At 33.0% G+C, this 68,070-nt stretch overlaps 2 protein-coding genes and 2 long non-coding RNA genes across 4 annotated transcripts in view; 2 read left to right on the forward strand and 2 right to left on the reverse strand.

Moving 5' to 3' along the window:
* The first annotated feature begins 3,776 nt into the window (after positions 1-3,776).
* LOC119066449 (putative transcription factor SOX-15) lies at positions 3,777-45,890 on the forward strand. Its single transcript, XM_037168950.1, has 3 exons — positions 3,777-4,380; positions 23,523-24,079; positions 44,238-45,890. The coding sequence occupies exons 1-3, from the start codon at positions 4,337-4,339 to the stop codon at positions 45,584-45,586; spliced, it is 1,950 nt and encodes a 649-aa protein (XP_037024845.1). The 5' UTR covers positions 3,777-4,336; the 3' UTR covers positions 45,587-45,890.
* LOC119066450 lies at positions 22,737-40,664 on the reverse strand. The gene is made up of 3 exons (XR_005085750.1): positions 40,633-40,664; positions 24,558-24,561; positions 22,737-22,747 (listed from the first exon to the last, which is right to left on the reverse strand). It is a non-coding gene; the product is annotated as an uncharacterized LOC119066450 (long non-coding RNA).
* Positions 45,891-47,611: 1,721 nt separating the features above from the next.
* On the forward strand, positions 47,612-55,800 carry LOC119066836. The gene is made up of 3 exons (XR_005085811.1): positions 47,612-47,621; positions 52,943-52,946; positions 55,612-55,800. It is a non-coding gene; the product is annotated as an uncharacterized LOC119066836 (long non-coding RNA).
* A 7,145-nt stretch (positions 55,801-62,945) lies between these two features.
* The window catches only part of LOC119066837 (LIRP-like), a 6,109-nt gene continuing 984 nt past the window's right edge, over positions 62,946-68,070 (reverse strand). The window contains exons 2-3 of the mRNA XM_037169500.1: positions 63,287-63,464; positions 62,946-63,229 (exon numbers count right to left, since the gene is read on the reverse strand). Of these exons, the coding sequence (XP_037025395.1) occupies positions 63,009-63,229; positions 63,287-63,464 (399 nt within the window). The 3' untranslated portion in view covers positions 62,946-63,008. The remainder of the gene's footprint in view (positions 63,230-63,286; positions 63,465-68,070) is intronic.

Below are 68,070 nucleotides of genomic sequence, written 5' to 3' on the forward strand. Positions count from 1 at the left end.
AAAAGGCCTTTGAATTGTTGATTCAAAACTGTGCTCTTTCGATCAGCTCTTAATCAATTAAACCTAGAATCCTCTGCAGATCATTGTTAAATAGGAAATCAAAAATGGTATACCTAACATTTACGAGTCAGAATGGACATTGATATGTGTCTGGAGTCTGCTGTGCGATATCAGATGTTGCCCGTACTTTCATTCTCCCATGAATGTACTTTGCATTGTTTGTAGGTGTACATATTGCCAATAATTTTAATATTTTCCCAACTATAGTTCAATTCAGAATTGACGTTGATTTCTCAATTCTTTGGACGGTAATATTACGATTCAGAATTAATATTTCTTTTTTCAATTTTTATTTTTCTGCTTATATCCTTTAAATATGAATAAATTTTAAAGGAAATCCCGGATTGATTTCAGTTGATTCCATCAAAAGTTTTTACATGTAAACGAACTATACATTCGGTAAAGAAGATGTTTTGTTATTCTTTGTATTTTATTTATTTTTTTATTATTATTAATTTGTTCTTAAGTCAATATTGAAAATTGATTTTAAACTTAGATTAACAAATTATTAGAGAGAGGCGTACATTATACACATTTTATTATACATATTCATTCAAGCAGTATATTTCTAAAATAAAAAAATAAAATTAAAAATATGAAAAAAAACGACCAAAAGATTACATGTAGGCGTTGTTTTGTAATAAACAGATATATTATTAAATGAATACAAAAAGTAAAAGAAGAGAAAAAAAATAAAGCACACGATCAACCTAAATGAATTTGTTTGCAGAGGAAACAATTTTTTTTGTCTTGATCGTTATGTGGAGCCCAGATTTATAAGAATTTTGATGAATTATGAAAAGACGTTTCTCTCTCTTCGTAGATATTTCTGAGTAGATAAAATTGATATGATGTAGGTAAAGCATAAGCTCTGTATATAACCGGCAAATGTAACGTCTTAATATTCTTACTTTTGAATTATATGAAAAAAACAACTCTGTTAAATTGATTGATACACAGATATTAGAGATGTACCGGTATTACACTAATTCTCTTCACAAGAATGTGTTAATTGTTTTCACTATCGCTTTTTGGGCTGGTTCTGATTTCGTCTCTTATGCTCTAGAAAAGCAGCTGGATTTTAAACCTTGCTAATTAATAGCGCCAAAAATTATTCTAAGATGTGACATGGTGAGCAATCCATTCAACCTTGCGTGCAATGGATGATGTCTACCTAATGTAGCTTTTGTGAGTTTAAAAGTGGGAAGTATTTAAGTCGTTGAAGAGGATAAGAGTAAAAATGACTATGAAAAAAATTGTGGTACTATACTTAACAATTTAACTACCACTACCACCACAATACTCTTTAACATCAGTTAGACCACACAAAACAACATTAAAACAAAATAATATTTATAACGCTTTTACATCAAATTACCCATCAAGTTCCAATTATTGAAGCTCATACTCAAAATTACCAAACTTATAATTTGTGACTCAAGCACAGCTATTTGTTCAAATTATTCAAAAGTAGAGGAGAAACTTTACGATTTTAGCGTGATAGATTACGCCTATATAAGATGAAGTAAAATTATTAGTCTTAGGATCACACCTCATACATAATGTGGGAACAATTGTATATCTTATCAGATCTCCTGAAACTTTTAGTGTACCTTCAGTACCTTTGAAAATCAATAAGAAGAATAACGAACGAAAATGGAATTTTTGTTAAATACTTTTTTAAACAAACAAATTAATTATTATTTCGACTAATAACTTTGAACAATGTTACGGTGTACGTACGTAGTTATGAGCAATTAATCTGCTTATCAATTACTGAAAAAATAAAATAGTTTTGTAGTGCGTGTGAACCGGAAGCGAGTGAAAAAAAATCGTCTTCGTTTGGTTCATCGCCATATCATTAAATTACATTTTTATTGCATTCAAAAACAGCAGGAAATGAGTTGTCTTTATATCTATCTATATAGAAGTATAACAAAATGTACAGTTGCTTATACATACAACTATCTCTAAAAACCAGCGCCACTTCGTTGGAAGCGTGAGAAAATTGAATTAATCGCTCTACTTTTGCTCTAAATTTTCCTTTATGTTTGTTGTTGTGGTGAATGTTTTGATATGTAAACGATGTGACTTTTTATTGAGAATACCTTCTTAAAAGTAACACCTGACATGCCATGAACGTAGATATAAACTCATATACTTATTATGATGTGGAATAATACATGCATGGTTAATGGCATTTGCACGAAGACGTTTTGAAAGAGGGGTTCAGCTACCACAGGTGAGTCGATTTTTTTATATTTAGGAAATGTTGATTTTATTTGTCATTTTAAACTGTCCTTACCATTAGTTGTATAAGCCATGATTTTGATTGAATTATAAAAAGACGATTCTAAGAATACAATAATGTCATTGACAAATCATTTAGTGCTTTGGATGTTCCGTACAGATGTTTTCATTACTCTTTCATAGACCAAATATATTAATGCAAATGAAGTACAAGATTTTTTATGAAACAAGGCCATACGAATTGTCAAATTACTGTCAAATTTTATCCGTAGACATATAACTTATCGATATTTATAAAAAAAACCGATCTCTATGGACGAAATCCTGTTCATTCGGCTAGTGAAAATTCGTGTTCACAGTTACTTGGAACAAATCTATAACCCGATGCTTAATATGTCTAAAATGTGCTAGGACTAATTATGAATATAGTCTCAAATACAAGTGGTTACTCACCGGTCAAAGTGGTGTGTTGTCATTTTCATATTTCTTCAGCATTTCCTCATTTTTTCGCCGGTAATTTGCACTTTTGTATATGGGCATTTCCTTCGAGTCCCCTCACTTAAATATAAATAAAACCTAATTTTCGAAAGAAATGTGAATTGTAATCAGAATTTGTCACTATTTGTTCCCGAAAGATCGAGACATTATGATTCAGAGAATATTTAGGACTTTAACCGATTTGTACTAAAATTGTTTATGAATGAAACGTATATTTTGGGCTTAATCGCTTTAATATCACTTCAAGTACTCTGAAGTATTGCGCTTTATTTTAATCCGTACTCTTGTCGTTCGAATTTAACGAATTCTATGTCATCTGTTAACGGCAGCTAAGACAAAAATAAGTGTTAAGGGTTGTTTGTTTGATGCAGCTGTAGAAGGATAAAATTTATGTTGAAACAAATGAAGTAAAAGACTTTGCATTGATCTATTGGAAATTCTTATATCAAAAGAAGTAACAGACTCGAATTATACTGGCGATATGTTTGTCGTCTGCGAAAGGCTATTTTGTAACAGGATTTCTCCATAGAATATCATTGATTAATGAGACTTGAAGTTGATTTACACGACAATAACAAATCTTAAAACATTGGAAGTAAACAAATACGCACACACCACTACGAGTGCAATATTTTCATGAAAAATCTGAGGTGAATTAAGTATTTAATTTAATAAATAAAATATCCAATGATTTCTGTGTTTATCTCTTTTTGCAATCATGTCATATACATTCATCTCCACATTCAGGTAACTCAACCCATAAAATCAGTTATGTTCCACAAGATCATCCATATCATATTGTCTCTATTTCTTCAGCTCAATATGACGAAAACTTTATAAGACTGTATACTTCTTTCGCGTTTTAATGCGCCATGTTATAAAAATTTTATATTGTCTGACTCTTTCTGCTGGCTAACCACACACCTGTAACCAGGTACGATACAGTCAACTGTTGAATCGAAAAGTTTATTTAGTCATGGATTGGTATTCGTGCGAGCAAAACGTCCGTTGAAAATTCATTTTTACGATCGACAATTTTTCATTTTAATTTTTAATTTTCATTTGTTGTTTTTGCATTTGACTCTGAGTTTATTGTTTATCTTTGTTTTATGTCGACGATATAATTTTGAAAACTATTTTGACTATTTTATCGGTTTGACGGTGTTTTGATTGGTTTTTTTAATGTTGTTCGGAATACTTACCACTCGGATATAAAACATACAAGAGTATTATTGATGGATGATGTGTTCACTAAAAACTTATGAAGAATTTTTTCTAGCGAAAATTATGTGCATAATTAAACATTTACGAATTAATTGAATAATTAAGTGAATAATAATTACTATATTGCTGGTGTGTACTATCTTAACATATTTTTTTCTTACTACGGAGAGTAGAAAAATTTTGTGACTGTTTTTATACCACATGTGAATAGAACACTTTATATATTGAATCACTTATCCTTGGATTTAGTGAATTTGCATTATTATTTTTTACTGAACATATTTTGCAATAAATTCTTAAAATAATGGAGACGGATAATGATAAGCACGAGAACTACCACAATTACAAGTGAGTAATACATGAGAACATTTTTACATTTTAATTTATATTTGAAAGATTAAAATTCATAAAGTCCTGCAAATTTATGTAGGTAGGTGATGTATATCGCTGAAAAACACTGTACAAGTAGTTCGTTGCTCGGTTGAAGCCATAAAATCTTTAAACTTCTGATAGTTAAACTCTGGTGTACACAGCATACATAAATTCAAGTTATATGTGCTACCTCTACCAAATCTTATCTTAATTAGCATAAAATTGAAACTAAGATGATTATGCAGTTTAACTAACGTTTGCTTAGTAAATACCGCATACGCTATACACTAGTTCATAAAAGTTCACTAAAAATTCTTTTTTTCTTTTCAATTCTTTTTTTTTCTTCTATATCAGTAAATAAATGCGGCGTTATGATATATTTACTCAGTATTTAATGTTCGACGCAGGTACATTTTATATTTATTTATCAACGGTTTAAATTGACTTCTGACCTAAATTTCTAATGAATATTCAATCAATTTGTTGGAAATGCAAATTTTTATTTTGTGATTACCACCCAAAGAATGTCTTATTGTTTGTTTCAAGAAAGGTTATTGAATTGAATGCGATTTTCTTTCGTTAACAGAGCTATCAAAGCTTTGACTATCGAACCAATTTTGGTTTAGCAATGATTCGAAGAAAAAATTGCATCAAATTCAGCTTGAACCTCGAATAAATTCACTTAAAAAACTCCATTTTATGTAAAGGTCATTAAGTTCATGTGCATATCTAAGTGCGCCCTGTCGGAAGTAATTGGTTTTGAATTTAAAATTGAATGAATGGCAATGGAATGGTTTATTCACCTGATAAATAATTTACCATATTTTTGAACTCCCATTTGGAATAAACAGATGAATCCGACAATCTGCCATCGAATATTCAAATATATGACATTGTGAAGTTACAACATCTCCGTGTTACGAATCGTATACCTCATATCAGAATATTGAAACTTATCGTTAATAGAAGCTCGAGTGAAAACAGTGTACCCTAGAAACGTATCTTCTTTTTAACAAATTCCACATATTCAACCCATGTTTACTTGCGTTTCTTAGACTTTGAGGTATTCGATTTGGCCTTTACACAAAAAAACGCGGACATTCTGCACTTCAGTGTACTTTATGTCCAATACATTTTATGTGGATCTTCTTGTGGGTTGAAAGAACAGTAAAGGGAATCGTATCAGATAAATACCTCTAAGCTAGTTTTATCGGGTGTAGTCTCGAAACACACGCAAAAGTCCACTCGACAGTTTCATTGTGAGCTTTTCAGTTGAAAGTTTCAAAAAATCTTACAAATTTGGATGATCGATGGAAGTAATGGAGTTTAGAAACTAAGGGTAAAATCTATTACAATTTAGTACTTTTCTTCATTAAAAGACTGCTGTCACTGAATTATTTTTTCATGAACAAACTTCACTGCTGTGACATTTCATGGGAATGAATCAATGTGAAGTTGTTACACAAAAAAATAGTCCAGTGAGATTGAAGTACTATAAAAAAATGTGGTGCCTCTACAGGCCAACCGACTAGGCGAAGAGACCCGATAATAATACTGGTCATATGCTTGCCGTCTGCAGCAGTTTTAAATAGGTCCTAGTTAAAATTCTCAGATCGAATCAAGTAAAGGATTCGATAACTATTCCTGATTCACCTGCTGTCTATGTTAAAAATGATAAGAGTCGACCTAAGGACTTAACAGCTCCATTGATTTGAGTTGAATCAATTGAAACTGTTGAATCGAATCTCCTAATGTTTTCGAGACGTTTTCTTACTCAAGATTCCGTTAAAAATGTGCAAGTCAACTGCCCGCACACAAATAAATTTGGTGGTGTGAAAACTCCCGTAATTATTTGACTCATATGTCAGGTGATCACCGCGTTCACAAGATGATCATATTTTTGTTAATCGTTAATTACGCGTCGTCATCAAATTATGCTGCTACCTCATTAGACTTCTCAAAATTTATGGATCGAGATAACAAATTTACACACCTCGTATTTGCTTAGCAATTAAAAAAATAATTTTACGCAACTAGCAAAAATTATTTGTTAAAACGGCTTAAGCGCACGATAACATCCAATTTTATCTTTAGTTAAATATTTATTTTACTTAAACTTTATGTATGATGACGTACGCGATCCAAAGAATCGTGTTTTGTATATCCAAAAGAAATTAAAGTTGGTTAGACTATCCGAAATTGTATCCGAAGATTAAGTTGTCTTGAAGCTGTTTTGAAGTTGTTTTGAAGTTGTTTTGAAGCGGTTTTGAAGAGTCTAAAATAATATTAATGAAAATGAACTGCAATAACAACTGAATATAACCGCAACTTTTGAGAAGACATTTTAGATCAGAAGTCAACATTACATCAAGATAAGAAACACGTCTTCATTTTAAAGTAAATAATCCACATAAGATGATATAAAGTTACACGTTTTGAACAAATAATTTTTTTTATGATTAAATTTTTGAAAGAACCATTTAAGCGTGCCATATGTGAAAGATGTGTGTATATGAAGCAGTTGATGATACTATAAAAAAACCGAAATTAAAAAGCGTAACAGCAAAACTAAATTTTACCTCTTTTGGACCATAATATTTTAAAAACTAATAAACAAATTTCGTGTAAACATGCGAAAACGGTAACTGTTTTTGATTTACGTTTTTTTACTCTGTTAAAAATCAGGTTCTGTTTAAATCCTGTTTGGAAAAGGTTTTTTATCTGTTTCGAGTAAACGATTTTGTTGTTTTTTTTTATGTTAGTCCCATTATCACTTTATTTGGCTTTATTTAAATCAGGTTTTTATTAAATTTTGCAATTCTGTTTTTATTTTATTGTCATATCACTTACTTAAAGATTAAATATACAAATATTGATATAAGTTGATAAGATTTCGTATTCCAATTTAGTCAAACAATTCAATATTTTGTACAAGTTATTTTCGAAAGTTTTGTGGTTTTAGTTCTAACTAGAGTTTCTTTTCCATTTTCGAATTCAATGGTTTGTAGGAAAAAGTTAGTAGTTCAAAATAGTTATAAATCCAGTAAGTGTGAATACATATCTGTTATCGACAGGGACGAATAGAATTAAATAAATACCTCTAGTTAACGTCGTCTTATATAGTAAAAATCATCTTATAACAAGTAAAAAAAAAAAAAATCTTATAACAAATGAAGTGAGAGATTTCAATCTGACGAAAACACTTAGATCGAATGAAGTAATAGATTCGACAACTGCCCTAACGATGTTCTTGCCGTCTGTAAAAGGTTGAAGTACAGTACAAAGGTTGTATTTTAATAAAAACGTATCAATGGAATTACGATGGAAAATGTATTTAGTCGGGTGAGTGCTCCCTCAGCTACACTCTCGTATCCATTTCCCATCGTTCCTCACATAGATAACGTAATCTACTATAATGACATAGGAGTTTTTGCTTGAGACTCCCATGTTGGGAGTTTTTTTCTTCGATTTAGAACATTGTTCTAAATCAAAAAATGTTTTACAACATTACTCAAAATAGTGCCGAATATCTTATAGATTTCATTAAACACAGTTTTTCTTATATTCTACCGACAATAAGTCAAGGTAACGAGACAAGAGATAAAAAGATGAAAAGTCGAGTTTTGTGTGAGGCGAATCCGAGGTCAATAATCACACGAAAACGCGACTTTCCACTTTTAACCCGAGATTTATAAATGTAATTAAAGTTGTAAGCTTTTCTGACATTTAGTCCAAGATATACAAAAATCGGTGCATTTACGAGACGCGAGACAGGTTGTAGATTAATTCCAAAACTACTAACTTACAAATTTACATCTAAGAGCTAATCATTGAGTCATATATTGAGTCGATGATTGTTCGTAGGCTACCCTTTTGATATGTGGGATTGTGCGAGTTACCGTCAATTTACTTTTACTCTAAACACCTTACACTTGCCATAATAACATTGAATGTCCCACAGCACATTTAAACATTTTATTACATCCCCACAACCCGTGAACCAAATTTTTTGCTTTTTTAAATTCCTCTCATTCCTTAGAATGTCTTTTAGGAGTAAAAACTGTCCTTTTTTTGTAATTTTTAACAATTTTCCGATCAAATTTTTGTTTATTTGTTTATATCTTCGTTCTTTTTGCGTTTTTTTACGAGTTCGGTTGTAGCCACTTGCTTTACATTTACGGTAATTTTAAGATAAAGATAAATGAACGGAGTTGTGTGTCCATTCCTTGATCTAAACTTAAGTTTAAATATTTTCTGCACCAAGCATTTTTTGTGTGTTTCGATTTTTATGCATTACTTTCCAAAGAAGTTAATTTGCCCATGTAGTATAGTTGCAGTCGGATGAAGATTTACTATGAGTTTCATAGCAACAGTTATACATTTTGTATTTATTTCTACCGAAAGACTTCTAAACCATACTAAGCACCTTTCTTAGTTGTCAGCTAAATTGAGATTTTAAAAACAACAAACGAGCCAGTCAATGTTCATTTAACGATAAAGACGAATTATAGCTAAGGTATATATAAAGAATAAACGACTTTCGCTCGCTTAGTTTTGGACGTATAGCTCTGCATAATCTATCAAATATGTCATAGTAAATTCCTCTCTTTTCATTTTAAATTACATATCTTATCCTTGATTTTTCCTTATAAGCATAGTAGTTTATAGCATGCATAAATTCAAGTCAACAAATCACTGCGACATTATTATTATTTTGAATGTATATTTCCAGCATTTACGCATAGTAATGAGTCAAATAAACTCAAATGTTGGATCATTTTTTACATAATTTTTGAAAAAAAAAATATCAGACAAAATTTATGTTATTTCATACGCCAAAAACCCCAAAAAAAACTCTAAACTGAAAATATTAAACAACAGGAAATGACACCTTCTTATTTGATTGTAACCTCCAAACAAACAAATAAACAAACATATGAGAGGCAACTCAAGTCACATTATCGTTGGACATATATGCATAGTTTATACATGAAGCTCAGTGTATTAGACACATACAGATAAATATTTTTAAAAAAAATTATTTTGTCCTCGGCATTTTAATAATATGTTTTTTTCATTAAACAGATTGACAGTCAACTAACTAACTAACTTGCCAAAGATACAAATGAATTTTGATGACTTTTATTTTTTGTCTAATTGGTGCAGTCCAATCTTTTGATTCTTTAAGAAATCGGTGATATCATTTCTATTAGGGGAATTTCAATCAACTTGTCAATACTGAGTTATATGTCGTAGGACCATTCAAATATTGTGGTGTGCATGTTCAGGTTCAGGAGAGACAGAGAGAGAACGCATCCTCATTCCCAAATAATGAAGTCCCCAGAAACGATTAATCATATGCACGACAAGCTCAATAAAAGCGATGCGGAATTTGTGTCATTAAAAAGCTTAACAGTTTTCATTCCTGATTCTGGACTAGTAGTTCATTTTCTTGTAGAACGTCTGCAAATTGGTATTTGTCAGTTCAAACTCTTATGGAATCTTCTGTTATCAACAGCAAAAATGAGCGATGACAAGCGATTAATATGGTCTTATTGTACTAAAATAATCTGTTTAACAAATGAAGTAAAAGATTTTGTGTTTAAGCCGACACTTTAACAAAAGAAGTAATAGATTTAATTGGTGATTATCATTATATGCTTGCAGTTTCCAAACGGTTAGAGTGCATCATTAGTAAGCATATTCTGATTCAACCCGCTTTCAGAATTGAATGTTCGAATAAATACCACAAAACAAACTTCTTTGGCCCAAAACATTTGAGAGCGATCACATATTTCGTGAGCACTTTTGTGGGTGGGTCTCCAAAAAGAGCAAAACAATTGTTTACATTTCCTATTAATTTAGAAATGAGTGGGTTAAACTGCCGTGGAATCATCCTTAAGTCCACCTTTGCAATCGATCTAGACTGATTGATGTCGGATTCCGTGCGGTGGTATCAATTCCGTAAAATGTTTATTTTGGAAGATATAAAAAGAAAAGGTCAAAATTGATATCATATTTTTCGGCGATATATTTATTACATAAAATCGAAATCAAAATTGAAAATGAATCAGAGGGAAAAAAAACGTTTATTTTCAAATTATATCAAATAATTCATTTCATAAACTGACATTAAAACATTTCAACATAAAAAATCGATTTTTGTTGGAGATTTTTTTTTTGTTTTAAGTTTTTTTCATTCTTCAAATATTCCATATCAAAATTCTGATCGTTTTGTATATAACTGATGGATTTGGCAATAAATCAAAGCCGCGTGACATATATCCTTCGACTGTCGATTTTTTTTTCTTCTCCGTTCTTGTGTATATGCTTATGCTGTTGTCGTAGTTTAAATTTTAAAGGACTGGAAATTTATTAAGGGTCTAACACGACATATAAAAATAGTTTTTTGTTCAATAATTTTTTTTAATGGTCGGTAGTTCTTCTGAGTATTTGATGGAAGACAGTGAAATAAAAAAAAATCGATTCCTCCCAACACACATTGCATACCAAAAAACGATATTTGCAATATTTATACTGACCGATTCGTCGTTGTGTGAATTCTGAGAACGAATTCGCTGGTAACGAAATGCAGACAACTAAATTGTGAAAATTTTGGAAAATATTTTTACGGCTTTTTAGAATACCTATTTAAGGAATACGTTCAGCATTTAATTAAAGGTGAAGCGACAAAGGGTATCTGTATGCATGCATAGGGTTACCGAAATATTTTTTAATCAAAAATTTGGTTGATATTAAAAAAAAATAAGTTTCCTATATATGAACAAAAAAAAACATATACGAAAACGAAACGTTCATTTCCGACTGCTATAAACATATCCGTTGAATTTTAATTCGGTTGGTGTATGTTATTCTTTCAAATTTATATTTTATAATATGTTTGAGTGGAATTAATTACCGCCGGTGTCGTATATGATTTCTGTGATTTAACTGATACGAGAGAAATAAATAAATCTTAAAATGTTAAAATTTAATTGGCAACCTACTCAGAGCATAAGCTCTATAACTCAACTACGCTATTTTTGCAAATTCTGTTACGTTATTCGATGTCATTCATAGTAGTCAGAGATTTAAGATCTCAGTTTTAAAATCAAATGTTAATTTACCTATCAAAAGCTAATTTTGAGTTTGTATCTCTTAATGTATGGCACGATCCGTATATCTTAACTTCCTATCAAGTGTAGGACATTTGAAATCATGCCTAAATATGATATATGAATGAATCAACGATTGATGTTGATGCAGAACATTGAATTACGAGGTGAGGAATGCCAATGAGCCATTTTGGTAAGTTCCATCATAAAATGATCAGTGCACAACACCTGCATTCATTTTGAAATGAACTTTGAACTAAATTTCATGTGTTTCCTGTGTTCAAGTTAAAAACGAGTCTCGAAAAGTAAGAGAACTAAATTATAAAATTTCATTCATCCATGACATGTATGATATCTCGAAAATGAATTTCAATAGAGAAATACGTTAGGCGTGAGTTTCATCGGCATTTCTTACCTCCTAATCGCGGCAGAGTGCCGTGCTCCTAATGAAATACTGTCTGGCAAGCAAAATGAATGTAAATCATCGAATCTACTAATAAAAATTTATTCCAATGGTTTTAACAACACATCAACATAACAACTTTAATTTTGTACAAAATTGTAAACAAAAATATTGGAATTCTACACGCCAGATTGTTAAACCACTTCAAGTGTCAATGCATATTGCAAAAAATTTGGTTGATTTTGAATTCGTTGAAATGTTTGAAGTGTTTGGCCAAAATATTCCAAGAAAATCCTTCGTAAGTGGTAATGTTCAATCGAACGCCTTGTGTCAATGGGGATTGTAAAGTTAATCGAATCTACTACTTCTTTTGTTCTAAATAGTTTCACCGTTTTGATGTTGCTGCTTCATTAGTTTCAACATTTATTTTATTATAAGACCACACTAGCCAGAGCTAACTAGCTTATTTTTTATGTCGTTGTTGATAACAGATGACAGTGTCAGACCTAGTCGCTTTCTTTAATAAACTTTGCCAACGAAGATCTTACCTGAACCTTAATATAAACCATGCTTAATCAACAATAGAAAGAATGGTGTCGGTTTTCATATTTCTGAGAGGTAAGAAAATTCGAACTCATTAACCCCATGAAGGTGGAAGTATAAAAACCAACGACTGGATAATTGTTCATAATTTTTGTGAAATGAACATCTTAAAACTATAAATAACATCATTGTGTCAATGTCAACGAGTCAATATAATGTCCAATAAATTGATTGTTTCGTATGTACATTGTACACAGTAGTTCATACCAGTAATGTTTCGTCCAAATTGTATGCAAAATAACAATGAAAAGTTTTGTTGTTCGGCGCTTGGTTCGGACTCCTAACAACATATTTTCTACACTTATAAGACACATAATTTTATAATGTTAATATTATTTACTTTCGAACAAAAGACAACAAAAGTTCAACAACAAAATGGTAAATAGTTTGCGCTAGAAGTATAACTATAGTATGAAATGATAGGTGCAAAGCACACATACACCGTGTGCATTGACAAATTGTATAATTTCAATACAATAATCAATTGTTTTCGCATAGGCACACTCATTCAAATGAATATATATATGCTTACCAGGCCAAAGACCATTTCACATCAGAGACATACTGTCTTCGATGTCGCGTCTCTAATATTGAAATACGTTTTATACGAAGTGTATTTTTTCTGCTTTATGTTTCATTTGGATAGGTACAATATAGATAGATATATCTATCAACACAACAAAGAAAGTATTTATTTTTCTGCTTTATTGTGTTTCGATATCGAAATGACGCTATACTTCTTGCTGCTTTTTTGTTGATAGGAAAAGGACAAAATATCGGTGCCATTGTATTGTCTTTCGAGCGTAAATTTTGCACAACCACTTCAGGTTATTTACACTAAATAAGTTTATTGTAAATAAAATTGGTTGATAATTATTCACCGTTTCAAGTTCAAATGTCTCAGACGTTTTGATATGGGCAATGTCAAGTAGTAGATTAATTGGGCGACGCATGCCGCAAATCATTGAACCGGCACTGCATATTCGTCATCAGTTCATCATTCTTTTCAGGCTATTTTTTTAGAAAGGAATTCTTAAAAAGAAATATCGAGATTTAAGCTGACACGAATGTGGAAAAGAGAACCGTATTGGATGTGTTGGTCGATGGAGTGTGAAAGATTCAAAGTTTTAGAGGAATCGAATACTATACCCTTCATATTCCTCTACTGAAAGCTTTACACGACAATGGATAAAAAGTTAAATAGTCGAGTTTACGTGTGAAATTTGATCATCTGAGACGAAGCCGAGTTTTGTAAGGGTTAGTTGCGTTACAAATTTCGTCATTTCTGAGGCATGAAGTGAGCTGTGTTGGCTATGTTTTGCGGTAACAAATCAGTCTATAAATTTTCTAATACTCAGGAGACTCAGTGCTTTTATACCAACAAGAATTGGAATTTTTAGCCTGCGAACTGTGACTTGTGTGATCGAAGAAATTGGCGGTTAGTTGCGTTACACGTTTTTAACTTTTCGAAATATTTTCACCAAATGTAAAATTTTTTTTCTAAAAGCTATGGTGAAGACGTGCAGTTTAAGCCCAATATGAGGTTGGTAGCATAAAATTTGTGGAAGATATGTCTGTAAAAGTGATATTTTTCGGGGGTCAGAAATAGCCAGAAATATTTTTTTCCCACAGAAAATGTTGCTTTGGATCAAAACCGTTTAAAAAAATGGCTACAAATTTTTTCGAGATAACCTCGACGAGTTAAAATTCGAGGATGACGCTTATCACCACTGGGAAGCTGTTTTCACCTACTTCACTCACTCAACTAACCTCATCGACCCAAAGTTATATTTCTCGTGAAGTCATATGCTGTAGCTTTCGAATGACAGCGATCTTCAGTTTTTAAATGAAAAATGTAATTCCGACAACTTTTGGATCGAGGTAAAATTACTTCGAAGCTGAATGAACCAAAAATCTTCTAAAAATTTAATTTCGTGTTAATTTGGTGCAATTGTGGAATTATAGCGTTCGGATCTACAGTGATACAAGTTTACAGAAATCATTTGAGATTTATTGAGAATATCTCGGATTGTCGAATACAGAAAAACACTTTTTGATCATATCTCCCCGAGACATTATGCAAATGACCTCATATTGGTGTCAAACTACGCGTCTTGTCAATAGCTTTCAGCAAAAATAAAGTTTAGTGAAATCGGTTCAGGTTACGTGAGATAAGCTAGCATTTTCATAAATTTGCTAAAAACAAGTATACATTTTTATGGAGGTATCTCCCCGAGATTTTCGGCCACCTACCTACCTAATATGGGGCGTCTGGTCAACAGCTTTCAAGGAAAAAAAAGTTCACCGAAATCGGTTTTCATTTGGTGAAAGTCTCAAATTAGCTGGAATTACCCATATGCTTCCACATGCCTCATGCGTCGCAAACCGTTCTTTTCATGTTTCAAGTACTAATTTCGACGCCATCAGTATGTAAAATCCATTAAATAACTCGGGATAAAAAGATGAAAAATTTCATTTTCGTATGTTTATTGACCTCGGCTACGCCGAAATCTACTTTCCAACTTTTTATCCCTAGTCATGTAACAGTATTTTTGTAATGGATTTTACATGTTGAGGGCGTCTAGAAAGGCATGAAACATGAAAAGTACGGTTTTCCCTTTTTTTGTTTTCGCTAGGTGAGAAATAAGCTACTTTCGACCCTAGGGAAAGTAAAAGAACGTAAAAATCAATTTTTTCTGGGGCTTTGTTAAAAAGGGACGCATATTGAGGGAAGGAAAATACAGAGGACAGGCAGATGCCGCACGGGTGATCGGAAATATGTATAAAACTGCTATTGAAGCTCATGTAGCTCTCCTTATAGCTCAGGATATGCTAAAAACCGGCAACGACGCTCAGCTATCTATTAGATATCAAAGAAAGTGTCCTGATTGTGTTGTTTTGTATTGTAAAATTATTATTATTTAAATAAATACAGCAAACGTTTTATTTTTCAAAAATAAACACAACAACATTTTCCACAACATAAACCAAAGCAAAGGCCTGCAAAAAAAGTATTATATTGTCAATTACATAAAATATAGCTCCTTACGTCCACATTATACTATATGGACCATGCATGGCATATTGAAGCTCATGTCTATATGTTTAATGTGTGTATATCCATATGCACATTGTATGCATATGTATACACAGCTATAACCTTTATGGAACAAGAGAAAAAAGAGTCAAGATTAAATAGACACCACCGGAGAAAAATGGGAACTGGATTCAACTTCTTAAGAAGTTGTTATAAATATTTTGTTTTATCATATATTTTATAGTCGGCAAGACGTTTGCTTTCGCGCGGTTTCTTCTTTTAAAATATAATATTCCATACCATCAATACAAGATGCGACCTCTTAAATTTTCTTTCTAGCAATAATTTCTGATTTCATGATACCCAACTTCAGCAGCGAATATTCGTATTTTTATATTTTAACATTTTTTTTATATATAAAATATTCTTGTGTGTTGTGTGTGTTTTAAGGAATTTCGTAACATTGTTAAAGTCGTAAATCTGTCCACCTTGTGACATTACATTGCGTTTTTACTATGCGTTTTTATTTCAGTTGACTCTTTTTTTTCTCATTTTGTATTTTGGTTTTTTCTTTTCTTTTATATCATCGTTCGGTCGGGTTGATCGAAGTTTGGCAGTATTTGAACCAGACCGAATTTATATAAATTTGCAAGTTCACAGCATGGATTAATGAATGCCATGTCTGTTATTTTTACAGCAATGGGTTTCAAATTGAAACGTTCGCAGAAATTTCTTTGTGTCGACGGTTCCGAACGTTTCTGGTGACCGGCGAAAGACCGTTTTACCAGAAATCTTTTTTCCATTTGCATCTAATTAACCTTCTAGACACGCTATGTGTATCACTGTTAAATCTTTGAATCTGTTTCCTCTTTTGTTTAAATTATAGCCTCGTCTTATAAACACAAAATCTTTTACTTCATTTGTTTAACATTTAATTGTATTAATTATATCTCACTAACCTTAGTTTATCGTTTATTTTTGTAGTTGCTATAGATAACATATGAGCCCCAAGGTCTCAGAGTCGCTGCTAGTTCAATATTATCTTTAGAGAATGAATGTATCTGAATGAAATAACGTTAAGCTTATATTTCAGTATGCATGTAAAGATGCTCAGAATTTAAAAAATGAATTTTTCCTAACTATCAATGCTAACCTTCAATCCTCTGTTACGTTAATTTTCCTAAATCAAAATTGTTCCGAAGGTTCATTAAAATTTACGAAACGACACTTCTGAAACGTGTCGCCATCGGATCATATAGATTCGAAATTGCATTTTCCCGAAGTTGTCACGACGGTGCCTTATCAGCAAAAAAAAACTATTGCCTGTATTGGCGCCTCCATTTGGATAACACCAATGTGACGTGAAACAATGTAAAGATCATTATCACAATTCGGAAAGAGACATAAGCAAGCACAAAACTAAAAATAATAGAAATAATACAAGGTACAAGGTATACACAAACAAGTGCTCATAAACGCAACACCAGTCATGTCGATCATGATCGATACTTCAGAACATTTTTGTTTCGGTATTGAGTTGTCAGCACAACGAGTAGCAGAGGTATTATTTTGCCATTTTCAATGGGACGTCTTTCGATTAATTAAACGCAAGAGACGATTTTGTCGAGGAAAACAGTAAATCGCATATCGATCGGCAGCAATTAGTTATTGAATTGTAATAAATGCTGAATGCCAACGCATAATCTCAATCGTACTGATCCAAACTGAAAATTAAAATGAACTGTTCTCAAAACTGAAAACAAAATAAAAAAAATTAAAACTCTTTTGCGCATAAGACACTTAAAGGTAATCAATTGATATTCAATGCAGCTATTACAAAACAATCAAGAAGACATCATGTCACATTTCATTTTCAATCCTCAAAGAATGTGGTCATTGAGGACTTTTTGCTTTGTTTCTTTTTATATATTTGTCGAAAGCTGATTTAAAAGCTGCTAAGTATAAATGAATTGGTACAAGTGGTGTATAAGATGCTATATTGGAATATATATATACGCTACGACTTTTTGCTTCGAACACCACTGTTATGAGTTGTGTGTTAACATTTTCGTTATTGAGTGATACAGACGAAGTTGTCGGGTTTGTTGACAAAGTTGTACTGATTTCAATAATTTATTTTTTGTTCTAATTTTTTATTATTAATTGTCTTCCAATCAGCACACATTTATCGTTCACATTGTGATTTAGACGCATACTCGTTCAACGCCCGAATATTTAAATTATTTATTTAGCAATGAATACGAATAATGAGTGAAACAAAGAAACAGCACAAAAACAAAGTTTCCTTGATCGTTGAAATGATCTTTGTGCTAATTGCAATGTTTAATTATTATTATCGCGCGAGAATGAGGTTTTAAGTATAGTCTCGTAAAACTCATATATAGAGATTTTTCACTTAAAAATAATTCTGAACATTCCTAAAAAAAATGTCAGGATTTGTTCAGTCTATAAGTATATTAATGAACCTTGTTCAGGACTCAAAAGACAATAGATTTGAGACCATGTATTTCGAACTTTTCGGACTTTTTTTTAAACCAGGAAGCTTATTTTCGTCATCAAAATTTTCAAAGTTCTTGAAAAAAAATGTCCTGCGATTTACCCCTACTCCAAAAGCTCTGTAAACCAAGTTCTGCTCTTGCATTTTGCAGATCAAACGTATACCGTTTAGACTTTTTTCTCTAATGAATTAATTCCCTTCAAGAAGTATGCAAAACGATCAAATGATTTCGTTGTTTACACTAATTAACATACAGCACAGCATACAACAAATTTAAATGTTAATCCAACAGCATAATGTCGAGTTTAACTTCCCATTTAATAACCACTTAACAGTTCGTTAACTTACTAGCATTTCCATGTACAAAAATGTATTAATAAATTTCAGACAGAAAAGAAATCATATTTCCATAACACACACACGTTATAACATTTTCCACTCAATGAGCAAAAAAACGTTTTTCTACCATTGGTGATTTATTAATTACATCGTACCCATCCATATACAACAACCAAAGTTCCATGAAAATAATTCTATACTTGGACAAAGACATTAAATTGCAGTGCAACACACGCGTTGACGCATCGGATCATTTACGTTACGTCGCATCGTATTGCAAACAAACAAAACAAAAATTGTCTAAAAATTAAAAATAATTGGCGGGTGTGTCATTCGAAGACGCATACAAAATATCGATAATGCTCAAAAATGTATGCATCTTTTAACAACATTATTTTTCACACAATCTCTAGACGGATACGATTTCGATATTCACCAAAAAATGTGTTTTTATCTTATCAGCATTAAGCTGATAAGAGTCTTGCTCTGGATAATGAGATACATGTGTGATAGTTGCTATGTCGATCAATTAATGAAATCACCGGACCAATTTTCGAATTGTACTTTATGCGAGTGATCGGTGTTTTATGTGTGCATCATCATTTTTATGCAAGTTGTGCAGAAAATTTACATCCCTCAACGAAAGCTACAGACTTTTTGGCATCTTAGTTGGTTAAAATTAAGCCTCAATAGTACTTACTTGGCGGAATGACATGCGCTTAATGCGAGACTTCATTCACTGAAGGAAGAATACCTGATCTTTCAATTTAACTGACTTTAAGTTTTGAAAAACGCACCAGATAATTAGAAAGTCTCTTTACTACCCAACTGATAAACACATTGATCAGGTCGATCGGAACAAATCTCAGTTAATTAATCTTTTGTTGAATATGAGTTAGAATGTTTCCAATTTGTATGTAGAAGTAGAAACATCCAGAAAATGCCCTTAAACTCTTAAAAAAGGTCTGCGAAAAAATCAGGTGTCTAACAACTCGGACATCCTTTTCGAATGTCCACGGAACCGAGTAGGAATAGCATCTTAACTAAATTAATAATTTTATGTTTGTTTGTGTGGAAAATGAGATATTTTCATATCAAGACTTTGTAAAAATATGTTAGCTGACTAAGTGCACTTGAGATGATTGATTAATTGCTTCAAATTTGTTTTATATATAGCACAATCATAGATTTTGGAATGTACGATTATATGTCAAGATAAGAAGGAACAGTAAAAAAAAATATTTTTTATTTGGAAAAAAAGTTTAATCAAAGTGTATCAGTATGGAAGACGCCTGTAAATTAATTTCGAGTTTCCTGTACAGTAAAAACCTCTTCGAACCTTCCCAGTGGGAACGTGTGTACAATATACCAGTTAGTAGCATCCCAATAATAACCTTACATCAAGGGATCGAGGAATCGTACAAAATTGTTACATTTGTAAGACCCCTGACAGAGCGCTAATAGTGAACTTATGATATTTGAAAATAAAATATTTCATTAATTTAAACGACATCCAGTGAAAATCTTCTTTAACTGACTCTCAGTCAGTAGCTCAATCACGATTTACACCGAATATTGGAGCAGAACATGAACATGATTTTCTTGTTAAATTTTATTTGAAGCAACAGAAAAAAAGTCGAGTTTAATATTTTTGTTGTTGTGTTGCTAATTTTCAATCGCAAGGAAATAACAAATTGTGATTGTTTTCGTTTGGTTGTCGTTTTTTTTTCTGTTGGCTTTAATATCATAGTAAACAAAAAATCAATGTACGGAATGGCATACCTTTGGTATATTATATGTTTGCATGCCATAATCATGTATTAGATATTAAAAAAAACACATCAGCAGGGCATACATTAAACTTCAGTATAGGTAGTTTTTACAATTGTTCAGCCGTATACAATACGGTGCAGCTTGTATTGATATTTCCCAAACACAATGCAAGAAAAATATGCTCAAAACAAGAATTTGTCGTCGATGTAAATTTAATTTCCTGAAAATAATATTCAATTTTTGCAACAAATTAAGTAGCAGAAGTCAGAGACGTGCGAGACCAGCATATAAAATATCTCTTTTTTTCTCGGTTGTTTGTTCAAGTCATTATTTTTAGCTTCATTATATTAAAAGAGACCGTTGCACTTTTAATTCATATATTTATGACAAAATAAATGCGATGCTATTATTAACGAGCAATATAAAAATATAAAATTCAAAAATTTCATTCACGATCACAAAAATGGCGCCCGTAATTTGAAGACCACTTTCAATTTTATTTTGCATCCATCAATATGCAGAAGATGACTTAGGTTTTTAATCAAACAGCCCTACCATATTTATACTCATGAATGCACCTAAAAACTGCACTATTTTGGTGCTAATAAAAGTTAAATATTCATAAGACTGAGGCATAAGACGACATATAAATATAATATTCGCCACAATTAAACATAAGTTTTGTTGAGTCACTTTGCACACTGGACTGACCAAAACTGAACATACACATGATAATCAATACCAATCGCCAAAATGTAGCCGACAGACGCCATATATTCGTTTTTTAGCACGTGTATTGCATTTTAAAAATGATCGATTAACTTGCGATATGTGTGCGCTTAAGATTATAAGTTTAGCCGTAAGTGATGGTTTTGTTGGATTTTTTTTTCTTCTTCATATGAATCCATTGGTGGTATTACATTGAATATGGATTTTTATTTCAGTGCAAAATTTATTTATTTTTTCTTCGAATTTTATAGCGCTTTTAGTGTTTAATTGTCACATTAAATTCTATTGTTAAACCTTGATTGCCACGCCAATAAAAAGAAAATAAATGACAATTCTGTTTGGATTTTTTTTTTGCTTTCCTATACATTGCATGATTTAAGAGGATTAATGCCAACGATATATGAAACTTTAATGGGATGAAAGTTGAGTTTTTGTTTTGTTAATTAATTGTATAAATAATGTTAATTATACAAATGTGGTTCAATATTCCCACGTTTTTAGAGCTATATTGTTGGAAGCGTTGTAAATATTTCAAAAAAGACATAATTTTCGTGCTGATAAGAAGCATATATATATATTACATAAAACGCCAAGGTATGTTCGATTTTTTTAGCTTCACCACAGTTGTCGATATATAACCGTTTCCATTTTTTATTATCAAATAGCTTTTTATTACACCTAGAAAGGAGGAAAAGTAAATTTCAAATTAGATATCTTCGAAGTGAAGAAACTCTAAATTTGATAACAATAGCCACTTGCGAAAAAAAAAACATTGCTTACGTCGTCGATTACACATTATATGTTTATATCGTGATTTAGGTGTTAAGTATAGCTCGGTTCATCGTTATACATGCACACATCTATAGTTCATGTTTAAAGTAAATAGTATTCACTGAATACATTGCATTGGGGAAGCTAACAGGTGTGATTGAGACATTTTCTCAATAGTCAATCACAACCCAATATTTGTGCGCTCAATGGTTACCCAATGGTTACCAGATGTTTAGGGATGTTAGGAGATGATTTTAAATTTCCAAGAATAATCTCCTGTCAACTCAAATGATCTTAATCTCCGGTAACTGAGATATATTGGGTTAAACAAAGACCAGATAAACTAGAGTCTTAATTTACCTTACCCCTAAACAAACAACAAGCATATCAAGTCTGTTACTCCTTTGATCTAAGAACTTTTAGCAGATTGGTTTTAAAAGAATCTATTACTTCATTAGCTGTAACATACATTTAGAAATATAAGTGTTGTAACCTGCCGCCGTTACTGTAGATAGCAGATTGTGGATTTTGTTTCTTCGCCGTTCACGTAAATGTTGGGATTTTCTTGGATCTAGCGGCGTTGTATTGACGAAAGGAAACGAGGATTTTCGCAATCAGGCTATTAACTAAAATGAAAACATAAAATTTACTCGTTTTCTTTCGTCAATACAACGCCGCTAGATCCAAGGAAATCCCAACATGTAGATAACAGATGGCATAGCTCTTTGTGTAAATTTGTAAATTAAGTCAATTAAATTTCAAAGCAAAAAAAAACCCTTTTTGTAAGTTCGGTTAGTGCTGGTTCAAAATCATTTTTTTAAATAATTTGCGAGTGACTGGGGGTAGTCCTGACTTTGATATTGAAAAGAATCGCGGGTATCGAAATTTCTTTGAGTTTTCGACAGGCCTTACTCAACTTACTTTACACACTACAGTTCACCAAATACATGGGTTGCTTCAAAATGTACACTATGACCTCTATCATAACGCCCTCGTCAATAATACAACTTGTTATTGCCAGACAGAACTAGATTCGAAAAAAAATGAAACACTTTCTGCACAAGCCAAGGTTAACAGTTTAAATTGACACTCTGGTCATTATCTTATCATACCGTTCACTGATATGCCCCTTTTATCCAAACGTGTCGTTCTTCAAAATTGTTCGGTTATCTCTTTCGTCGATCGAACCCTTGTATGGAGTCCATTCACTTATTATGCCAAATATATAAATGATAAAGGTCCAGTGGAAAATTTTGATTTTTATGTTAAGAAATTAGTAGTTGATAAACGCATCTATGAATGAATCAAACTGGGCTATTAAATTCGTATTATTGCAACGCTAACTAGCTCCAATGATCAAACCTGAATCTTTGTTGGCTCTTGTTTAACGTAACAAGCTAAATAAAGTTATGCGTTGGGTATGGATAGCTGTGGTTTCTTCTACATTACAATAAATTAACCAGAAATATCTTTTTCGAAATCATCGCGTTTATAAATAGAATTTTCATCCATTGTATTCGTGTTCGGTAGCAGCAATAACACACCAATCTGGCGTTAATCAATCAAAACGTTTGATGCGCTCAATTACAACGTCAATTGACGAAAAATCATATTGTAATTGATTATTCTTTTCGATTGTTGAATTTACAACATTAATCTTATTATTTCAAATTAAAACTTCCATTCTGATATATTAGATTGTTATAAATGGTTTTTTTATGTTTACAATTTACCAGAACACAACGAAAAACTGTGTTCCCCATTTACATCATACACTACACACATTGTCAACCATAAATTGATAAAAATTATTTCTTTTCACTGTTACAGTTCGCCACAACATCAGCATTATCGTTACGATGATTACGTTAATTCATTACAAGCGGGCTCACCATTATCGAGTAACACATCCCCGCATCATCAAATGCATAGCATGTCTAGTCTATCACATGGTATGAACACACCACAGAGCCCACTGATGTCGTCACAAATCGTTTCACAAAGTCCAATGCTATCATCGCCCCTGATGTCATCCCATTCACCACTATTGAATTCGAATTCGCCGTTACTGTCCAATTCACCGCTGATGCAGTACTCGTCATACTCTGATGTCCTGCCGACAACAATTTTACCCGGCCAAGAGGATGCCAATTGGGGCTACGCAATGGCCAGTAATTATCAGAATGAATTCTGTCCCACCAATTACAGTGTATTGCAGCGTCAACCGTACGGTACGAAAGTTAGTGCTCAAAATACGTTAAAAAGTGCGAAAGAAGCACGGATCCGAAGACCGATGAATGCGTTTATGGTGTGGGCTAAAGTGGAACGAAAGAAATTAGCAGACGAAAATCCTGATCTGCATAATGCTGACTTGAGTAAAATGTTAGGTAAGTAGTTCGCTTTAAAGCATTGATGACACAATTATTTTCTTTCTTTTTTCGAAACCTATTTACTTTTTGGTAATTACTGGGTATGACGCCCATATTATTATGTAGATACGATTCTTTGAAAAGTTGAAAAAAAAAACGAGAAGAGCTGAAAAATCAAATTATTTTAGGTAGGTGCGGCAAGTAGAGTCATTTATAAAAATGAAATTTAAATCATTTGAAATGAAGAGTCACATTGAACATTATAAATAAAAAGAGTAAATAAATTTACATATACGAAAATTGTATGATTACATTTTTGGTGTGTAAACCTGTATTTTAGGGCGACACGCGCGCGAAGTTCTTTTTTTTCTGAAATTTATTTACAAAAAAAACTTCCATCGCAACAGGAAATCGATCCTCATTGCTTCAATTACTTCAATGGACATACCTTCAATATTATCGGAGCGTCATTTATGCAAATTCATGTTAATGAGACTGATCTGCATCACCTTGTAGTCAGAGCTGACGGTTGTGATTGAGACAGTATCCGGTAGTCAGGATATTCTTCTTTATTGGTGACTCTTTCTGCCTATAAAACGGGGATAACTTAAAACGAGAAGTAGCAAGAGAGTCTCTTGAAGAGACAACAGAAAAAAGGGTCAGAAAACTTCTATTCAGAATTGAATAACCAGCAACTTCACACAAATTTTCGCTAAGACTTTTTTCGATTAAGTGCTTTGCTGAAACGTTTACATTTGGGCGTTTCTTTAGCATTGGATTTTAGTTTACTTTTGATGATATCTTTCCACTAGAATCCTTTTTCAAAAATGTACGACCACAATAACGGCCACGAATGTGGTAGCTTTAATAGTTATTTATCTACCAAGGTAGGTATGAAGGTATTTTTTCGCACTCGGCTTCGCCTCGGATCGACAAGACGTCGTGTGCGAAAAAATACCGGCATACCTACCGTGGTAGATACAACGTTTTTTGCAATTTCGGGCCATAATCACCTTTCCAATGCAAAATATTACCAAAATTTCTACCAAACATTCACATGCAAACATGAATTCATTTGAACGATCAAGCAATCTGTTCTATATACACATTGCAATGTGATGTATAGAGACGCGCTAAATAAAATCAAGTAGTCAATGCTTAGTATGTACGCTTCAACAATACGTTCTGCATAATTGTGTGACTCTGTAGCCGAATGGCTATGGTCGTTGCTTGGTGTTTGGAAGAATTTTGGTGTTGGATGTTCAAATCCTGGTCTGTTTATAAAATTTAGTCTTTCTTAAAGGTACTGAGCTATGTAGCGTGCGAAAAAAATGTGAAAAAGCCCAAGTGCGAAAAAATAATCAAAAACGCACTGTGAAATAAATACCTTCAAAACGACATTAAATGGATGCATGGAAAGGTGATGATTATGGACCGGAATTGCGAAAATAAAAATTAGTTTGGTTGCAGCAGTTTGATCAGCCCTGAGAAAACTAAGCAGTTTATGAAAATTTCGTTAAAGTGCCAACGTTTCTCAGAGCCGGTCAAACGACTACAACCAAGACTAATTTTCAGAAAAGGATTCTGATGAAAAGATATCATCAAGAATGAAATACAGGACACGCATATATAGGCTACAATTTTAGCTAAGTACCGGTGCCTCTTAAGTGAAGTTGAGTGTAGAGCTTTCGCACGACTCATCGGTAAAATCATTCTTGGGAAAACTGTTTATGTTCAATGCACTGACAGTGCTTTGTCTGTTCCTGTAACCGAAAGTAAAAATGTCAATTGACATTTTTTTACTCTCGCTTCCCATTGCAAACATGAAAAGCTTGGTACGTCACGCTAAAGTGAACGGTCCTTGTGACGTAAATAACTATTATGACTCCTGTTTCGATCCTAGAACATCAAAGACGTACCACTGACACAGTGAAATATTTCGGTAATGAAAGGGTCTCTAAGAGTATACACCAATAAGCGGCGAAACTAGTATAGTAATAATCTAACCCCTTATTGGAGTAATCTGCTCTTGGATCACTGTGACTAGAAAACCACCATTTTGTCAAAACCATCAGATTTTGAACAGTATTAGTTGTTTTGAAGAGGCGGGCATCAATTTATCTGGCTCGTATAAAATATCTTACAATATCAACAGAAAATTCAAAATTTCAGATCACATCTTTTAACTGATAAGCAAATTTTTGGAAATTCCATCCTCCTCTACCTGCCAAATCAAAAAGCCACATAATTTTTGGTTGTGGTCGCTCCGTAATCAGCCAAAATAACACGAGACAAAATATCATAAGGTTATCAAATCCTTACTTTAAAAATAACAATTGCAAAGTGTCGAGTAAGTTGTGTGATATTACGTGATATAGCAACGCACTGTCTAGCACCGAAGCTGACTTTAACGTCACTCAAATAGAGGACTGAACCGATCAAAGTTGGCTATTCTTTTTCATACAATGGCTATCAAAAAATTTAAAAAAAATAGTCAACAGGTGTGTTTTTGGCCTTCTAATTGAGTGATGTCAAAGTCAGCTTCGGTGCTTGACAGTGCTTTGGATATAGCGTTTAAAAAAAACAGCCGGCCAATAATTTCTACGCATCTTGAAAAACATTCATCCCTACTTATCAGCAAACACACGTCTAATTTATATATCAACAGAATGACTCATCCATTTCTCAGAAATACGTTCGTGTTTTGTCATCACATGACTTTTTTTTCTAGTCCAGCTTTCGTTATCAGTAGTGATAGTAGAGTGGTTTTTTATAAGCAATTTCTGTAAAACTGGTTATTTTCTGAAATTCATAAATTAAAGTCATTATCGCATTTTCATTCAAGAAATCGTCCGATTTTTTTATTAATGAATTTTATTAGCATTGCGCCTGCTTATTAGGAGCATCAATATCGTAATTGTACGCGAAACATCGATGCGCCATCTCTCATTTGTAGGATAGGATCACATTAACTTTAAATATATCAAATGGTTTTTAAGGTGTCGAAATCCTAATAATGTCGGAATATGAAAGGGACACGTTACCACAAGACCGGCAAATGACTTAAAAAAATTTATGGGCACATTAATCCACTTTATCAAATTAAATACAGTTCGTGATGTACACAGTGTGATGAATGCAATAATTGTAGACCATAATTATTAAAAAATTACTTCTACATTAGTATGCATAAATTACATAAAAACATAAAATTATAAAGATCCAAGACTGTGGGAGAATTTGTAATTAAAATAAATTTTATTAAATTGATGTATCGCAATCTACGAACTACGAACATTTCCAAACACAGTCATAGACTACAATTTATCTGTTTGGAGTTTAGATTTTTGTTGTAGATTAGCAATTTTCCGAAAACAATTTCAATAATTTACAGTTTTTGTTCATTTAATAAATTCCACCTGTCCTTGATACTTTTTCCTTTACTTTAAATATAAATCAACCTTCTTATTGAACAACCATAAAAATGAAATTTGTAAATTAACCTTCATCGATGAACGGTGAATTCACTAGACCACACCAGCAATTAATTACGGTATTCAGGTCTCACCACTATTTATAACAACATTTTACAAGGAAAAAGGGTGTAAAAATGCGAAACGGTGAGAGACCTTCTTCAATAAATTTTCTTTTACGCATCATACAACAACTGGTAGCTGTTGCTGTGTTGTTTATATATATGTGAATGGGTATAATATAATATGCTGTACAATTTACATGCTATGTGATTAGAAATTTAAAATTATATCACGCATGATAATTTATAAGCGAACACAAAAACAACAACAAAAAAGCAACATTTGACCCCTGAGGAAATAATAAAATAAAAATTTCCCATCGGTAAGAAAATTCACATGGAAAATCAGTAGAGCGTATCGAAGAATTTTTTTTTAAGACTTCGTGTTAAGACATTATTATTATTTTCTTTCTTATTAGGTGCATGATAGTTAAGTCAAACACTCATACACATTCATCCAGAGTATCCATACACTGACAATAATAAAAAATAAATTCTCATTTACATAAGTTGTTTGTAAATAATAATACGAAAAAAAAAGATTAAATGACTAGCTGGAATATGCTAAACTCATGTACAACTTATGTGTAAAGTCATACAGCCGGAAATTGTAAATTTTTAATTAATAATATGGAACTGTTTTGTAACATTAAATTGACATGACATGTTGTTAATGTTACTCAAAAAGGCACAACCAAATCATTTTCAAACTATTTTTGAAATGATTGTCGTGCTTGTAACAATTGGATGCTTGTTTCATCCGGGTCAGTCGTTTTTGGGAAATCTAGTGTTGTGATGGACAAGATTGTAAGCTCTTTAAATTTTCGTATACAGTATCTAGAAGCCCGTTGCGAATGGAACAGACATCATATTCTTACAATATCTCAACATCGGATTGTTGCCTCTCGGACAGGGTGTCTCAAGTTTTTAGATCAAAGTATTACGTCTATCCATTGTTTACGACATTTTGAGCAATGACAACAATTTGCACATCTCCAGAAACTACTAATCATCTGCTATCGTCAACAAACAAACAAAAATGAGATATGTTTTACAGATAAATGTGGTCTTATATTGGGAATTGGGAAATGTTTGTTAAAACTAATGAAGTAAGAGAATATGTGGGGTGAGCGCGCCAGTCTCCGGACAGACAGCAGTAGTCGGAAACCTATTGATAAACGTTATATGAATGAAAGAGCAACAGGTGTCTGTTAAATGTTACAAGTCTCCACACATGTATCAGTAGTCGGACACGTACTGTTCTTTCATTGATAAACTTTTTATGAATGGAAGGATAATAGATTTGCAGCTTCTGATACATCAATAATTCGTGAAAAAATACAATCTCTTTAAGGGTACATTGTCGTGATTAATCTATAGATTTTACATCGACCAGGCCAATTTCATTCATACTAATGAAGTTAAAATGGAAAAAAACTAGCGTTTTCGTCACTGTTAAAAAATATCTTGAGGCAAAAATGGCAATTTAAAAACCTCTTTATCAATTTTTCATAGAAAATAAAACAAAAAAAAAATAGAAGGGAAACATTTTAACAAAAGAATAGAAGAAAAAGAAAAGAATATCACAGCACTAACCTCCTGATCAGGTCAAAATTCGATACTTCACACTTTTCGAAGAAATTTTCCGCCTGTTTCTGTAGCATTTTGACCATGGAGTCAATTCCTCTGCACGTTTTGGATACATTTCAGTACTTTGTTTTGTGTTACCTTCAGCATCTTTAGGTTTGTTTGCGACGTCACACCCCATACCGGTGAACCGTAAGAAATTTTCGGTAGAATGTTGACTTTGTACAGCGTGAGTTTGGATCGGGTCGATAATTTCGATTTCCTACTGAGTAGAGGGTAGATGGCCTTGAAGCTGTTTAGCGCTTTTACTCTGCAGTATTCAATGTGTTTGCCGAAGTTAAGTTTTTCGTCGATTATCATTCCAAGATATGTTACTTCTGTCTTTAGGTTGATCGGCGTTCCATTGAAGTACAGGTTTGTCGTCGGGATGCGTTTTCTCGATCCGTTAAATTTGAAGAGAATTGCCTGGGTCTTCTCACAGTTGATTTTAATCTTCCATTTAACGAAGAACTTGTGGATTTTCACGAGGGCGTCCTTCACAATTCTGTGGTAATTTTAGATCTGAGGTATACACGGCATATAATAGTGGCGATATGACTGAGCCTTGAGCCAATCCAGCGGGAATGTATCTGGATGATGATTGATTGATGGTTGACATGCAATTTAAGCCTATGACACGAGAAGGTTTTTATAAATAAATGTAAATACATATTTAAGCAAACGCAAACAGTATCTGCTTCCCGTCGGTGTAATTTGACCTTCACTACGACAGATATTAAATGGGTTCTGACACTTGCAAGCTACTGTATTTCCCATCAGACAATATTGTGTTTAACAAAAATAGTCTCGATTTTCCTACAAAAGTTATTGTGTGTGGGAATTCCATTCTATCCTTTCAGTCTTACTCAAAATACAGTTCTACATTCAAACCAGTATCCGCATAAAATTACGAGAAAAATTATGATTTTTTTATGCAAACCAAACAGTACTGTGTAGTATTGCAAACAAATTATCCCTTGAAAGTTCATTGACTTAAATTATGTTAAATTACACTTAACTGTTTCTCTAAAAGCGAATAAATTAAAAAAAAAAAAAACATTTTTAATAGCTGGTAATCAACGGCATATCACATACATATAGAATGGAAATAAAACTGATATATAGGATTTATGCATGTACAGTACATATTTCGTTTAATGTAAAGTACATAATATATCATGTTGCGTTAGTAACGTGTACACATTAAAAAGAAGTTTTTTTTCTGAAACACATAAATTCTATTGTCTTGAAACCGAAATACCACTACCGCACTGAAAAATTTTCCCATCAAAAATCTCCCACAATCCAGATTTAATTTTTATCATTATTGTACGTACGTATATTAACTGGTATATATAAAAAAAACGCTAAGATACCACTAGCTCGGCAGCTCTCTACTTATTATTATTTTTGAAAATTAATATTTAACATGAAAAATGGATATTAACATCATTCCATCTACGGTTATTATTTAAAAAAAATTGTTTACTTTATCAGTCAACTAAAATCTCATTACCAGAAGGGAACTGTGCCAAATATATTCGATATTCAGAGTAAAAACTCATGTCAGTGGTTAGTTAGAAAATCGTATTCGAAAGAAAATATTTGGTTATCAAAATTACCAGAGGAATCTTCTACTTTTTTTCCGTTTTGTGTTTCATGCAAAATCTTTTACTTCATTAATTTTAACATGTTATTTGTTATATGAGTTCCTTAACCAGAGATCACCGATTATTTCGATCGGCTATGTATATACCAGATGACTATCGCGTATCTAAAAGTACGGTCACTGTCACTGTAAACAGTTTGCAATTAATACATTAAAGAACGCATACCGTTTCTAAAACGCCACAAAGTCCGGCCGAATCTCATCAATCGTTAAAACGATTTCCTCTGTTTTTCTTCCAATTTTCAATTTTACAAAATGGTATCTCTGGGGAAAATTAGTTCAATTAATTATACGACCTCTAATACAACCGTTCGGTACTTCATTCCAACGAATCGTTTCTTAAAGTAGACAAAAACTTTTGAATAAAGTTTCCATTTACTGTTTTTCAATTAACTTTTTTTCAGCTAATTTATCAACGCATTTCGTTACTGCAGTCTAAAAAAACGTTTCGCTCAGCTGAGTTGAACTTTTATTGGAAGGGATCGTCATTTCCGCCAAAGTTTTTTTTTTATTTTTTCACAACATTCGAAAATTAAATAATTTTATTTTAGAGGTTTCGTTTTAAAATAAAATTCGATATGCCTCCGTTCTTGGTTAAATGTGTACACCCGTAATAAATTGCAATGGTCATTCACTTACATTATAAGATGGCAGAATAATGAAACGGTGTTTAAGTTAAAAGTTGTAATTTAATTGATTCTTTTAATTATCGTCCGTGTATGTGAATATAAGTGGGATCGTTTTGGTTGATGCACAAAACTGCATAAATTAACTAAACAAAAATATTTCTTTTAAACTTTAATATCGATAAAGTCTATAATGTTAGTAGGTGTGTTCACAATCACATTTTCCCATATGTGCTGTGTGTGACATTTCAATTTGCCAATAAAACAAATTCATGGGATTTCGTTTAATAAAGTACAAAATACCATACACATATACCATTTAAGAATGAAAAATACCATTCATTACTTAAGACTTTTCAAACAACTTCATTGATTTTACGAGTCAGATAAAATGTTCATTTTATCGAAACCATGTAATTGTATCTATGTAGACATATAGATATTCTAAATCTGTAATATTGAAATTAATAATCGGTTATATATTCCGTATACACAATGTAAGTACAAATTAACATAATGTAATATTTCAAATGAAATTTTTATAACGACGTCATCTTCTTACCTCTATATTAAGTGATCTGGATATACATTATAACACTGTTATAATATAACAGTCATATTGTGAATCAATGTTATATGTACACATCACTTCTATATACAGAGAAATTAAATAGCTATCCCAAATATAAAGTCCAACCAGTCTGAACAGTGACTATATATATATATATAAAATATCGAAAAAAAAACTCATTCTCTAGTCATATTTATTAAAATAATTTTTTTTATAGAAAATACGTAAATCAAGTTTTTTGTTGTTGCCGACCAATGGGTGCTTGTGGGCGGAGTCCAGCTGATAATGTTAAATGAACCACGAAAGAGATGAATATATTGATACTGAATGTATATAGTTTAACATCATTGAAGGAAAAATATGCGCAAAGAAATATTTATTTTTTATATACATTTTCCAAAGCTAAAACGTCTGGATTTGATGAGACATTTCATTGATACGTTTTATGTATACGTACATACAAAGGTGTACGATTTCAGATCACGTTTAAAAATGGTAATGGATTTCTGTATGTTAAAATTGATTAATTATTGGCAGTGATGAGACAAAACAAATTCTTATTGGTTTCTAAATTTATACAAGCATGTTTCAGTGGTCAGAGGAAATGTAAATATTTATGATGTTGTTTAGGCACTTGTTAGCTTGAATTTTATCAACAAACTTTTTGTTATTCAAGATTTTTTTTAGATTATTCAGATGACAATGGTCGTTGTTTCCGTAGAAGACAAATTAAGTTAATGCTTTCCATTGACCTTCGATTATAGAATAGATTTTTGAAAGTACATTATTCTAGTGATATTAGCCAAACCCATTTCAAGGCAAAGTCTGCCATATTTTTGGTAATGACCAGCTTTTTTCAACGAGTTACTTAACATTTTCGTACAAGAAAATCTTTATGTAGTTTGATCTTTTTAGTACTGACCATAAAATGGTGTTGTTATCATAAAAATATTTTATAAAAAGATCTGTATATTTTACACAATGTTTTTCTTAGAATCGTTTACTATGTCAAAATAGTTGATTCTATGCATTTCGTCTGAGGAGATTACTATCCACTTTAAATAACAAACTCATACCAAACGAGGAACAAGTTTCCACCAATCAGTCATTTAACAGGAGATGATTAAACACAACAACAACGAACAACAACAACAACAACACCAAGATCAACAAAAAAATTAAAACTTGGAGAAAATACCACTGTTGAATATGTTACTTATTTTGTTTAAAGTTTGACAAGGTTTTGATGCAAAAGATCTACTACTTCATTTGTTTTAACACATTTTCTTCTACATATACATAACAGAACTATGTGCACAGCTTAACCTGTTACAGACGGAAAGCATATGACCAGTATGATTATCGGTTCTATTATGTCCATTGATCAAAGTATTTTTAATCGGTTGATTTCAAATCTTGTACTTCAATTCTTTTTAACATGCATTTTACTAATAAAGAACCATATTTCCCAGAGTCAATGTTTTTGTCGTCGTTATCGATAACAGATGAATGTGACAGGTTAATGTTTATGCTCGTCCTCTTTGTCCAGTAACATATTGCTAGTAGTTTTAAATGGTTTTATGAGACCGCAATTAGAGAAAGGTATAATAGATTAAGAAATGTGTTCAAGTAGGGTCAGTTTGACAAGTAAAACCGCTGGTTTTGAGGGGGTTCTGATATTTGTTTCTTACACGTTGCCACACGTTCTGTTGTGTGGGAAGGTAGTCTCGAGCCGAAGAAGGCGAGGAATACATCCCACACGCCTCAACAAATAAAAAACCCAGCAAAACAGTACAGTACTTTGTTGTCTTGTGACCAAAAAATGCGAAGAACCGGTTTTGAACAAGATAGTAATGACTCATTTTCTGGCCACAGGACAACAAAATCAATTACACTGCGAAGTGATTCCCATGCCGTTTGTAAAATGTAAGCATCACATTACTCAACGAATGGACAAAAGTGATATTATCCATTACATTCAAATCAATGCCCAGATTCAAAAAATACATACAGTGCTCAGAGTAATGGTGATACGCTTGTCAAAATATGGACACAATTTTTATGATTTTATAATGATAGAGTGGGTTTGTAACTGAACGTTAAAGTTCACGGTGCCGATATAGTCGAATCTTTTTTTTGTGTTACCACAACAGTCAATCAATCAATCATACAACGTATACTAAATATTCGAAGTAGGATGGATTGTTGTAATAGAAAATATATTATAGAATCCGTTGATGAGTAACCCGTAGGGTCAAATCATTTTATTGAATTAAAATTTTATTGGTCTGTGGTCGATTCAATTTGTTTGATGTAAATTCGATCAGTGGTGAAGAAAATATTGGTGATTTTTTCTGTGATGTTATTACCCGAAAGTTCTCAACGCTTTTTTTCCCCGTTCTGTTGACAAATTGACCTCGACTAAACAATATTTTCGATCAAGCAACACAACGTTTGAGGAAAGACACCGAAGTCAAATTCATATAATTTTAAATTTGATTTTCTGGTGACACACCTTGTGATGGATAATTTCTTTCTTGGTAAACTTATTATTTTTATTATTTATTTTTTATTTTGTGTAGACGTACGTCGTTGTGTATTCGATTTCGATGAGTAATCATTTCTTTTGTGTGTATAATTTGAGGAAAAGAAACTTTATTTTTCTTATCGCTTGTTTCCGAAACAGAAACTTTGTTGTTGTTTTTTTTTTCGTGTGGAACACTGCATGTTGCACAAACGAATTCGTAGCACTATATAGTACGGAAACCATGGTGTTTGTTTGTCGAGAAAAATTCTATTTATAAAAATTTATTAAAAATAACTCCCGGAAATTTGATAAATACGCATTTGGTTATTTGGGAAAAACCAACTGAGTATATCATTGAGCAAGATAAGTGACTGTGCTCGTGTTCGTACACATGATAATCGCAGATAAAAAGCACAGTACTTAAGCTATCACCGACACTTATATAAAACGTCTACTATCAACAACAAAATTAAAATGTTTTCTATCTTCAATTTGGCTTCTGTTTATATTTAGTATCAACTTAAAATTAAATCGAAGATTAGCTTACAATGAGTTTTCATTATTTCGAATCCCAATTCGGACGCGATATCTTACTTTGTTTTCTGTTGAAACAGAGATAAGCCACTACGTTTTACAACAACAACAACCACAGCGGCAAAGCGTTTCGATTTTAATGAATGAAAGATAACTGATCAATAGCTACTGGTGAATTGTGTAACCTGACAAAGAATGAATGGTGGTTAACATGGTAATTTTACACTCCTTTGTTATGATAATCATCAATTGATTGATATATTTAGTGGACGTATTACTATAAATGCTCATCAGGTTTTTGTTTCGTCTAACATTCAGTCATTGTTTTGAGACTCCATCATTTCTCATTTATTTGCTGCCCAGTTTTATCAAATCCACCGGTAAATGGTGGCTAAATGAGCAAAAAGCTCGATATAGTGTGTATATGACACGTAAACAATCGTTTCACTCTGCTACACGTTGGTTGTTGGTGTTGACTTAGCGCGCTTTTGTGTACGAATACATTTGTGGAATTGTTTTCATTGTTCGGATTTAAGTCTCGTGCGATAACACGTGTTGTTAAAACACAATAGAATCTTCACGAGTTTAATTTCGTATTGTTTTTCATGTCACCTATATTTGAGAAATAATGCCGAACGACACAAACAATCCGGTTATTGCCATTGCCATACTAACAGATTATTATCAAGGAGCAATTAATAGTGGTTTGGGTATAGATATAATGCTAGATGTTAATGAATTAGAAATTTCACTGAGATGAGGATAGTTTTCACGAGTGATTGAGAGAATCTCAGTGGAACTATATGAACTTATAGAAATGTCTGGACATCTGCTATCGACAACGATGACAACTGACAAGAGCCCGTTCTGGCTGAGTACTATCGTATAAAGCTCAATGATACAAATGTTAAAGTAATAGATTTGTGGCAAACATTTGGAAATACTTTATAGAAACGACGTAACAGATTGAATGATTTCGTTGCAACATGTTTATCATATCCAAAAGGCAAGATAATCTCAATTAAAAACCTTACTTATTGCTGTAGTGAGCCGTAACATGATGAGGTTATTTTTGTTCACTTTGTAGATCCTTTGTCAGTTTCCTGTGAATATACACAAAAAAGCTCAGTAACTACTGAAAGGAAAGCTTCCCAAAATTCTTTAATTTTCTTTAATTATACCATAGAGGTAAACTACAACCGATACAAATGTCAGAGAGGTAGCTACGCCCAACCTAGTGAATACAATTACCGTCAGTTTTTTAAAAACCGGTAAACGGTATTACTGACATTTTCGAGTAAATTTACTGGTAAATTACCGGTAATATATATTGAAAACAAATCGGTAAATTGAGTCCAGATTTATAATGACAAAACCCGAAAAATTGTTCGGTCCATAAATCAGTTCGATAAATAAAACAAATTTTCAGAATGTTCACTTTGTGTAGCTCTACTTTTCTTCGACTTCCATTTCAGGATAGAGCGAATGACACATGCTAATAAAGTTAGGGAATGAATTCTTGAGTCGCTGGCATCTCATGCCACAATAAAAATCTCACGCAAGGCACAAATCACAATTCGATGCTAAAGCAGTCAGTTATGGCTCTAATGTTCTAATTAGCTTTCTTGGACTGAATTTTATTGACGAATTGGACTGTAATTTATATCCATCTAATAGATTTCGTAGACTTTACCATCATCAGACGATATTTATTTTCCTAATGTGATTTTGAGTATAAATTCTTGAGGTTTCGATTATATTTACGTGTAGTAATGTTCATAATGTCCTACGGTAAAACCGGTAATGTTTTCGTGGAGATTAGAATAGATTGTTCTTCACTAACCGAATCATTTAGTTTATGTAGTATCAACAAGCAATGTTGCCATTATACTCATTGCGTCTATTACTTCTTCTGTTCAAAGTATCGGCTAGTATTTGATACAACATCTTTTACTTCACTCGTTGTAACAAACTCTTCCTTATATATGATAACACAGAATGTTATCGCTCATTTTTGTCATTGTTGTCAAATACAGATGATTAGCGTTATCTTCGAAAAAATTTAAATTTAATTTTGTGGTATGCTTTGACGCTTTATATTTTGAATTCATTTGGCCGTATTAACCACAGCTTTTAAAAGCATGTACTTTTACCTGAGCCTCTATAATCAAATTAATCAAAGATTATTTTCGGTCGAGGTTTTAGTCTCAAATTTATCGGGGTGAAGTTAGCCCAAAGCCAAAATCTGGACTAGTAACAATTTAACCTTATGTGTGTGTGTGTGCGCTGTATGTGTGTGTGTGATGTATGTGTATGTGTGTACATAACAAATCCTATTACATAAAGAGTTATGCTACGGTATTTATATATAACATGTTCTGTTATTTACAACGGATCGTACATTCTATAATCCGATTGTCTGACAAGATATTTAGTCACTCTTGATTGCTGTGTATTTTGGTCGCCCCAATATGTTCAGTACTCTTGACTGGTGTGTATTTTGGCCGGACCAAGATATTCAGTTCTCTTGACTGGTGTGTATTTTGGTCGGTCCAAGATATTCAGTTCTCTTGACTGGTGTGTATTTTGGTCGGTCCAAAATATTCAGTTCTCTTGACTGGTGTGTATTTTGGTCGCCCCAATATGTTCAGTACTCTTGACTGGTGTGTATTTTGGTCGGTCCAACATATTCATTTCTCTTGACTGGTGTGTATTTTGGTCGGTCCAACATATTCAGTTCTCTTGACTGGTGTGTATTTTGGCCGGACCAAAATATTCAGTACTCTTGACGGTTGTGTATTTTGGTCGGACCAAGATATTCAGTTCTCATGGCTGGTATGTATTTTGGTCGGACCAAGATATTCACAAAATCTTGACTGGTGTGTATTTTGGTCGGACCAAGATATTCAGTTCTCTTGGCTGTTGTGTATTTTGGTCGGCCCAATATGTTCAGTTCTCTTGACTAGTGTGTATTTTGGTCGGTCCAAGACATTCAGTTCTCTTGGCTGGTGTGTATTTTGGTCCGACCAAAATACACACCAGTCAAGATTTTGTGAATATCTAGGTCCGACCAAAATACATACCAGCCATGAGAACTGAATATCTTGGTCCGACCAAAATACACAACCGTCAAGAGTACTGAATATTTTGGTCCGGCCAAAATACACACCAGTCAAGAGAACTGAATATGTTGGACCGACCAAAATACACACCAGTCAAGAGAAATGAATATGTTGGACCGACCAAAATACACACCAGTCAAGAGTACTGAACATATTGGGGCGACCAAAATACACACCAGTCAAGAGAACTGAATATCTTGGACCGACCAAAATACACACCAGTCAAGAGAACTGAATATTTTGGACCGACCAAAATACACACCAGTCAGGAGAACTGAATATTTTGGTCCGGCCAAAATACACACCAGCCAAGAGAACTGAATATTTTGGACCGATCAAAATACACACCAGTCAGGAGAACTGAATATCTTGGTCCGGCCAAAATACACACCAGTCAAGAGAACTGAATATGTTGGACCGACCAAAATACACAACCGTCAAGAGTACTGAATATTTTGGTCCGGCCAAAATACACACCACTCAAGAGAACTGAATATGTTGGACCGACCAAAATACACACCAGTCAAGAGAAATGAATATGTTGGACCGACCAAAATACACACCAGTCAAGAGTACTGAACATATTGGGGCGACCAAAATACACAGCAATCAAGAGTGACTAAATATCTTGTCAGACAATCGGATTGTAGAATGTACGATCCGTTGTAAATAACAGAACATGTTATATATAAATACCGTAGCATAACTCTTTATGTAATAGGATTTGTTCTGTACACACATACACATACATCACACACACACATACAGCGCACACACACACACACATAAGGTTAAATTGTTACTAGTCCAGATTTTGGCTTTGGGCTAACTTCACCCCGATTCAAATTTTACACTTATATTCAATGATTTAGTATTGCAATACAGCACTTAGTAATATCGGAAAGCGTTTCACTTCCTTATGATTCGGAAATTTTGCCTCAGTTATTCAGTTAGTGGTATCTGAAATTATAATTTTCTTGATTTAATCTCAATGTTAACCACTAAAGTTAAATGTCATTTACCACACACACATTTCACTTAAGCTAAAAATCCCATTACTGAGCAAGATTTGGCTAAGGTAACGGATTTGAGAAATCGTGACATTCACGTTTAATTATGTAATCGTGAAGTGCGTGTATCAAGTGAAAAGCTACGTGCAGTACATTAAATGATATCCATTATCGTAAAAAATGTTGTTATCAAAACGCTCATTGCCTAAATTAGAAATTTCGGTATTCTAAATCAGAAGAATAATAAACCGAAGAACCGTCGAACAAAAATTAAAAACATTTTTATGTTAATTTGCCCATTGGATACATTAAGGTACCTCGAATCGAATTCGTCAAATACCTTCAGACTAAATGTTTAAAAAAAAAACCTATTTGAACATGGAGCTGCAAACACACATTTTACATATCAATGCGAACATTACGTTTAGCGTGTAGCAATTGTTGTTTGTTTGGAACTTCTTATTTGAATATCTTTGAAAGTAACATTTTGTTTTATGTTTGTACGTTCATGCACACGAATCAGTAAGACATAACAAAAATACACATCGAAGCATCGAGTCATCCAATCAATATTCAATAATCGAACAAAGTCCCGTGACGTTAATAAGTATATGCTAATCACGAGCTATTTTCCGGAGTGAAGCGTGCCTCTCGTTACATTATAGCCTTTAACTCAGTTCTTTTTTGGTTGTTATGTAATGTCGATGGAATTGTACAAATAATCCAACTCCACCTGCGTATTCAACAAGAATACAACATGTATGTTGGAAAATAAAAAATTATTAATTTAACGAGCGTCTGTTGTTAGAATTCCATTTTTTTTTTTCGTGTTTTACTTTGAAATTATATCTTTCTGCGAAATGGCTGAATTTATTGTTAGTGGTGGATGTTTTTAACAAATTAATGATTAACATCTTATGCATGCCAAAACAGATGGTCGAGTGAAGATATAGCCAAAAATTTCATATTTAGCAATCGGAATGGAATGTCTCCGAGAATTTGTAAATTTGCAAAATTTGGTTTCATAAAAATGGATTGCTGAATCTGTATCATGTCCAGGTCGAAAGGTGTTAAATTTTGTTTTGCTTCCACAGCTACCAAAATAGCTAATCATATGTTATGGACAGTCTTATAAGACTGTATTATACGATGAAACACGTTAAAACGAATGAACTAAATCTAACGTATCAAATACCAGACGATACTGTGAGCAAAAGTAGTAACAGATTTAAGTCTCGATTTATAGTTATTTAAGTATCTGTTTTAGACAATCCATTACAGTCGTTACAGCCATTACAGTCGAAAGCACCTAAAATCAACCATCCCACATAAGTACTTACTCAGCTTTAACTAACTAGTGTTAAAATATCTCGACTTCGCCGCGTATTTCTAAAGTCGTTTGTACCTAACATATGATAAAAGGCTTGTTTGGTGAATTTGCTTCCAGAACTCGCCTCCGGCTCGTGCTAGAATAGTTGTTTTTTTCCGTGGGCAGGAAAAAGGAAATTCCAACCAGAGCAATTTCGTTCGAGTTGGAATTTCCTATTTATCCCAGAGATGAACACAACGTCTCTCATTTATGTACGAGGTGTGATTTATCGGTTTCTCCACGAAACAGAAAGCATCAATTCTGAATTACCGTACTATTTCTGAAAACATAAACATTGGCGAAAAAGTTCTATTTTCTCCCCACGGGAGAGAAAGACCGGAACTTTACTCATTAAAAATTTCATTCGACCAATCGTCGTCAGCCAAACTCAATTTTCTCATGAAATATTGAGGGGAGAAAATAAGATAAATCACATATATGCGAACAGCGTTATGCAGTAAGCGTACTTAAAAAAGATCCAAAAGGTACCCATGAAATTTCAGGATACAAAAAATAAGTACGGTTAGTGCATAACGCCAAACCTCTTACAGTGTGATGAAATCACGAGAAAAATTACAAAATTCGTTCACTACTTGACCAAATATTTGAAGAAAAAAACGTGCTATGTATGACACCACTGATCATTAATCACTCCAGCTATCATACCATTGTCGTTACTGTTTATTCAATGAGATTTACGGTATACCAGTTTTTTTCCATCCCACCTTCTGAGTTCGAAAATACATACACTGCTGCAAAGTGTACGATTTTTCAAACGAAACATAAAGTAAACCTCATTTATGGAGCAAATAAATGTCGAAACTCAATTCACTTCCAATCAAATTTAAATAAATTATGATCCATCCAATCACCTTTTAATTAAACGGCCCCGCTAACTAGCAACACACTTATATATTATGGTCAAATACATTATGTTACCTGACACTATACACAGCCACAACAGATATCACATGTGTTTCGGGAAAAAATGAGAAGAAAAAAAATGCAGCAGCCAACAGACGATGTGTTTTTTTTATTATTTTGCTGCTAAAATGTATAAAATCACGAACATCCGAAAGGAGATAAGAACCATATACTACACACATAAAAGAAGGAAAATTAATATTCATTAAGAAGTCGCGTGCCAAACTCAATAAAGAGAAGAAAAACATTAATGCAGTGTGTCAAGCAAATTAAGTTTGACACCTTTTCGGTGCTAAAGAATCATTATATTTTTGGATGATAATTTAAGGCTTCAACACACAACACACATTTTATACGTTTATAGGTATAAATACATGTTCGTGGACATGATGAGTTATATTATTGTAAATTGAATGGTTTTTATGCTTCATTTTTCACTATTTCGTTTTGGCGAGTTTATGTTGTTATTTATTAAATGTTTCGTTTCGTTATTAAATATTCGTAAATCAAGTGGACGCGTTATTTATCGTATATGGTCACTTGGTAGGTGGTTTTGGCTGAAATGTTGTTTGAAATCAGGAGATTGCTGCTTCATCAGCACTATTATGAGTTTGTATATTATAGTCGGATAGTCTGAATGCCAAGTTAGGATTTTCGAGAAAATTTTGTTTACAAAAGCGAAGTATAAGTTTGAGCAATTTGATTTGTTAAATCATGTACTTCCAATCTACTTGAAAAGGTTTTTATTTTCTGTAATCTAAATCAAAGTACAGCGAAACTTAAGAAACATTCAAGAAATGAATATCTAACGACCGTCAATTAGTAATAATTATTTTCAAAATGCCGTGACAACAAAAATGCTGGTCAATGCTGGTCTACTTACAATTCATTTCAAGGATTTATAAAATCTTTCGTCATCCAACAATGTAATTATAAGTTAGTTCTTGTCATAGATCCAGTCAATTCAAGCTAAAGTTGCGATAGAATCTAGTGCTTCTGAACGCCTTAAATTTAATGATCCATGGCGCACATGTAATTTAGTACCGTAGTCTATAATTCCAATTGCTTATCATTAAACAAAATAGTTTAAATTTCGATATAGATTCGATCCTCCGATTTTTCGACGAATTCATTCTTTTGTCAAATTCCTTTAACATATTTGAATAAATGTCGACCTACCCCCAAAAAAAATCGATAACAACTACAATTATACGGTCAATCACCAACGGAAAAAAAAATATAGTTTTTATCGTACCTACAACATCTCTGAAATGTTATTAATCATGATAAAACTACACTGATTTTTGTTTTGTAAATTTTAAAGAGGAGTTGGCAACCAACCTTTGAGAGCATTTAAATTATACAACATTAACATGAATGATTTTTGTATTCTCTTTTTTTTTTATACGCACAAATTGAGGGAATTGTGTGTAGCGTACAGACTCTGGTTACGACGAATATCAAATACAAAAAGGAAACCTAAACATGGGCACGTCCACCGGTTAATGCTATTTTGGTGTTTCTTTTTGTATTTGTGATGTTATGTTGTCGCCTCTTTACTTTTTTTTATATTATTTAAAATTATAAAATGTTTAATTTAATTACTTAAAATGCTAATGTAATGTAGATTTTGTTCTGTGCTGTTCATAGTTCGTTGTTCGGAACGTGTTGTTTCGAAGTCGGTAGGATATAAGTTGTTTATGTTTATGGAGGAACATATTTTGCGAAATAAGCTTACCTTACATGATGTAATTGCAATTTGTCGGTAAAATCTCTCTGCCTCAAATATCGTTTAAAACTGTGGAGTAATTTGATTTGTCGGAGACAAGTGAAATGATCTTTGAAATTGTTCAAAACTTTGGGACCTGTTCTCCGAGATGTTGGTACTCATTCAGGCTTTCAAACAAAAAAAAGAATGTTCGAAAAATCTAGTTTCGTTTAGGAGATATTCGACTTTTAATCTTTTGATTTTCTATTAAAAACTGCGTAAAATGAAAATCTAGGTTTTCATTTGTTATTCGCAATTTTTGAGGAAACAATTACCAACCACCTCAACAGCTCTCAAATCAGAAACTATGTCACATTGTCGTTATTGTCTTGAAACGTTTCTTCATTTATATCTCATCTGCCGATCTCATGCTATCGACACATGTTATCAAAAATAATACTTATGTCCACTGTAGCTACATACGTAAATACAAATGAAGCAATTACGTCGAACATTGAATGATTTGTTAAACAAATGAAGTAATAGATTGAACCATTGTGCTGCAGCGATACGGCTCAAGTTTTTAAAAGTTAAATCTTTACTCTTAGTGTTTAGAGCTTAAATTGTGTATGAAACATGTACAATGCGCAGCACACATGTGTTACAGTTGAATCAACTTGCTCATTAGACACTTTAGGTGAAATATTTTCCAAAATTATGATCGGTATTGTTTGATCATCCAATCACGCACCGGTTTCAATGGAGGCATAACTAAATGTCGCTGTAAAATGTTCATTGTTCAACCAAATGTGCATTGAATTCATAATTTAAAGCTATGACGATTAATAAATGACTGATCAAATTGACTGAAAATAAATTTAATTGTTTCTGATCTCAATGATCTGCTGTTGCATTCAAATTTTTTTTAAATTTATTTTTCTTTTCATTCTTTCAGGTAAGAAATGGAGATCGCTGACCCCACAAGATCGTCGTCCCTTTGTCGAAGAAGCTGAAAGATTGCGAGTAATTCATATGACCGAACATCCCAACTACAAGTATCGACCGCGCCGTAGAAAACACACAAAAGCCAGATCTGGACCGATTCAACCACCAGCTCAAAATAATCTAATAAACCATCCGACCAATCAATCAGATGCTCAATACATGGAGGAGTCTAGCCGAATGAGTCCATACAATAGTTACAATCTCTTCTACGGTACGCCGAATTCGTTGCACACTCCCGAATCCAGTCCAACTCAAAGCCCTGAACCGAATCGGGGCAGAAAATCGAACGAATCAAACGGGAAAATGGATGAAGTTCCCGCATTGCCTACACCAGAAATGAGTCCAATGGAATTGGAGAAAGAGAACTACAGCAGTATGTGCGTCGATAGCAAAAAACATGGCAATTATTTAGATTATACCATTAAAAGTGAGAAACATCTGCCTCCGTATAGTTCGTATGAACATGAAAATGCGGAGCAGATCAAGCGGGAGTATAACAATTACGAGATGAACAGCGACAAATTTAATTCTCCCGACAAGCGATACAATTACGAGTCTAACATGTGCAACAGTATTCTAGAAAAGCGAAATTATGTTTGTACATCAGCATCAACAACGATTGCCGCTGGTAAGGGCATGTACGTTACGCATAGCAGTCGTGGAATTTTAGATCAAGGGAATACAGTCCGTGGTACCTATTTCCCACCGTTAGCCACAACACAAGATCACCAGAATCTTGGAACGGTCACATCGCCATCTACCTCGTCTGCATCAATCATCAATTATACCGGTCAATTGAACAACAGCTTGAACAACAATAATTTTATCAACAAAGACAATAATACGGTTTCAAGTCATAATAACGTGAACGTTGTGGACGGCTATTCGTATTCCACCGCTGTGTCAGCTCCAATTGCTACATACGCACAATATTCGGGCTATCAAGGAATGCCACAAATATCTGAAGAAATGGACAATCGAGATCTGGACAAACTTAAATATCCTGACACCAATCACAATTACAATGAGTACGATTACCACAACAATTACATCTATCATCATCAGAACACTCCCATCAGCCAACACCTGATTCCACCGCAGGACTACTATCAGTTGTACCATACAAATTCAGCAATCGGTGGCGTTGGTGCCGTTGCAAAAGTGGATGCAATGATCGGACCACCTATAACCACACCGTATCCTATTAATGGTGATGTGTTCGTACCGGCAGAAGCATTGAAAGACGATGATTTCAGCAATATATTGGCGGGTGTACGAAAAACATGTTACAGCAATTGACGTTAGGCCAATCGGGTGGAGTTGTGATAGTTAAATTTTCTGGAAAATATTTTTTTTTTGTTTACCACGCTCGAAATTTTGGTCAATTCAACGCGATCAATGGTTGTATGCGTATACGTTTCATATACATCATGATTGTAGAAAGTTAAATTAATTAGAGTTTCGTGTCGATTAAAATGTTAACATCCATAAACATCCGCAATGTAATCAAAAGTTTAGGTTTAATAAATTAGTTACTTGACTGTCCGGGCCTGCCACAATTCAGGCAAAAATTACGTATTATATGTGTAATTAAATGATTGTAGAGAAGAAAAAATTAAACATTTCCCGATGAATACTCAACTTAGTATGATTTTCACACTCTCACACACTCACATAATCACGTCAATGTTTTTCACTTTTACATTTATAATTAGTTAAGTTAAAAATTATGTTCTGTAGATTTTCGTGAATTTAAATGTTGTAAATAAATCAATTAATTAATTCTCTTAATTTTATTTAATTATCAGATTTTATGATAAATTAAAACTCAGAGAAACCAAAGGTTTTCTATAAATAATGAATTCAGTTAAATAAACAATTTTTTTATTTTAAAATTGAACAAAACGTACGGACGGAGAGATAATAATGTTAAGTGCCTTAAAAGTAAATTTTCGATAAATTAATTACGTAAACGTTGAATATTGTAAAAAAAATAAGAAGAGTAAATTTTAACAGAATTAAGCTTTGCAGATTGGTATGTGTACAAGCAATCGTTGTGAAGTTTAGAAAATTGTTATTTTATACCATGGAAACTGAATGCAATATTACAATTTTTAAAAATAAATTACAAATTTTTATTGAATTTGTGTGCCTTTAATTTGCGTAAATCCGTTCCCATCACATGATCCAAAAGTCTCAAATTGGATAAGCAAATTTAAACTGAAAGCTTTTCACAGTACCGGACTGGCCCTATGTGTGTTTGGGCGATTCCTTTAGGGCCTTTTGATTTCTGTATAGATAAACGGAAACGAAGGGCCCTTTGATAAATTTCTTCATACAGCGCCCGAAGGGCTTTTTTGAGCCAGGCCGGCACTGGCTTTTAATGTAATAAAAGGTAAGTAATTCATTAAAAAAATGTCACTTCTGATGATGATTCGTCGTGGTCATGCTAATTCTATTGATTCAGTACTCACATTGCTATGACCATATTAGCCTCAGCTTATCACTGATTTTAGTTGTTGGAGTCGATAACAGGTGAGCTGACACATATCTGACATTATCTATGGTGTTGCTGTATTCGCTGTTCGATAATTCCCTGAATTTACCGATAATGTTCGATATTCACCTGGGAATTTGAGCCAATACAACATGTATGCGTCTGACTACAAGAGGATTTTCATAGAATTGTACTCATACTGTGGACCGTAGTATACACAGTGATACAGTAATACATAGATCTAACTTTATGTGGTTTTCTATTGAAAGTCAACGACTTTGATAGTATATATTTGGCACCGAAAAATGATTTAAACATTAGCACATTCACTTTGAAGGGCTGACATTTGGGGTTTAGCAAAATGTCAGGAATTTGCCCATTTCAAGGGAATGCGGGGGTGGTCGATTTCCTGGGATGAAAATAGTGGGAAAAAAAATTTGTCGCCGGAAAAACTACAATTTCTGGTGGTGAAAAATCAAAAACTAAAAATTTTCGATTAGCTGTACAATAGACCATTCTCACCTTCACCAAATACATTTTTGTGATACCTTTATCTAGTTATTCGTTATTTCAACACAATATAGTCCACGATATCGTTATAAAATGAAAATAGTTTGCACAAAAAAATAAAAACTTGGCTTTGGTATGTGAACAAAGGGGTCGATGGTCGTTTTTCGGAGCAAATTATAAATTTCAAAAATTCAAAAAAATATTTGTCTAAAATCAGTGGTTATTTCGTTGTAAATGCTCATTTTAAAGACTAATAACGAAAGATTTTGGAAATATTTTTCATTTTGGGATATTTGTGTAAACAGCAATTCAATGCCGCTATTCTAAGTGGTAACTACTAAATTGATTGACTTACGTAACTAGTTGCAACTAATTTCTCGATTTTCACAAATTATTTGGCACTGAGAAAAGTATGTGAAATTGTTTTTAATTCTTTCACGGATGGCAGGCATATTACAATTGCTGAATATAGATCTTTGTTTTTGATACCTGGCTGTACGTTATATTTTTAACGTTGCGGTTCTTGCAGCGGACCATCAGAGTACCAAATGAGTATGTGACATGTAATTTGAAATGAAAAATTGGTGCACAGTCGAAAAAGCCGAAGTCGAAGAATTCGATTGCAACAAAATCTTGTACTTCATTAGTTTTAACAAACATTTTGATAACATAAGACATAGCGTTTCGTAGTAAGAATTCATTTCTGCTCATGTTGAGCTATTAAACACCGTATAACAACTGTTATAGCATGCACCAAAATATTTTGAAAGTTCAATTAAGATTAATAATGTAGTAAGGATCTATCAAACCACAGCTCTGTAGCAGTGCTATGATCAAACTCAAAAGAGATGATCATTCAATTTCGTACGGAAATTGGACAAGAAGTAAAGGTTCCCAATGAACCATATAAATTTTAGGTAAATCTTAAGAGTACATTATAGAGGTGCAAACAAAAAAGAAAATTCTCAAATACAATCAAGAGATTTAATCTAACTTAACTCTATTTAATGATTTTGCTGGAAATATGTTTAGTGTTTGAAGATGCTAATCGTTGTAACGTGTTCTGAATCTGCAATTTTGTTTAGCGAAACGTAATGGTAATGTTTAAGATGCTATTCTGTATGTAAAAATAAAGGTATGGTCTGATGGGCTTATTTTAGAGACGCCGACTCCTAATATATAGCGTGGAGACCCTATTTGAAGGCTGATTGATACTAAGCACCAGTTCATTTTCAACACAATGAATGAAACATTTCTCGTGGCCACCACTACTACTCATAAAAACTAGTCCTCTCCCCTGGGTTCTTTGAATTGTTGGACAACCCGGCGAAGTGAGAGTGTCTAGTGCATAATGGTGTATCTTATAATTGAGTGTTTTTATTTGAAAATAAAAAAACAGATGAAACATTTATATTCAAAAAATAATAACACATCTACGGACCATCTCTCATATCCATGCTCTTTTCAACCACACAATATTTTCGAAACCACATAAATCAATAATAACATTTATAAACACATTATAATACAACCAATGTTATAATAAATTTACAATACTTTTTACATCATATCTCGACAAGAGAAAAAAAAACAACCCAACAAAATTTTTGAGGTGTGATGCTTCATATAAACCGCACATAAAACATATGCATAAAACAGCGATACTCAAAAATAAAATAATTTTTCAAATGTTTTCAATGCACAAAATTATTTTTTTTTATATGAACGCAGATCGTACAAATATTACACTAGCGAATGTGAAATAAAGCCATATTTCATCTATACGATTCTGTAATTCTTTAATGATTTTGTTTTTGAAAACATTAGTGCTTCGATAATGAAAATGAACGAAAAAGAAGGAAAATAAAAAGTAAATGAAAAAGGTAATTTGTTTGCACGCGCGCGCCGCTTTTAATATCAACTATAAGGCTCTTTATTATAAATATTACACAGTCTGATATTTCGATTGCAACATATATGGTAACGTACTTATATTCATCAACATTCACTTCGTTCACTTTGATTCTACATTTAACAAAAAAAAGAAAGAAACATTATTCTTGTATTGTGGTTAATTCCTTGAGGACTTATGAAGAAGAGCATTATTGATCTTTATGTACATCTAAAGATGAATATAATATGTTCATTTACAGGCGTGTCCAATTAACATTTATCAAAATAAAAGTCCAACGTAGACCTCCTGAAAACGCCCCCGCTATATGAATATGGGTGATCCAAAGGTATAAAATTGATACTTATCGCTCGTTAGATCGTTTTATTTTGTTCTCTCAGCCTCGTATGGGGTACTAACTGAGTCTCATGAGTCTCAAAAGAATAGAAACATTTGTTGTTAATCCTTACTGAAAGAATTATTGATGTATAACGATGATAACTCTTTTTTCTCATAACTCTAGGGAAATTTTCAAGCAACTTTCCTCAAATTGATAAAATTGTTTGTGTGGACACAATCAAAGCCTTTTAGCCACAGGAGTTACGCTAAAAAAGAAACACGAAAATATTCCTATCACCGCTACGTCTTAACATAATAGGTCATAAGATATTTCATCTGTTATCGACAGAGATATGCAATTAACTCAGAGCAAAACGGATTTATAAAGAAAAATTTATGGTTGAGAGCCAATGAAGTAAAAGATTTTGAAACCATTTGTACGCAATGCTTTGATTTGAAGACGTAACAGACTTGATATTTATACTAGTGGTATGTTTGCCAGTAGTGAGACAAAAGATCTTCAAACGTTGATCATTCTACTTGCATTCGGCGACCACAAAAATAAGTGATTGAGGTGTGGTTGAACATGTCTTATAATAAAACTTGTGGAGTAAGATATTCTGAATCAATCTGTTGCAGGTTACCTTCTCAGAACATGAGAACAAAAAGTTAAATAGATTTGGATATATGATCAACTTCGGTAAATCTTAGGAAAAGCTCAGCAATTATTGGGAAAATTCAGTGCATATTTGGCGAAAACAATTTCCTAATTGAAGACTTATTTGAAATGTCCTCAATTAACCAATACGATAATGTATGTGTGCGACGTGAATCATATTATTTTGTTATGACAATTGAAACATTGAAAGGTGAAAATTCTAAACTCAATTGTTTGGTCGTACCTACATTTCCCTTTCACAGACAGCAGTTTGATTTGACCTAGGGATTTTCAACTGTTCGAAACCAAATCTTGTACTTCATTTGCTTTAACATGTATTTCGTTATATAATACTATGTCAACCAGCTCTTATAATATTCGGGGTCGTTGTTGATAACAGATGATACACGCTGAGGGAATCCTAGACTCTCAGTTATTTTAATTATATATCATGCTTTGTAGTGCAGCGACATTGATGTTTGAGTAAAACAGAGCTAATATAAAAACATTCAGCAGAACTCCTTGGCCTTTGTGATCGTGTTTGGTAATTGTACAAAGTAAACGCATTGGTATTTCTTTCCGACATTCGATTAGTCACCAGCCATCACATCAACCAAATAAAATAGCTCAACGTCTGAGATGGTTTTTCTTACATTTTGTTACTTCACCCACGACATTGATTCGACGATACATATAGAATAGTCTCGCATCGCTTTACAACTATTTTTAAGTTTAGGATCAAACAGTATACATTACATATGCACACCGAAGAACAAATTAAACCAATGGACTCGTTTTGGACTATTAAACGTTGTAATTGTTGATTTCATCGATATGCATGGTCGACTTAGATAGAAATCTGTAGCATATCTTTTAATTTCCTATTTGAAATTAAAATGTTTCTCAATATTTCTTTTTCGAAGAGGAGAGAATCTGCATGTTGAACATCAGTACACACATTTTATATGTATATATATATATATGTCTATATAGACTTCTTGTAATAACATTTTATATGAAATACACTTTTTCAAATTACATAGCGAGTATTTATTATTGTGTACATAGAGTATAAGTACATTTTATGTACATAATAAACGGCGATGATAGAGTGTGTACATATAGATACACATTGATATTCAAAATGGCGTAACGATACGAAGAGTTGTTGAATATTTTTAATTAATTTATATTTCGGTTTTGAATAAATTATTTAATGAAATAGAAAAAAAATTGTTATGTTACACAATTCATTCGCAGTAATAAAACATGTCATTTGATACATTATGTACATTTAAATCTTTTAAAGGTTTTTTTTTGCAGCCTTTGCAGTATAACATGGTAATAGTAGTAAAGTATATACATGAAAAAAAAGCGAATAATAATAATAATCAAAATGACTCTTGGAAATTATGTTAGTTATTACAAAATTGTTAAGACAATACAATCAGACAACTATCAAATGTACCCCAATTCTCACGATATATGTGGCATTAAATCATATATGCATTTTCAGTTCCAAGTTCCAACCGACAACCGTAGTCAAATATATATATATATCAGAATATGTAAGTATATTCAACATATAAAAAAGCTACTTAAATGTAATTAAGGTGTTGAGGAAATGGGGAAACGAGATTTAATTTTATGTAAATTACATTAAAGTGGATAGAGAAGAAAAAAAAATATTTAAATTTAATCTGAAATCTGTACCAAAAAGTTGAAATGTGTTAGTCTCTTGTTCGGCTGTGGAAAATGAGTTTGAACCTACTTCTCTTTCAATAATGCAATTTTACTTTTACTCCATCACATAAACGAATATCTGATGATGACTCTGTAGAAATCTACATTTAATCAAACTGAACATAGGAAATGGTGTTGTTAACTAACTTTCCGTGCTTCACTACTTTACTTGTAGTAGTAATTAGCAATACGGTTCGATTATTGACAAATGTATGCTGATGTGTCTCTGCTGCTTCACCAAAAACACTTTCTAATATAAACGGTCCAGTGTTACTTAATCATACGTCTCACTTTTAATAGTCACCATTAGTATTCGGCACTAGTCATTAAATGTGTTACTACTTTCGTTTAACATATCTCCCATTTGTTTGATAAGAAATCTCCTACTTCATTGGTTTTAGCATAGCATTTTACTACATAAGAGGCTCCCAGTTGGAGCTTTATTAATTATTTGTGTTATCGTTGACGATAACAGATGACTCAGTCATGACTGTTTTCTGAACGTTGGAACGATACATCATTATACTCATGACTATCAACACACATCTTTTACAGTAAGTTTTAGAAGCAAAGTCATTCTACTAGGTAGCTTTGAATTTGTAAGGATACGGGATGTGATTCTTACTTGTGGTACTGCCCTTTACAAAAACCACTAAAGACATTTATTGTCCACGAAAGGTCGAATAGATTTTTTTAAAGTTCTCCAATAAATGCAAGATTATCGTTCTAGGCAGATAAAGCGACTTCATATTCATAATAGACAGCATAGGAGGTCAGGTATCATAGGATACTCCTATTCAGATGCAAACCTCACCAGATCGGAAACTGATCGTCCATATCGTGTAACGTTGCTGGAAAAATGTTAGTACTTCGATTGAGCACGTTTCTTCGCTGAATGTTCAAAACTGTTGTCATATCTTCGTTTCCGTGGTATTTCAGGGTTTTAATCACTACTTTAAAGCTTAACTTTGAAACGCTTTGCATGGTTGCAGCTAGCTGGATTTCTGAGAACGCCAGAAATGTATTGTGAAATTAAAGAAAACCCGGATGTTCGCAATTCTCAGGATGGGCAATGCCCAGCTTAGCTTTAGTAGCTAGTGGACTGTCGCTTTAAAGCTTTGAAAACTTTTGTCGGTCGTACGTGTATGTAGCGTAGCTTTATCTGCCCAGAACAATAATCTCGCTTTTATCCCGCTAATGCACCACATCTTCGGCTCGGTACATAACTTCCAAATCGTAAAAAAAACATTTTTGAGAGAACTTCGAAATGTTCTTCTGCCTATTTCAGCCAAATTCTTGAAAACTGGCGGAGTGTTCTTCGACGGAGTCGAAGTTGAGGCGGATCATAAAATGTCGACGAACGCTTACGCCATAATGAACATGCTCAGCGACCGAAATGTTTGTGTCGAGATGGGAGGTAAAACCAGTCGAAGTCGTATCTTGAACTACGGCAAGGTTCATCCATGTCGAACTTTCTGTACAACTTTTATACGGGTGACATACCACCAACGAAATCCAGAAAGTTTATGTATGCGGACGAAAATGCATTAGCTTGTCAATCAACTTCATTCGAAAAAATCGAGAGAATTCTTGAGAACGATTTAGAATTACTCTCCGAATATTTTAAAAACTGGAGACTTCGCCCCAATGTTGGTAAAATAGTTTCATGCTCTTTTCATCTCAACAACAGAAAAGCCAACTATCAGCTGAAAATACGTTTCAACGGTAAAGATGTTAAACATGAAAAGTTTCCTAAATCTTTGGGTGTATGCCTAGACAGGTCTCTCACGTTCAAACATAACATGGAAAGTTGAAGTCACGTGTAAACATTGTTCAGAAACTTGCAGGCACATGGCACAACTTGGGGCTGCTCGGCAAAAACACTTCGGACGACAACAAAGGCATTATTACGGAGGCTGTATATTCCAGATTCCACCCCTTGGATCTACGCACTCGGCAACATCATTCCTACCTTTATCTTAACAGAACACTCAGCGCCTATGGACTGTTGGAAAATCAATTCAAATTGGGGTATATCAATCAACGATGACATTCTTTCAGCACCGAACACTCCACGTCTCAAATCTCGCAGACCATTTTGGAATTTTTACCGTAATTTCGAGAGAATCGCACGTAGTGAATAGAGTTTTTATATCCGATCCAACGGTCGAGGTGAAGGGTGCTGAACTGCCGAGACAAATATGGACGCGTCTCAATCGAATAAGGACCGGGCACGGTTGTTTTTGCCTATACAATGCACAAATGGGGTGTGATTGACAAACAATAAAACATCTTGTGAGTGGCTGTAATATTCACCGTTTTGAGGTAGACGTTAATGAGGTAAATATTGTGAGCGACCGTGTGAGAGATTGGTTCGCAAAGCTAAAGATAAATATTTGAAATGTTTTGATTTGATTTCGGTTAAGATTGATGTGCAATCAGAATTACTTGTAATCTTGTTACATTCATTGGTATAAATAAATAAATCAAATGAAGTTGAAGATTTTATTCTAACGTAAGGGGCCATTCATAAATTACGCAGGTTCATCAGTAGGGGCTCTGACAAAAGCGAGAGATTCTTACATTTTCGAAATTTTCTATCATTTTGGCATGCAAGGGGTCTAAAATTTGGAATTTTAAATTTTTAAATTTTAAATTCCTATAAAGATAGCAGTTAGCTGTACAAGGCAGAGACAAGCCGAAATTATCCATTCTAATGTTAGCTCTTAATCTCATGCATGCATACATTACTTTAATGTCAAGTTCACATATAGATATCTCTCCGTATCTCTGGAAAATAAATAACTTTATATACAGAGTTTTAACAAAGACTTTTTACCCACACCAAATTATGAGTTCCATACATATTGTTTTTCACATGTTTAAATGTCAGAACAATTTATTGATGATCGGTTACTGTTGAACGAATTCATGTTTCTTTCATGAACACCAAAGAGCTGTGACAAAAATAAATTTACAGCAGAATGTTAATCGAGATGTTATTTACAAACACTGCAATAATGACGTTCACATTTAGGAGGTACGGGGTAGGCGTTTTTAGCATACATTCGAAACCATCAAAATCACTCTTTAAAACGATGTGTAAAATCACGACGGAGTAAACTTAACCAGGCAGGAGCGCTGATTTGACTAGGGACCTGAATAGTCTAGTAGCCCAAAATTTTTTACGAATAAAATTTTTTAATTTATGTCAATGTTCATTTGAGTTCAGTGTATTGGGTCCCTTATTTGACGTTTCGTAAAATAAACCGCTCCTGCCTGGTTTATTTTACTATGCCGTGGTAAAATTGCTTGAAGAGAGAGTAAGAATTTTTGTGACGACATGGTAGCACTTATTACGGAATATCTAATGATTAAAATGCTTCTAAATATACCTTAATATCCAATCACGCGTATGGAGCGTGGCTGTGTCCATTTACGACCCTGGTAAGATGTAAATATGTACTCACTTATAAATAACTTACAAACCAAATTACATTATGGGTGAAACGAAGGGGAGGTTCTTCACAATACTAATATAAAAGCAACCGATCGTCGAACATTCATCATTAGATTTTTGACTATCAGAGTGTTTGGGTGTTGCAACAGCTATTTTTGAAAATGCAAGTAGAATTTGTTGTAAGTTTTTTTCCACTCATCATTTATTTCAATTTTACAAATTCCAGATAAGATGTTCAGCAACCATTCAATGATGTTGAAATTTGTTTTATTTTTGGTTTTACTTGTTGTGACCGTACAATCTAAGACTTTAAAATTCAAAGTTTGTGGACAGGATTTAACTGATACAATACGTAGATACTGCAGTGGCAGATATAATTCAAGGATATCAACTGATAAGCGAACATCGGTTGGCAGAGGCTAGTCTGATTGGACTAATTTGATGGAAATTATCACTTACCATTCTGTTCTTCCAGAGCTTGGCTTTCGCGTAAGACCAAACAACGAGCAATCGATTTTAGATACCGATATAATTTTACAGTCATTGGAGCTGCCATCGGATGATTACGCAGCTGCTATAAGTGAACTACCAGTGAGACAGCGACGCCAAGGTACATATGTGGTGGTTAGCAATATAGTGAATGATTGCTGCAAAAATGCATGTTCCTATCGAACGTTAATGAGTTACTGTTATGGAATTGATTCAGTTAATGCTTAATTGTGACAAAATGACGTCACGTCGTATTGATACAAATTATAATAAAAATTTACTACTCTGAATAAAGTTAACCTTGAATCGAAAATGGATATAAATTCAATGTAAATTCACTCGCAATGGAAACATATTCGACTTTTTCATCCGATACGGTTCACAATCTAACGTATAACAACGTGGTCCATGCAGTGCAGCAAATTTTATTACATGAACGACTTGTTGGTCTATAAAATCCATTCACGTTGCTGATAATTTAAATTGCTCGTTAAATCATTTCACTACATAATCTCAAACACCACTTAACCACATTTCATCAACGCAACGGTAGGAAAGGAATGGTAGGTAAACTCTATACATAGATATCAACTGTTGCACAGAGTAAGTGTTTTTCTTAGCATTTAATTAAAAGGTTCCCTACCACTGTCCCTCGGCAGAGCATCGATTCGATAAAGATTGCATATATAAAACGGTCGGTCACTTAAAACGATATATATTTTCGCTCTTTTGCATCGTAGCCGAGCTGCTGCCATATAATGTATTCTTGCCATTTTTTTTATTGGTATATGCAACCACACGGACGAACCTTGATTTATGCTTTTGCAAAATGCTGTTTATGCGTAACAACCGTCGCATTGCAACTGAAGTTTTCACATTTTCTTTTTATTTTACTAATAATATTGTGAGATCTGATTATACAGATAAAAGTGCAATCTCAGTGCGCAGTGTGCACACAGTGTAACAATATTTTGGTGACTGTGAAAATATCCTCAGGTTTATTATAATTCTTTCGGACTTTCCACGTTATTAAGATTCTTAAATCGGAATTTTTCTTAAAACTACCGTCAGCGATATCACTTTCAAAGTTAACCATTTGGATCTGGTTTCAGAAAAAATGGTTCGATAATTTCCATTTGGAAACAGACCCTTTCATCTGTTACAGACAGCGAATACAAAGATCATCGATGAGCGCCAAATAGTGGCGGCTTTAAAAAGCAAAAATTTTTGTTAAAACCAATGAAGTACAAGATTTTGTATCAAACTAGGGAAAATAGTTTGAACAACTGAAGTTGCAGATGAAGTATTGTATCGTGATACGTTTCCAGTCTGTATAAAAGATTATTTTAGTTCTCTTTTTCTGCTAATTTATAGTTTACTCTGGCAATCTACTAACAAAATCGTTACAGACAAACCTACAACAATGTTCTGTACCTGTACTTACTTAGCTAAAATGTCGTCAGGTTTATTACAATGCGTTTGGTCTTCAAACATCATTCATATTCTTAAATCTGCAAAACTCTCAGCGATATTAATTACACAGTTAAATATTTGGTGCTTTTAAAAATAGCTACTCATATGCTGCGGACAACTAGTGCAAAGATAAGCGATGAACTCTAGATGACGTCGTCTCTTTATAGCAAACTTTATGGTTCAACTAATGAAGTACAAGATTTTTTATTGATACCCACCAATCTATATATGGATAACTCCAGGGTCAAAGCAGAATGAACAAAAAATCTTCTAAAAATTTAGTTTCGTGTTCAATTATAGCGTTTGTTGCTACAGGGAAACAAGATTACAGAAATCATTTGAGATTTATTGAGAATATCTTGGAATGTCGAATACAAACAAACACTTTTTGGTCATATCTCCCCGAGACATTATGCCAATGATCTCATATTGGTGTCAAACTACGCGTCTTGTCAGCAAAAAAAAAGTTTAGTGAAATCGATTCAGGTTTCGTGAAAAAAACTAGAATTTTAAAAAATTTGCTAAAAACAAGCATACATTTTTATGGTGGTATCTCCCCGAGATTTTTGGCCACCGACCTAATATGTGGCTTAAACGACGCGTCTGATCAACAGCTTTCAAGGAAAAAGAAGTTTACTGAAATTACTGACCATTCAGATCTTTAAAGCTTGACAGCGAATTGTCAAAACCCTACGGAAGGAACATTTTAGCTGAATCAAATTGAAATAAGTGCAAATACTCAGCACAATCTAATTTAAGTATCAAAATTTACAATCTCATATATAAACCGAATTGCACACAAAAACCGATGCAGTCCGTATCCCGTACAACATGCAGAAATTCCATTGCATCAATAATTTTTTTCCATTTCTTTTATTTTACATTCGGCATGATATATCACCAAATCGGCATTATAATTACAAGGAATGCTTTATTTTATATATCAATTTTGTTGTTTGATTTAAAAGGGGAAGAGAGAACGCGATGGTGTTTGGCGTGTCTCTTTACATTTTTAAATGAAAGTGCGCTTATTGAGTGTTATATTTCAAAACGTATGTTTTGAGTGGATTCCTCAGTGTTGTTTGTTATAAATAGGAATACAGAAAGTATCAACGATTGGTTGCATTAATCAAATTAATGTTAACTTGGCACATTGGACATTGGAACAATCTGTAACAGAACTTACCCCGTATGTTAAGACGCTTTTAAGATTTTCCAAATTTGGATGTTCAACGAAATTTCTTTCCGAAACAAATATTCAATGTATGTCTCTAATACCCCATTAGTTCTCAATACCGAATATCGAACGATCCTGTTATCCGTTTTAATTAATAGCACTTTTAAGTGCATTAAAACGTAAATCAATTTCACCAGTTCAGACTTCGGAAGAATTCTCAGACCAACAATTAATCTTGTTCCAAACTCTTGTACCTACTAAAAATTTATCGTGACAACACATTCGCCACAACAGCACATTTACGTACATATAACAAAAAGTTGGAAAAACTTTGAACTTAAAACCGCCGGAACGTCCGAATTATTGAAAACGACGCATGCGCGATTCTGATAAGGCAATTTTGTTTTATGTCTACAATTTATTGTCAGCGGCAAAATAAACAAAACCGTATCGATATAACTGTCAATAGGTATTCGCTAAATGTGCCCAGAGAGGTATCAGTATTTTATTGCGATTTATTTTCTCCACTGTTTCGTTCGCCATTACGAAGGTTTACAGTTTGAAAGTTGCATTGGCAATCTTGAACCATTTTTGATTAACATATCTGGACTGGATTACCATTTCTGGATTGTGTATATGAAATGGTCGTCCTTAGAGGTCAACATTGAAATGAATGCGATTAGGCAACGCACTTCCAGCCCAGCAAAAGTGATCGAAGTCGACAGCTGTCAAATAGAGAACAGTTGCACGAAAAACTGCCAAGTTTCAGCACCATATTTAGAGAACCAATTGCAGGAACGAGCTTCGCAGAATGTTAATAGGGAATCATGCTTGAAGTGTGTTGAATTAAGTCAACGTTAGAAAGGTGGGTCTATCATTGAAAGTGTATAGTCGCTTCATACAGTTTTAGACAGAAAATAATATTCGTTTTAACGAATTATATTGATCTTGACTACAATGGGTTCATCGGATAAAATGATGACCAATAGACTGTTATGATCATAGCGAGAGAACCGAAGAATAGCTAAGTATAACTTGCCTTGGGAAACTTGTCAAAATATCGTTTTCTCTTTCAACATGTTACGTTGAGAGCGAGAGGACCGAAGGCCAGTCTATCATAACTTGCCTTGGGAAACTTGTCAAAATATTGTTTTCTCTTTCAACATGTTACGTTGAGAGCGAGAGGACCGAAGGCCAGTCTATTATAACTTGCCTTGGAACTCGTTCAGGAACTAAAAATTCGTTACCCAAAGTGAAGATTTTGACATATTTTATATGAAAGAAATGTCAAGTTTCTCACCAGTGAAACTTAACGAAGAGTTTCTGGGGTACTTGTCAAAATATTGTTTTATCTTTCACTCTATAGCTAATGCGATATAAGGATCAAAAACGACTGATAAAACTAAAGAAGTAATAGATTTTCTGTCAATCTGTTGATAATACTTAGATCAAAAGAAATAATAGACTCAATACACTGCAAACGCGTCTCTGCAAAGCATGAGATCGAAGGTCCAACACTTTGTTTTTCACATCTTCCACATCCACCTCTGTTCAGATTTATATTTGCGAAACGTTGATTTTCTGGACAAAATTTACACAACGAGATGAGCATATATATACTAACGAAAAAGAAGTACCAAGAACAACATTCGTGTCAGTAGCTTTGACAACACAGATAGCGATGTTGTTATGTTCCAACTTACTATGTGTATGCTCGCCGAAAAGGAATCAAAATGGAATTAACGATCAGTATATATTTTCATATCGATTTTTCTTTTAATTCTAAACCCATAGGTGTGCAGTAACTGTATGTTCTGTTTGAAGCTTGTGGCTTTTTAATATTATAATGCTGCATATGCATCTTTTCTTATCGATGTTGTTACAAAAAAGTGAATGGTTTATTGAAAATATAAGGCAATTCAGTGCAAGAAAATTTAACATTTTTTTTTATTATCATTTTGATTAATAGCTTTTAGCACTTTAGAGAGAAAATAATAGAACGGGGACAGCGACCTGAGCAGATATTGCAAAAACAAACAAATTAGAATGAACGAAATATTATTTAAAAAAAAAACCCAATTCTGATCAGGACTAGGAAGGACAGGACATGTTTTCGTTGAAAATAAGTTTCATTTATACCTTTAACAGCTTTGACCTATACTCTCTTATACATGCTCAAACTGTATGTTAAATGAAAAGAAGTAAAAGATTCATCATCCTCACAAGTGTATTGAAAAGGTAAAAGTATCGGTAGTAGTATGCTGATATACTTGCCCCCATGCCAGTGAAAAGTTTATCATCAAAATTTAAATTCAAGATTTTAATTCAATTTGTGGAATTTGCGGAATTTGATATTAAACTCTACCTTCAATTCATTTCTATTGGGCAATCGTAATTTGCTAACAAAAAATGTCTGCGATTTCTAAAGAAAGAAATTGTACAGGTTTACATCATTAAAAAAACTGCTCTTGATTTGAAAAAGTTCTCACAAACATGAGTTCAAACTGAAATCAGTATTGCATTTTCCTCATCGGATCTTCAAATCAAGTGAAATGAATGAACTGTTTGGTCTAAAATTTCTAGAACACTTGAAAACCATTCTATTTGTTTTTAAGTGTATCACCAAGTGTATTTGTGTCGTATCAAGTGTATCGTTACCGGCCTATTTTTAGAAATTTTAAATTAATAAAAATCTTAGAGTAATTATAGCTAGAGAGGAAATTTCGAACAAAATTACGTAAAATATGTGGTCCCAACATGAAATACAAAATGTTTATTGGAATGTGTTTGCCCTCTTAATTAAGAGGGCAAATTGAACTATCAAAAGCGTAGGTTTAATTACTCTTGGAAATGAAATTGGTTTTTCTCAGTAATTTGTAATTTCTTAAAATCGGCTCTGATCTGACCATTGTCATAGGTACCACAGACATTCCGGAATAATTTTTCCAACGTTTAATGATTAGAATCGTATCCAAGTGCAAAAATTGTTAAAATAATCTCTGAATGTTTAAGAGACAATTCGCCAAAACTTCGAACAGCTTATATGTAATCAGGATTCAAGCCGACGGCGATCCGATCGAGGTATGTCTCAAATGAATCGTCGTTCAATTCTGAGAATGTCGTGGAACAACTTTTTTCCCGAAACTTTTTTGTTGGGCTGTCATGGCCCTTAAATTTTTTTTCTCCGAAGTGGTCTCGAAAATCGTTTTTTATCAATTACTACAACATGCGAAATGTGAATAATGTCAAATTGTACACCTTTATGAAGGTCAATGAGCTGAGTATTATTGACCAACAAACGCCGATGGTCGGCCCACCCAGTCGCCGCAACAAGTGAAAAACCTCGAAAAAACAGAAATTTTTGAAATGCTCTGGACGGCTGGGAAAATTAGTAGCAGGAAGCTCTAACCTGGAGTTTTGTAGCTTACTTCAGGCACTATCCATTGACACCCCACTCGACCAACCCACCGTCCCAGATAGGAGTGGAGTTGATTTTTCACAATGTGTCTGAACCCATCAAATTTTGGCGAATCATCGAGCTTTAAAGTTCCTTAAATAACGTTTTTTCGTATAAGCTCATTTCAGCTCATTGACCTTCACAAACGTGCACAATTTGACATTTTTAACAATTCGCATGTTGTAGTAATTGATGAAAAACGAATTGACCCTTAAATTCTAAAAACTTCACCTAGCAAAAGTCAAGTCCAAAAATTCGAAGACGTGACAACATTTTCTGCTACCGAAAGAGCAGATTGAACAAGACAATGTTCCTTCTATAGTGTTTGATCGTTCCGTAGTTTCTCAGCGTTTCCTGAGGATAATCAGTAAAATGTCTTAAAAAACCGAAAAAGTGGCACGTTTTAGTTGAAGCAAAAATTTTGCATTGAATCCATTGACTATTTGTGATGCCGCGATTTCCAGATATTTTGAATAGAAATCCACTTCAAATGTTAAATAATGTTTAATAATGCGAAATGCTTTTCTGGTATCATAAATGAATTGATATAATAAATTTGATTTGATTAAATTTAGTTTAATCTTTTGTGTGTTATTAGTGTTAAAAGAAGAAAAAAGATGTGAGAAAAAATGTCGAAAATGCACTAAAATTGACAGCAAATATTTTAATCTAAGAAAAAAAATTGGTTAAAAAGTAAAAAAGCAAAAGTTAAAATATTTTTAAAAATATATTTAAAAGATGTGTTATCACTGACATTAATTTTAAACAAAATTATTATTGTTTCCATAGTTTCGGTTAAAATTATTTTAGTTAGTTAATAGAAAACAAAATACTTTGTTTTTAAAGTCAATTAACTTTCTTATTAAAAAAAACTTTTTTTTCTTTACTTGTTAAAAATGTTAAAAATTTATCTAAGAAATAATTTAATTTTATTTATAAAATCCCCAGGGCCATTAACTGTTTTTTTTTAATTAATAAAATTTAGAGATAATTTCCGTTCACTGTATACGACATGAACACACAACATTTAGTAGCAATAGCGCTTCAATTGTTGTACGGTACACGGTTTACGGCAACATTCGTCAGCGACGCCACGTTGAAGGTACCAATAATCACGACGTACACGCGACGGCGCACGTAATGCTGCTGCCGATCCAAAATTAGCCAAAAATGGCAATGACTCGTACGAAAATGGCGAACTATCAGCTAGTGGCTCATCGTTTGCATATGCCTCGTCTACAATTTCGTCTGTTGGTGGGGTGGTCAAATTATTCGAATTTTATTTCAATAAAAAATCAACCGTACCTGATCGCTTTTCGGTCATTGTTGGTGATGCATATCTGTGACGGCAGAAGAACTGTAAAGTCTCTGTTAAATGTTGTCCGCAGAATCGCCTTCGTTCACCAGTATTTTCGGCTGAGACTAATAGTATGATTTCGAAGAATAGCACTGCACCCAGTAGTATTGATTTTATAGAAGACATCTAGAATATGGCAAAGAGAAATTGTTCATTTAGACAAGACCTTATACACACATCAGTCATGCTGACTTAATACTAAGATCTCTACTAGTTATTCTTAAGTGCAGAGAACAATAAGAGCGTTTTTCTGTTCGACGTTTCTTGAGAGACGAAATATGTTTCTCTCTGACTCTGAAATGTTATTCTGTTATGAAAAAAATATGCTGTGCAAGATCAGAGAGTATAAAGTTTAGAGTAATCAGCCGTTTATGATAATGATGTTTTGCTGCGAGAAGCATGTTAGAAATGAATCATATAAGAAATCATCAATCAACATAAAAACTAAGCAGATCAAAGTCATTAAACAATGATTGACCGAATAAAAAATAATAAAATGAAGAAAAAAGAACATATTCAGAGCACGTGATTACATGACGAAACCGACCTAATTCTACAAATTTGATGATTCCTTTTAATTTACCATGTTATGCTGTCACATAAAGCATCTTAACAATACTTTTTGCCGTCTCATGATGCATACAAATTATAACAATTCTTCTCAGTTCTTTTTTTTCTTTATTAGATCAATTAATTGTATTGCATGTCTGCTTCTATAAATATAATAAATTGTAAAAATACTTCGGATCTTTGTCTCTCTTCTACTTTATTCTATTTATTCAATCATCACTTCGAATTTATAGTGTCTGCTAACTCAAGCAGCTGAATCAAATTTAGTTTGTAAATGAAATATTTAATAATTCTTACACATCCGTGAACTTTAAACTCACTAAGTGTGATCTAAACCAACAGGCGCCCGTTGCACAAACAAACATTTTGTTCGAGATGATAACGAATTCTTAATTTTTTGTTTTTTTGTTTTTTTTAATATTTTTTTATTGTTCAAGATTATGTTTTAATGGAATGAAATTGGAAGTGTATGTTGAACATGTTGAGTAAGACCCAGACTGTGTGGTGTTTTTTTATTATTTTAATTTTAAAAATAGAATTTTGACATTTTCTATTTTTGATAGTATCATAAAAGGTTACACTATTATTTGAACCTTTTCATTGAATGGTTTTTTTATTTGATAGAAATATAATTAAAAAAATTGATTTAATCAGTGCCGGCTATGGGACTCGATACAGTAGTTATATTGATATTGGGGTTCGGTGTTCTTTTTTCTTTTTCTTTTTTTATTGGCTGCCGTTATTCATTTATATGAAGTCATTCGCAATTTAAAAACTAATTCTACGTCAATTGGTCTGTTCATCTAAATTTTACTAATAAAATTCAGATATATTCGTTTATCGTTGTTGAAATTTAATACATTCAATTTTTCGTGAAAGTAAGTACCAATTATACGGAGATTTAATGTAGTGCATGAACAAATGATGTATAAGTCCCGTCATTTGCTCATATAAGTTCCCAGCTATTTTCCTTACATGATCCTTAATGGCAATATTGCGTAAAGGAAGAGAAACCAGTTAAAATTTGAAAAGTCGAGTCTTCGCATGACGTTTGTTGTTCCAAAGCGAAGCCGAGTTCAATAACCAATTTTAATTAAAAGTTTTCATACAAAAAACGAAAAGGCCTTTCGGGAATCGCCTGACCTCACAATATGGCCAGTCCAATCATGGTGCGGTGTTCGAATCGAATAAAGAATCAATCTCCAACATCGAAACGTTCGTGTCATTAAGCAGACATGGTGCTAAATCAAGTGAGAAAGGAGGGCTGAGACAATTAGTTCATTTGATATTTGGTACAATGAACTAAGCTAAGAGACAGGTGGAGGCAATCTGTTCAAATGGCGATACATTCCAAAAAACAAGATACATTGTTCTCTCTTCCTTATAAAATTATTCCATACGACCTTGACTATTTATATATTTCTTAACTTGCAGTCAAACAAACAGAAAAAGAAATAAGTATAAATAAAGGGATGCATAAACGAATTTTGTTTATCGCTTGTTTCTTATCAGCATACAAAACCAAACAAAAACAAAAATAAAAACAAAATAAAACAATTCATTCATAATAAGCTATGCGATAGGACTTTGATCGTAATGCCGATGGTCTGGGAGATTGACCGGCTGGTGCATGTCATTAAAAATGAAGTCAAAGTATTTCATTTTTTATGGTGTATTTTTACTATATATACACCAACAATTTGATATGGTTGCACAGTCAAAAATGTCAAAAATAGAATTGAATTTTTTTTTGTTAAAAATAGATTTCTGTAACATGATTTATCTCTCTGCGCTAATGAAATGTTTTTGTTTTCTTCTGTAACATATGTTTTATTTATAATTCGTCTTTTTTGGTATTTACGACATGTACACACTTTGTACGGTCCTTTACACCATGAGAGGCACATTAAACACATATTATTTTATGTGAAGTGATGCATATTGTTTTATAGGGAAATGTTGTTCGGAAACTAAAGCTTGAATGTAATAGATTTTTGTAAAATTCTATTACATTTCTAGTACATTTAGACTAATAGATCGCTATTTTTTGTGAACTAACTTCACCGCTACGACATTTTATGGATTTTTACCAGAGTGAAGTTATTTCACGTGAAAATAGAGCACAAATAATGAAGTACTGAAAAAAATGGTGACACCTCCGGGCGCCTCTACAGTTCAACCGACTTTTCCTGTGTGAAGTGATGCTTAAATAGAAAATTGTTTTTCTGGGCTGTATACCATAATTTCAAATAGGAATGGGTATTTTACGTGAAGAAGGACTTTTCATAATGGATGGCATACTTTTAGTTCTACTTCATCTGTTAACGACAACAAGAACCAAAATAAGCGATAAACACTGATTAATGCCGTCTTATGTGGCAAAATATATGTAAAAATCAAGGAAGTACAAGATTTTGTATATCACTTTTGAAATCGTTTTCTTGGTTTGGAAGTTGAAATCGTTTTGATCGAAAGAAGTAAAAGATTCGTTAATTGTAATTGATGATAATCGTGATGTCTGTGAAAGGTCGCTCGTTGAAAAATATATCACTTGAGCAAAAAAAGTAAAGGACAAACGTCTGGGGGCATTGAGTAATTCAATATCAAATTGACATATGTAATAGTCACTCCGGTTTGTGTCAGATTACCAAATTAAAAACGAAAGCCTCAACTTTTCGAAATGAGAGGTTTCACTCCTTAAATTCAACTGTTTTTGTAGCCGAGATTCTACTCGTTTCGACATATTTAGGAATTCATTCTCACTCGAGGAATTTGTTTTAGATAAAACGAACTTTCCCATTTGTTAGTAGATAAATATTGTATTTATCCGAGTCCAGAAACAATGATATTTGAACCACATATTATCAGAATGTTAAGTAATCCGGCGAAACCAGAGAAAACAACAACAACCGGAAATGGTTTATATATCTGAATCGAAATCCATGTGTGGAATGCGTTTTTATTTGTAAGAGATATAACTAAAAATACTTGTGGGCAATGGTGAAAGAAAAACAAAAACAAATTTCACAAACGCTTCCAAATGGGAAAATCTATTAACGGTTTGACGGACAGAATGTAATTTCAACATGATGTAGTTAAAATACGTAAGAGAAGAAATGTGGTTTTATGTGTAAAAAAAAAACAACAACCAACGATCATATGGAATGTGTGGTGACGCCTATAGCGCCATTTAGTTAAGAAAATACGGAAAACTAAATCAGTACAAAGGGAAAAGTTTATAGCACTTTTCTTGGAATGTATCAGAACTGTCTTGTTGTGTGTGGCTCTGGTTTTTTATTGAATGAAAAATGTTCTTTTAATGAGCATATGTGGAAACATTAAAAGCAAAAATAAGATTTTGTGAAATTGAAAAGTTTTTCATTTGAATGTGACAATCCGTTTTCCGTATTCCATATTTGTGTTAAACATGTCAATGGAAAATAGCACAGGGTGTTAAGTCTTTTTGTTTGAAATTTTAAAAACAAAATAAAAACCAGATTAGATTAAGGACGTCCGCTTTAACTCCGAACGGAAGTAATGTTTCCTGTAGTGAATTAAAGTACGCCTAGATTACAAATAATTGAAAAGGGAGAATAATACCAAAAATAATGGACAAAGCTTCACAAATTATTTTTATTTAAAGGCCAAATGGCTCATTAAATTATGATACGTTTTACCCTCTTTGTATTGAAACGATAACAGCTTAAAGTGATCCAGAAGAGACTTTGAAAAAAAAATAGCCAAGCTTTGAAATACTACGTCGTATATCATCTGCTTCTGAAGACAAACTGCACCTAACTGACAAACAACTAACTGAAACTCCGAAAAATATGAGTTTTTAATCATTTATCTGTTGCAACTCGTTTGACCTCTGTGTGAACTGATTGACTCGAAACTATTTTTGCTGAGCATCCCCAAATCAATCTTGCATAACTAAATAACATTCTCCGCTATTCTGGTGATGTATACGTATAAAGATCGATGCAATCAGTTCAAATAATAAGATACGCCCGATCAATTAAAACAATAGCCAAGAAAATGAGTCTATTGGGAGCACAGCGGCATTAAATGTTCTTAATTTCTTTTAATTAGAAATGTCTGAAATTGTAATAATATTTTATTGGCAATTTGTTTATTTCTATGAATAATAAAATTTAATACA

Source organism: Bradysia coprophila, chromosome IV (genome assembly GCF_014529535.1).
Source record: "Bradysia coprophila strain Holo2 chromosome IV, BU_Bcop_v1, whole genome shotgun sequence".
Classification (NCBI taxonomy): Eukaryota; Metazoa; Arthropoda; class Insecta; order Diptera; family Sciaridae; genus Bradysia; species Bradysia coprophila.

What these genes read in the sequence shown, in the direction of transcription:
- LOC119066449 (XM_037168950.1), top strand. Translation starts at nt 4,337, where the DNA reads ATGGAGACGGATAATGATAAGCACGAGAACTACCACAATTACAA. An exon ending in GAGAACTACCACAATTACAA is followed by an intron (nt 4,381 to 23,522) that starts GTGAGTAATACA and finishes TCACTGTTACAG; the next exon opens with TTCGCCACAACATCAGCATT. An exon ending in TGACTTGAGTAAAATGTTAG is followed by an intron (nt 24,080 to 44,237) that starts GTAAGTAGTTCG and finishes TCATTCTTTCAG; the next exon opens with GTAAGAAATGGAGATCGCTG.